A 72,089-nucleotide genomic window follows, 5' to 3' on the forward strand; every position below is an offset into this window, starting at 1 on the left:
GTGGGCATTCTCTGATGAATGACAAAGTTGATTTCTAAACACATTTTTTCCATAAGGATTCAAAGCATATGTTTTCTTCCCATGGGACCTATAGGTGGACATTTTAGGAAAACTAGCTTTCCAGCCATTCACCTTGCTGTGGCATATATATATATATATATGAGATATTCACAGAACTTTAGTACAGAAGTTTTGTGGTTAAGTCTAGAAACAGAAAGCTTTATGGTTTTTATAGTGAGAGTTTTAATAATATGTACTATAAACAGTAATGTACAAAGATGATTTTAGTAATTTTATAGTTGTTGGAAACTTGTGATATTGTTCACTATGTAAATAGGAGTCTTTAAATTTGTGAGTATTATTATTATCAATCTAGTCATTCTTCTACGTCTATAATTTTATTTCTACTCTTGGAGAGCTATATCATACACTGTGAATGTTTTCTCAGTGTATAAGCTGGTGCCAATCTGGGTTAGATTCCAGCACCCCATATGGTCCCCTGAGTCCTGGCAAGAGTAATCCTTGAACACCGCCAGGTATGGTCCAAAAACAAAAGAACATTTAGCTGCTGAATGTGTTTATAGACACCCCGTTATCTTTCTATCACTGCCTGGAGAGAGTTGCCCTGAAGACCCATTCTGGAAAATGATGTTAGTACTAAATTCAATTTCTAGGAAGAAGAAAGGGTTAATTAATCTTAATTAACACTCTGCTCTCCGACAGATTTGGATCCTTACATTACTCAAAAGTTTTTCACTTCCCATTCCTCCTGTAGTATCTCAGCACATGCTCTCAATTTTGCTCTGTAAATAACCTTAGCAAGTGTGTAATTTCTGAGAAAGGTTGTTTCTAAGACTATAAAAAGAAGGTACATTAACTATGAAGGAGATGTAAAACTTACCACTTTTGTCCCTAACTAGATTTTAGTTCAGAATCACTATCCAAAAGTATTTAATCTGCATTAACAAGACTTTACATACCTGAAAGTAAAAAAAAAAAAGAAAAGAAAAAAGAAAAGCTAGAAGGAAATATTTATTATTCCTGGACTTCTTGTTCATAATTTTTGTTAGTGTTTTGTGGTCACACCTAAGTTAAGTGATTTAATATGTGAAATACAGTATTTGTAGAGTAGATAACTTAAGTTTGGAAAATATTAATTATTCTCTTCCTATCAGTCAGTCCTAGACCTTCTTTATGTATTTCAGATATAGTTTCAGAAAACATTTTGATTTCAAAAATGGCACACTGATTTAATATTTATATATACAGCAAGTGATCACCATATTAAGTCTAGGAATTCATATATATATATTTTTTGATTTAATTTTATTTTTATAAAGCTGTTCACAATAGTTCATTACAGATGATATTCAAATACCAATCCCACCACTGTGCACTTTCCCACCACCATAAGAGGAAAATGTGTGAAAATTGTTGTATTTCCTCCTTGAGCCATTTAAGCCCTTGTACAAGAAATTCAAACATATATGTTAAACGCAAACAAAGGTGTGCTTCTTTTGGTGCATCAGTGGGCTAGAGTATGAGAGGTCCAGGACATTCTGTGTTATTTTCGTCCAGGAGCTTTATTTCTGAGTCTCTGGATCTCAGATTATATGGTGCTGGAGGTAGTTTGTGGGCGTGACTGCCAAGCTACTGGAAAACTGGGGAGCTAGGGAAGGAGGCCCAGTCCAGTTCCCTTTGAAGCTTGGAGATCTCAGTCACAGTGGTGCATAGCTGGGTTTTTCTACAGGTTCCCCTGTAGATTGAGGCTTGTCAGAGCCTATGGAAAGCTGCCTTGAGCATGGCTGTGAGGTTGGATTCTGGAGGTTTTCGGCTACTGTGGTTCTGCTGGGGTGGGAGAGAAGGGAAAATCAACCCATGCCCTTTGAGTTGTCCTGGGGAGGACAGCCTGGAGTGGGGTCAAAAGGTTCTGAATTCATATATATTTGGGGGGGCCACACCTGAAAGGATTTTAGAAGTGAAGGGCAGCCAGTATAGAATCTGAAACCTCCCTTACACTTGGAATATGTGTTAACTCTTGAATTACTTCCCCCTTACCTGTAGGTCTTGTTAAGAGTGTTCACCATTTTCAATTATAAAAAATATTATTTATTTCTTGTAATGATAACTTTTAAAATAGATTACAGTCAGTTTTTGAATATACAGTTTTTGAATATACAGATTTTTTATCTAAAAAACCACAGGAACAAAGTAATATGAGAGAGAATATATATCGATGACAATTTTATTCTGAATATTTTAGTCGATATAGCCTAAATAGAATTTTTTTCTTCGTGGGTGATTATAGTTTATGGTGTCTCTGTTTGCAGGCAAATGCCTTTATTGATATCAGTAGAACTATTTCTCTTTAGAAATAGCTCATAAAAAATACAGATCTTTAATAAGTAGCCTTAAGGGACTTTAGGGAGTCAGAAAGTTCTATATTACTGAGAGCTAGAACCTCTGCCAAGAAGAAAAGACCCAAGGACCCTGGTAGGCATCATCTTGACTTGGTAATTAATTTTTCACCAGGCCTCTAGTTAATATAGAGTCTCTCTAACCTACTTGTAGCTGGCTTATAGGAGAAACACACGATGAGGCAGGTTTAGAACATGCAGGCTTATGAAGGGAATAAGACCAATTTCACACACTTAAACCATGAATTCACCCAGAGAAGGCACATCACTTGATCACTTGATCACTTGACTTCCCATTAATCGTTGATTTGCTCGAGCAGGCACCAGTAATGTCTCCATTTGTCCCTGTCGCGTGCTAGTGTAGCCCAATGGCGTCTGTTCGCTCTAGGAACATGAAGAGCCTCAAACCGATCGTTCTTGATCTTGATGAAGAAGTCTGACCATCTGATAGTTGGGCGGTCACCTGGTCTTTTGACATCCCGTGGAATCCAGTCGGTAACAGCTCTAGTTCAGCGGTTGTCTTTAAATCTCATTATGTGACCAGCCCATCTGATTTTTGACACCTTGGCAAATAAGACAGCGTCCCAGATTCTTGATCGTCGACGGATGTCAGAACTCCGGATTCTTTCTCTCATTTGAGTGAAATGTGATATTCTAAGCATAGCTCTTTCAATTCCTCTTTGGGAGACCCGAATAGCGTTCTCATCCTGTTTGCTAGGGCCCAGGTCTCTGAGGCGTATGTTAATGCAGGAAAAACAGTGGAATCAAAGAGATGTGCCCAGAGCGGGAGGTTCTTCGGCTTCTTAGCTATTTCTTTGATGCTCTTGAAGGCGTTCCAAGCCTCTCTCTTCCTCCTGCGCAGCTCAGGTGCCAGGTCATTTGTCATGTTGACTTCTTGACCTAGGTACACATAGCTGTTGCATTCGGAGATGGTCGTTCCGTTGAGAGCGAATGGGACGTCAGGAATGAGGCTGTTTCTCATAAACATTTTCTTTGTAAGATTCAGCTGTAGTCCGACCTTTCCACACTCACGGTCGAAGTCGGCCAGCATTTGTGCCGCTTGGCTGATGTTTGGTGTTATTAAAACAATGTCATCAGCAAAGCGGAGGTGGTGCAGTTGCCAACCATCTATCTTCACTCCCATTCCTTCCCACTCCAGTCATTGCATGATTCTCGAGGGTGGCACTGAAGAGTTTCGGTGAAATGGTATCACCCTGCCGAACCCCTCTCTTGACATCGATGATTACTTCTTTGTAGAATGTTGAGATCCTGGTAGTGAATCCGCAATACAGCTCACGGAGGATCTTGATTATTGAGCTTGAATGCCCTGATTGGCTAGGGCTTCAATGACCACTTCCGTCTCAACAGAATCAAAGGGAGAAGGCAAAATGATCGTCTGTACTCAAAAATGATGATCTGTACTTTCAATGCACGTACACTAGCATCAGATACATCCATCGAGGACCTGATTGTACAAGCGCGAAAAATCAAGTACGACATTATTGGTCTGACCGAGAGAAAGCACATACACTTCATTAATAAACTGATGGGAAGTGTTAAACTGCAAAGACTGATTTTTTAATCTCTATGTTCTGAATTACCATCTCTCTTCCAACTAGTGAATAATTTAGCTAGAGAAAATAGATATCATTTATTGACCTCACAAACCTCAATAATTTTTTAAAAAAGATTTCTTTTTAATTTCCGTTAAATGCTTTCTTTCTTTATCTTCTCATAATACTTCTAGCTGAGATATAATGGACAAAGGGTTGAAGGAATGAAAGCACATTGTGAAAAATTGATGTATTTTAAAGTATATTTCTGAAGGAAGGGCAAAGGGAGGAATAAATAGGAAAGATATCTATTTGCTGTGGTCTTGATTTACTACATAATTATGATTAAACTGAGATGGTAGAGATCATGAACCAATAGGTTCTTGGGTTAAGATAAAGATTGTTTAAATTTGAATGTTTATTTTTTCTTATATTTTTCTATTCTAAAATAGAATTGATAATTTATCTATACTCCAAGCTACACTTTGAGAGACAAATAAGATAGAAAGTGCCTTTTTAAAGTACAAAGTCATTCTGAGGACAAACACTAAATAAGACAACTTCCCAGAAAATATTTAAAAAATGTATTCTTACACATCTGACAAGGGGTTGATGTCAAGGATATATAAAATATTGGTTGAACTCCACAAGAAGAAAACATCCAACCCCATCAAAAAATGGGGCAATGAAATGAACAGAAACTTTCTCAAAGAAGAAATCCTAATGGCAAAAAAGCACATGAGAAAATGCTCTACATCAGTAATCATCAGGGAGATGTAGATCAAAACCACAATGAGATACCATCTCACACCTCAGAGACTGGCCCACATTCAAAAAAACAAAAGCAACTGATGCTGGCATGGATGTGGCGAGAAAGGGACACTCCTTCAATGTTGATGGGAATACCAACTGGTTCAGCCCTTCTGGAAAACAGTATGGACGATTCTCAAAAAATTAGAAATTGAGCTCCCATTTGACCCAGCAATACCACTCTTGGGAATATATCCCAGAGAGGCAAAAATGTATAGTCGAAGTGATATCTGCACTTGTTTGTTCATTGCAGCACTCTTTACAATAGCCAGAAACTGGAAGAAACCTGAATGCCCAAGAACAGATGACTGGTTAAAGAAACTTTGGTACATCTACACAATGGAGTACTATGTAGCTGTTAGAAAAGATGAAGTCATGAAATTTACATACAAGTGGTACAACATGGAAAGTATCATGCTAAGCGAAATGAGTCAGAAAGAGAGGGATAGACATAGAAAGATTGCATTCATCTGGGGGATATAAAGCAACAAAATATGAGGTTAATTCCCAAGAATAGCTGAGATCAGCACCAGGAGGATTACTCCATAGCTTAGAGGCCAGCCAGGCATTCTAGGGGAAAGGGCAGCTCAAATAGAGAAGGGAGCACCAAATAAAGGGTGTTTGGAGGATTCTCCCAGGAGGGGAGATGCATGTTGAAAGTAGACTATGGACTGAACATGTTTGCCACTCAATGCCTCTTTTGCAGACCACAACACCCAAAAGGAGAGAGAAAACAAAAGGGAATGCCCTGCCACAGAGGCAGGGTGGGATGGGGAGGATGGGGGTGGGAGGGATATTATTCATGGTGGTGGAAAATGGGCACTGGTGGAGGGATGAGTATTTGATCATTGTATAATCGAAACCCAAGCACAAAAAAAAATTGTAAATCTACAACTGTACCTCATGGTGTTTCACTAATTAAAATAAAATGTATTCTTACTATGAAATATGCATATGATAATTCAAGTTAAAAATGATCCCCTTATTTTAATTTAATGGGTGGACCGGTTTATATTCTAAGTAAAATAATAAAGCAAATATATATATATATATTTAAAAAAAAGCTCACAGACATGGAAAACAATCTTTCTTTCCTATGTTTAAGGACCCTACTAAAAAAACACTGGGGAGAGTTGCAAATCACAACTTCCTAATGTTAATTCAGAAATAGAGAAATACATAGAGATTTAGACACAAGCTAACTGATATTTTGTTATTAAGATAAATATAGATCTTGGTTATATACATCTGTATGCAAGCAAGCTCGCTCAAATTTTCTCCTGAATTGTTATAGATATATCCATTTTGTCACATGGCACGACTCAAGACTTGGATAAATACGGCTGATTTCTAAGTCATGTGCTATATTGAAGAGCACCATGTAATTGTATGTTAGCTGTAATATCCCAACTTTAACAGAGACGGAGACTGAACCAGCAATGCCCAGGAATCAGAAATGTCAGCATTGATTTGCTTCTCCCTACCATGGGAAGAGAATGGGGGTAGCCACAGAGCCAAGAGTTCATTCATCTAGTCCACATGGTAATGTGAAAAATAGAGTCATTGTTCTGCTACCAACAAACAGACTACCAAAGCTAAGCTTTATCTCTTAAATGAAGAAACAATCATTGTAAAATATGAGCTAGAAACAACCACTGTGAACCTGGGAAACTGATGCTCGTTAATTGCATGCTAATGCCAAAGAAAGAAAGGTGTTTACAGATACACAACTATGACTTGGGGATTTGTTTGCTTGCTTTTTGGCCACACCAGTGGTACTCAGAGTGACTCCTGACTGAGCTCAGTGATTACTCCTGACATATAGGATGCTGGGAATTATCAAGGTATTAAGGCAGATGCCCTTGTTGGTGATTTAGATAGTCAGGGATCTGTTTTCTAATTTTTTTCTTAATCTATTGATATCTCTATATCTAATCTATATATTAAAAGTGATAATGATGATTAGGCTCAGCTTATTGCTCAGGATAAAATTTATAGACTTTTCTGTGATAAGTGTGTTTGTATGTTTGTTTGTTTGTTTTTTCCTTTTCCTTTTCACACCCGGCAATGCTCAAGGTTTACTCCTAACTCTGCACTCAGAAATTACTCTTGATGGTGATCAGGGGGCCATATGGGATGCTAGGGATTGATCCCAGGTTGGCTGCATACAAGGCAAACACTCTACCTGCTGTACTATGACCCGGCCCCAAGATACACTATCTTTTAAGAAATATTTTTGAGCTTTATGTGCATTCCAATTTTTTAAGTCAGTAATCTAATTCAGTAAATTAAGTTTTCAAATCAAAGTGAAGGAATGGGGTGAACCCCTTTTAAACTATGTTACTCAGAGATTATGATATTCAAATCCAAATCCAGTTGAGAATTTCTTCTTGTGTGAGCTGTGGAGCAATGGTTTAGGATCAGTTGGCTATTCCCAAAATTACCAGTGTGGAAATATGTGAATCTGTTGCTGAGTCATGTTAATTTCCCACTGTCATGCCCATGTATAAGAGGTCTCAATTGGTCTCACAACTGAACCTTAATTCAGTCTTTATTCTCTAGCTACCTCAGATCCTTAGTTAATCTTGTCCCATAACTGCTCCTACTTTTTCTCCCACCACATACGAGGCTACTTGCAAAGTTCCCTGACTTGAAACTCAGTGCAGTTCAAAACTTTGTAGGGATACACTCTTTCAGACAACCATTAAATACTCAGGAACCTCTTCATGTGCCAGACCCTGCGAAAGGAAACAGCTCTCTAAAAGAAGCAAAAGAACCCCAACTGTCATGACAGAGTTTTGATTGTAGCTTTTCTTTCATAAGTGCTATAATTAGGTTCTTGCTACTCCAAGTTTGCTCCCAATGCATTGCATTAGAAATCATAAGTCTTCAAACCACACTCCTGACCTATTGAAACTTAATCTGTTATCTTTTAAAAGGGCCGCAAATGTCAATATGAATATCACCCCAAATGTGGAACAACCTTGTCTTAAAAATGCTTTATGGGGGCTGGAGACACAGCTTCAAGGGCTAGAACTCATGCCTTGTATGTGCTAGGCCCTGATTTTGAGTGCTCGCACTGAAACGCTTCCCAGGAAATTAGTACCAGGCATAGGCCTGAGAGTCTTTGAGGACTGTATTACCAGATGTCAGAACTGAATTATCAGACATGCATGCCCACCTGTAGATCTCTATAAATAACTCCCAGTCCCCCTAAACATTCTCAGGAGGCTAAAAGCAAGCAAAACATACAACAACTTTCCCCCATTTTGTTAGGTGTTTTTCATAAGTCTTATTTGTCTGTTTGGACAGTCAAATAATTCAAACTGCATGATTTGGACAAGACATTTATTTATTTCTCACCACAATACAGCCTGTGAAGTTTACAATAAGGATCCCAGAATGGCTGGTTTCTGGAGAAAACAATGATTTTTCTTTTGTGGAACATGTCTTCTTGCTTTATTCTTACACAGTGAGAAAAGAAAGCAAGCTCTCTTGTCTGTTTATAAAGGCACATCATGAAGACCCCATTCTTCTGAGTCTAGTCTAGTTATATCCCACAGACTTCATCTCAAGACACATCGGGGCTTCAGATATCAGCACAGACATTCTGTGTGGGAGAGATACGAACATTAAGTTCATAAATGACAGAATTAAAAATCTTTCATGCTCCATTCAAACTCAGAATTCTGGTTTAAGTAAAAATACAGAGCCTTTTAAGCTTTCTGTGGCACTTGTCATTTTAAAGCACAAGAAGTACATAAATGTGCTGTGATTCTAAATCAAAATCTATATTATTATAATTGAGAGGGAAAACAACTTGCATGAAGTATATTCCCATACACTTGGAAAGAAATATTCAAATATTGGTTATTGAGGACTGGAGAGATAGAACAGGGTAAAAAAAACCCTGATTTGATATTAGACCCTGCAGGGTGTCTTGAGCAATACAAGATATATTCCTAGAAGCCCAGAGGTTTGCAATCCATGGTCCTGCAGGCCTTTTATTATTATTGTGTTGGCATTGATGGTTTTCGTCATGGCAAGATCTGGGCACTGCTATATCCTGGGCCCTAGCATGGAACTGACTGATTTCTTGGCTGGGAATTGCAGAAATGGCATCCTGAGAAACATTTGTAAGCTCCTTCCACCCCAACGGTTCAATGGGAGCGTCTACGGGTCTGGAGAAAGCCAGCAAGCATGATCCATCAAAAGGTGAAAACTTAATATGCATCTTTGTTTTACTAAGGAATAGGAAATGCTCAATCCTGGTTGAGTTGGGAAGTTATAATTTAGTATCATAATCTAGATTTTAAATCCTTGGAATCTAAAATCTTATTACTTGGGTTCAAACTTGATTCTCTGTATCCTACTTGTATCACTCTGGGCAAGTTGCTTACCTGATCTGTAACTCAATTTCACGTCCCTAAAAGGGAACTAATTATTTTAAACTTCTCACATAATTATTATGAGGAATAATTCATTTAATATTAGTGAAGTGCTTTACAATGTTGACTGACAAGTAGTAAACGCACAATAAATTTAAGCTGGCATGATGATTATTATTTTCCTTCTGAAGCTTCTGTTTCCACCATGTATTGTAATTATATCAGGTTCCCCTTCACCCCAAATTACCTCTCTTACTGGTTTCCTTGGAGCAATAATAAGTCACATAATTTCAAAGAGAGGTCTGCAGCCAACTCCCTCTTTATAATCAACTGCAGTAACTATAAATGGTGAAACCTCAACTGGTGTCCAAACTACAAATCCTACCCCAAATTTTTAGAATTAGGTTGAGTATAGTTTCCCTGGACTCACTTCCAATGGAGTCCTACGTGACTCTCAGCCTTGAAAGTTAGAGAAAATTAAAGCAAGGACATTACTTTGAAAACAGAAATTCATCATATATTTAAGCTTTCTTTCCAATATTAAGTTAAATTAGTGAAGGTGTTGAAAATTTGAAGCAATGAGATATATAGACAATTTCGAGTTCACTGACCTGGGCACATCAGACTAAGTTCTTTAGACACGTACGCCTGCAATGAGTCTAGTTATCACATCCAACATCTGCAGCACAGGGTATTACCTTCCATCTGCCAAGGGGTTTAGCATTTGTTAGGTCCCTGCCCTTTCTTCAGATGATTGCACTGCCCCGTTACTGCTGACTTTAAAATATTCGAACCGCTAATGTAATATGCAGCACCTGCAAATACCGTGAAACATTAGGCAGAATGGTAATGAAAATTGACTGCAAGTGTAATGACAACAGGTGAAATTATTCATAGACTGCTCAGGTAGCTAACTTAAGATATGAACTCAATGAGTGTAAATGGAATAAGTTCATGACAAATAGAAAAAATATCCTAAACTGCTAAAGTAATAAAAGTAAATATAATAAATCTTTTCTGCAAATATTATAAGGTCCCTAACTGCAAATGCAATAAAACCTATCATCAGCTGCAGTATATTTGGGACATATTACATACCTTTACAAAGAATTATACCCCCTGCTGGTATGGCTACAACAATGTCATGCTTTGTCTTTTTCCAGTGAGTCCAAATCTAGCACACTACAGGTTGCCTAGTATATATTAAGTATGACAGAGTGTTAATGCAACAAGGTTTGGATTGAAACTGAAATGCTCAATCCAGATGTGCTCTTTGGCCATTCTGCAAGTGAGCCAAAGTCTGTAGATCTCCTACCAGGGGCTGAAAAGCAACCAGGAAAGCTAAGCTTTGGAGAGGAGGAATTGATTAATTGCTGGAAAACCATATTGTTCCATGGATAGACTATCTGAATCAACAGTCCTCAAGACCAAGGTAAAGGGGATGGGGGAAGATACATTGATAAAGGGATGTGGGGGTCATGATATTGTGTAAATATTCCTTATTCCAGCCATTATACTAGTTTTCTGTGGTTTTTGATGAGTTTTCACCCATTTCCTTCTTTTTGAGTTCTCACAATTCTGCACATACTTGTGGAATACCTACTTTTATTCAGGAGAAAAGAGGTTTCTATTTATTAGGACTTTTTTTTTTTAGAAAAAAAAGTGACATGAGACCCTTAGGTCCTATGGCATAATAGAAGGTAATAAGGTAATTCTACTATTCCCAATTACACCTATCTCCCTTGACCAGCCAGAAGAGGATTTGGGAAAGAAGGCTGTAAAATACTGACATGTAAGGTATAGCTATTTATCTCAAAATTATTTCTCCATAATTCCTTTATTTTTAATGTAATATATTTAACTAAAAACTGAGGCAAAAAATAAAAAAAATTATCTTACCAACACTAGAACAGGACATCATGGCAATACAACCCCAAACTTACAAATCTACAAATCCAGTCATTTTCCTCCTCTCGTTTCATTGCTTTTCTTAAATACTAAAGTTAAAAGGAATTCATTACAATGACCAAGGTAATTCAACCCACAATCCTACCTTAAGTGCCCTCCCCAACCCAGTAAACCATGTTAACTCTACTTGATGTGGTATGCGATCTAACTCCCCTCTCTTAGAAGCTCAGATATGCATGCTTTGCAGGGTTTCATGGGTTTTTACATGCAGTTTTTCATAACTGTTTTGCTAAATTTGACTCTTTTCAAGGATTTATTTTTTTCTCAGTTTTCTTTCATTCTTGAATTCCCTCTTACTTTGTTAAATCTATTTTTTCTCATATAAACTATAATGAGAACGACATTTTTCTAATATATCATTTTATTTTAAAACTGTTTCAGGGGATGGAGCGATAGCGCAGCAGGTAGGACATTTGTCTTGCACGTGGCTGACTCAGTTTCGATTCCCAGCAACCCATATGGTTTCCTGAGCACCGCCAGGAGTAATTCCTGAGTACAGAGCCAGGAGGAATCTCTGTGTATCACTGGGTGTGACCCAAAAAGCAAAAAAAAAAAAAAAAAAAAAAAAAAAAAAAAAAAACCCCTGTTTCAGTACATATGAAAGTTTTATATATTGCATAATATAGAAAGAAAAGAAAGAAAGAAAGGAAGAAAGAAAGAAAGAAAGAAAGAAAGAAAGAAAGAAAGAAGAAAGAAATTTTAAAAAAGTGTCTGCCATAGACGCAAGCTGGGGGAGTGAAGGAACTGGGGATATTAGTGGTGGGAAATTTGCACGAGTGAAGGGATGTATGTTGGGTCATTATGTGACTGAAATCCAATTATGAACAACTTTGTTATTGTGTATCTCATCACTGTCACTGTCACTGTCCTCCCCTTATTCATCGATTTGCTCAAGCAGCCCCAGTAATGTCTCCATTGTGACACTTGTTACTGTGTTGGCATATCAAATACGTCATGGGTAGCTTGCCAGGCTTTGCCGTGCAGGTGAGATACTCTTGGTAGTTTGCCGGGCTCTCAGAGAAGGGCGGGGGAATCGAACCTGGGTCGGCCGGATTGTCCGAGCACAAGGCAAATGCCCTATTGGCTGTACTATCGCTTCAGCCCATGTATCTCATAGTGATTCATTAATAAATAAATAAAAATTTGCATTTGCTAACATGGTGTTTAAAGATTAGGTGAAACTCATCTACAAAGGAATCCAAGATAACAACTTTATGAATGGTAAAATGTGCTAACCATCTTTTTCATAATTTTTCTAAATCCTCTATATTCTTGTGACGATTTTTAATAATTTATACTTTTCTAGATAATTTTTCAGCACAGCAGGTAGGGCGTTTTCCTTGCATGCAGCTAACTCGCGTGGGTTCGATTCCTCTGTCACTCTCAGAGAGCCTGGCAAGCTACCGAGAGTACCCCACCCGCTCGGCAGAGCCTGGCAAGCTCCCCGTGGTGTGTTAGATATGCCAAAACCAATAACAACAAGTCTCACTATGGAGACATTACTGGTGCCTGCTCGAGCAAATGGGAGGACAGTGCTACAGGACAGTGCTACAGTGTTATTCTGAAGAGCTGACCAACTTAGCAGATGATATTTATTTTGGGGGGTATATGGCCCTTGGTCCACACTGAGTAGTGCTTAGGGGTTTAAACAGTGCTCCAGGGTCACTTCTGGCCCTTCTGAGGAGACTAGAGCAGTGCCAGGGAATGAAGGAGGGGCTGATTACATTAAAATGTCTTAAACTTCGGAATACATCATTTTGTTTTCTCTTATTTTTGTAATGTATATGTTTTGTGTAATATTTTAGGGGATTTATGTGTCATAATCATATCATATTTTGGCAAGTAAAAGTTTTAAAGAATCACATATAATATCCAAACTTGTAAAAATGAAACTTTTCACAGATATGACTTTTATTCTAAGTACTGAGGTACATTTCTATATAATTGCTACAATTTTGGAGTACTTTATATTTATTTCCAAATTGTCACTGTCACTGTCCTCCCGTTGTTCATTGATCGAGCAGGCCCAGTAACATCTCCATTGTGAGACTTTGTTGTTATTGCGTTTGGCATATTGAATACATCACGGGGAGCTTTCCAGGCTTTGCCGTATGGTAGCTTGCCAGGCTCTCTGAGAGGGGCGGAGGAATTGAACTTGGGTTGGCCATGTTGGCTGCATGCAAGGCAAATGCTGTGCTATACCGCTGTGCTATTTCCAAATTAATATTTATTTTAATTACGTTTAAGCACCCAGTTTTCATGTTTAATATATATTTATATATTTTATATATTTATGTTTTTGCATACAAATTAAACTAATTTGCTAGACTGGTAATTTATAACTTTTCCTCGTTTTTGTCCCATTAACTTGAGAATTTAAACTTCTCCCAAACATCAAAAATAATATAGAGTATTCAAGAAGGAATGTCATCTGTCTTCTTTACCTGAATTATTCCTTGACTTATGTCCCTTATAACTTAATATCCCGTATTATAATGGTAGCACTGTAGCACTGTCCTCTGGTTGTTCATCGATTTGCTGGAGAGGGCATCAGTAACATCTCCATTGTGAGACTTGTTACTGTTTTTGGCATATCAAATATGCCACAGGGAGCTTGCCAGGCTCTGCCAAGCAGGAGGATACTCTCGGTAGCTTCCAGGCTCTCTGAGAAAGGGACTGAGGAATTGAACCCGGGCCGGCTGTGTACAAGGCAAATGCCCTACCAGTTGTGCTATCGCTCCAATCTAACAATTATAATGGTAGGAGGTAGAATTTTAAGGTGACTTCACCTCCGTGATCTCCACAGTCTTTTATTCAGAATGTCTGTAATTCCAGCTGTTTGTTCTATCCTATGAATTACTTTTGAAAAACAGAGTATGAGAAGAAGATGAAATTCATGTGATTGTGTGTACATGGGTATATTATATAAGCTATACTTCTGTTGAAGTTGTAATAAGCAGTATTGGAGATGTCACTGTCCCAGAAAGAGGGAATCACAATTAAGAGGTAAGGAGGACCCCAAAACACTGAGAAGGAACTGCACTTCTGATGCACTCAGAATCCCAGTGAAAAGAAATGAATCAAGCAGCGAATCGGAGTGAACCAGGCCCCTGTCTAGCTCTCAGATGACACTCATTTCAGACCAATTCTTCATAGCCTGTGATACACTTAATCGAGCTAAGTCATATGCAGACTCCTTACCCCCAGAAACTATGATAAAATAAATATGCATTGTCCTAACCCCAGTCACAATGATACAATAAGTGTGTATTCTTTCAAGTTTCTAAAAGTACAGAAATACTGTCATGAGCAATAGAACTTCAGAAGCATTCTGGGGTCACATGATAATATTGCTGCCATATAGTAATATACTTTAACGCTTTTCTTTAATATCAATGGATGTTTTAAGTATATCAATGGTGCAGTAGTCTATTTCACCTCATGTTCACATATGTTTAATACTTCAGTTTACTAATATGCTTAATGCTATTTACTTACTTTGTAAATGAGTCCTGATATATAAAATTAATTTCTCATGAACTTATATATTAAGCTAAATTTTATTGAGATAGTGTTGTCCTTTTTTGCCAATTGTTGTTCTCATCAATCCGCCTTTCTGCTCATTAACTATAGAAATATTATTTTTTGTATCTAATAATTATTTTGAGAATAATGAAATTTGGTATTCATTTAGTAGGATTTTTCAAATTTTACATTATTTGGAATGTGCTTTTTTGTCACAGAGATCAAATACCTCTTCCTATTATCCAGGCAGTTTCTGAATCATGCAGTTCTCTTTTCCACCATCAATAGTCTATCTCTGAACATATCCAACAAGTATGGAAAACATTTTTTTAGAATAGAATTAATTTTATTGAATACCCGCTGTGAACCATTCAATTTCTGTAAGATACAGTCCTTATATGACAGGTATCAGATTGACCTTTCAGTTTTGTGCATAGTAATAACATATAACTTTTGTTCAACAAACTTTTATTGAATAAAAGATACCTTCTCCTCTTGGTCAGACCAATGATGTCGTACTTGGTCTTTCGAGATTGTACCATCAGGTCCTCAATGGATGCATCCAATGCCAGTGTACATGCATTGAAAATACAGACAGACATTTTAGTCCTTCTTCGTTTGGGCAGCCTAGTTCGGCCTTGAGATTTTATAAGCCTCTTCTTCCTCATATTTCTTAATGCTGACGTATTGGTGGCTCTTTCAGGGTACGGGGAATGAGACCCATTGTATTTACTGTCTTGAGCTTATTGAATATGCCACAGTTAGCTTGCCAGGTTGTGCTGTGAGGATAGGATACTCTCAGTAGCTTGCCAGTCTCTCTGAGAGAGTTAGAGGCTCTTAGGGAAGCCTCTAATTGCCCTAGTAGGTGTTCTTATGGTTCAAAACATATTTGAACCCCATCAAATATGGTGCAGTAATCTTGGAAGATGGGTATTAAGTGTCTTATGATGTGACGCATGACTGCAAAGTGGCCACGCAGTCTGGAAAGTGGCCTGGAGTGTAGCTGCGGCTGGGTAGTGGAGGTAGTGGAGGTCTATGGATGAGGTGTTTTTCTCATACCGGTAGGGTGGGGCTTCTGGATCTCCAGAGATTGGTGGGAACAGGCAGGGCAGGGGAGGGTGAGGCTTCTGGGTTAGATCCCTGGGTCACCGGAGATTGGTGGGAGCAGGCAGAGGATCTCTGTTTCTGGGTCCCATGATCTAACAGAGACAAGAAGGCATCAACCACATCACACCATTTTCGACACTGGAGAAAACAGTTCTTTGGAGCATGCAACAAAAGAGGCATTGGTGGTGTCAAGTGTCCTTGTCAATATGAATTTGGCCACAAGCATTGATTCATTAGAATACCTAACAACCTGAATTGTTGAATTGGATGATTACACTTGAATAGATGTGGCTCACTGCCAGCAGTTTCTATCTTCATCATCTACGCACCAAAATATAATTATGATGAAGAAATTGAGAAGTTCTACATAGAGCTGGAGTAGTTCTATAAAGAAGACCACCCCATTTACAAGAACATTGTCGGTGATTATAATGCCAAGATAAGATGGAGAAGATCAGCCAAAGAACTTCACATTATGACCCATGTCATAAACAGGGTGAGAGACTGATTTCATCGTGTCGACCAAGACCATCCATGGTAACTCACAGTTTCAGAAGGCTGAATCTAAACATTGGACATGGGGGTCTCCTGGTGGACTGTTCCACAATGAAATTGGCCACATAATAGTCAATCGACAGTTTTGCCTGATCAATGTTGCTGTTGTCCCAAAATTCCAAATGGGATTGGACCACCATCTCCTTTGTGCAAAATTCTACTTCATAAAGTAGGGAGAAAGGGCTGCAAAGTTCAAGAGAGCTCCAAGGATGACCACCAACTGGAAGCTCTTTGGCACTATTGCAGCAACATGGGAATATGCTTTCCTTGACAACATGATGAAGAATACAGTCGACTGGTTCAGCACCTCAATGATTGTGTGAGGAATTCTGAGAGATAGCCAAAAAACATGCCTGTCTTCAAAAACTCTCAAGTTCATTCGCCAACATGGCTTGGCCTGAGACTGGGGCTACCACAATGGAACATCTGAGCTCGCAAAGTAGTGCAGAGAAGCAATAAAGGAAGACCTCAAAGAGAGAAGAGCAGCAGTGCTGGCAGATGTGTCAGAAGCTTGGAAAAGCATTCACAATGCCTGCCTGTCCTTTGCCAACTACAAGACCAGATGACTGCGCTCCGATGCCCTGGTTGACCTATCACATCTTCCAGAAGGGCAATGGAGAAGATTATCCGTGACTTCTACTTGGATCTCTTTGATAGCTACATATACCTGACCACATACCAAATTCTGCAGGATGAATATGTCATTCCCAACGTTCTCCCTTCTGAAATACCACATGACATTTCCTCGGTAAAGAAGCGAAAAGCACCTGGCCCATATAAGGTCAGACTTGAATACCTGAAGAACCTGCTGTCAGTACTCATCAATACACTGGCTCGGCTCTTCACATGCTACCTGTCTGAATGCAAGGTTCCATCCCAATGGAAAACCAGCAAGACTGTTCTACTGTGCAAGGAGGGAGACAACCATGATATTGGCAACTATCACCTGATCAGCCTGTTGTCGGTCATCTACAAGCTGTTCACTTGAGTCATCCTGAATATGATTGGCAGAATACTAGATGATGTACAACCATGCAAGCAAGCTGGGTTCTGAAAAAAATTCAGCATGATCTACCATATCTACATGGTAACCAAGCTCATTGAGGTTTCTCAGGAGTTCAAGATGCTGCTCAGTCTAACATTCATTGATTTAAAGAAGGACTTTGATTCTGTTGAGACAAGTGGTCATTGAAGCCCTAGCCAAACAGGGCATTCAAACTCAATACATCAGGATCCTCCATAAGTTGTGTTACAGATTCACTACCAGGATCTCACCATTCTACAAAGAAGTGATCATTGATGTCAAGAGAGGGGTTCGGTAGGGTGATACACTGAAACACTTCAGTACCACCCTCAAAAATATCATACGATGACAGGAATGAGAAGGAATGAGAGTGAAGATAGACGGTCGTCAACTACAACCTCTGCTTCTCTGATGACATTGTTCTAATAACACCAAACATTAGCCAAGTCACACGAATGCTAGCCGACTTTGGCTGAATGTGGAAAGGTCGGACTGCAGTTCAATCTCATGAAGACAATGTTTTGGGGAAGCAGACTCATTCTTGACATTCCATTTGCTCTCAACGGAATGAACATCTCTGAATGCAACAGTTATGTGTACCTAGGTCGAGAAGTCAACATGATGAATGACATGTCACTTAAGTTGTGCAGGAGGAAGAGAGCAGCTTGGAACGCCGTCAAGAGTGCCGAAGAAATAGCCAAGAGGATGAACCTTAGCTACCTCCGGCTATGGGCACATCTCTTCGATTCCATCATTCTTCCTGGATTAACCTATGCCTCAGAGACCTGGGCCCTATGAAAACAGGATAAGAACCATATTCGGGTCTCCCAAAGAGGAATTGAAAAAGTTATGCTTAGAGTATCATACTTCATTCCAGAGAGAGAAAAAATCCAGAGTTCTGATCTCTGTCAACGATCAAGAATCAGGGATGCATATAGGAAAGCCATGTACTTTTGGGTATTGATTTTATAGCCTCTAGCTTTAATAACAAGTCTATTGTTTCTACGATTTTCTTGGTGGAGATTATAGGGTTATTTAAGTATAGTATCATATCATCTGCGAATATTGAGAGCTAGATTTCTTCCTTTCCTACCTGAAAGCCCTTAATATCTTTTTCTTGAGAAGAAAGTGAAATGAGAAAAAATAATCCCATTCAAAATTTGCCCCAGAAAATCAAGTACCTAAGAATCAGCTTAACTAAGGAAGAAAAGGACCTGTACAAAGAAAACTACAAGACGCTACTTCAGGAAATAAAAGAGGACAAGAGAAAATGGAAAGATATCCCCTGCTCATGGGTCGGGAGAATTAACACTGTCAAAATGGCAATACTACAAAAAGCATTATACAAATTCAATGTGATCCCTATAAGGATACCCATGACATTCTTCAAAGAAATGGAGCAAACACTCCTGAAATTCATATGGAACAATAAGCACCCACGAATAGCTAAAGCAATTATTGGGAAAAAGTAAATGGAAGAAATCAACCTCCCTAACTTCAAACTCTACTACAAAGCAGTAATAATTAAAACAGCATGATACTGGAACAAAGGCAGAGCTGCAGATCAATGGAACAGGGTTGAATATACTGACATCACCCCTCAATCATATTATCATCTAATCTTTGATAACAGAGCAAGAAATGTAAAGTGGAGTAAGGAAAGCCTCTTTAACAAATTGTTCTGGCAAAACTGGACAGCTACATGCAAAAAATGGGCTCAAATCTCTGTCTAACACCATGTACAAAAGTAAGTTCAAAATGGATTTAAGACTTCAAGATCAGACCGGAATCCATAAGGTACATTGAAGACAAAGTTGACAAAACCCTCCATGACATTGAAGCTAATGGTATATTTAAAGATGTCACACCACTGGCCGAGCAAGTGAAAACAGACATAGATAAATGGGACTATCTTAAACTTAGAAGCTTCTTCACCTCAAAAGAAACAATGACAAAAATACAAAGACAGTCTACAGAATGGGAAAGGATATTCATTGAATACACATCTGAAAAGGGGTTAATATCAAGGATATATAAAGTACTGGTTGAACTCCACAAGAAGAAAACATCTAATCCCATAAAAAATGGGGTAATGAAATGAACAGAAACTTTCTCAAAGAAGAAATCCGAAAGGCAAAAAGGCACATAAGAAAATGCTCTACATCATTAATCATCAGTGAGATGCAGATCAAAATCACAATGAAATACCATCTCACACCTCAGAGACTGCCCACATCCAAAAGAACAAAAGCAACCGGTGTTGGTGCAGATGTGAGGAGAAAGGGACACTCCTTCACTGCTGGTGGGAATGCCAACTGGTTCAGCCCTTTTGGAAAACAGTATGTATGATTCTTAAAAAAAATTAGAAATTGAGCTCCCATTTGATCCAGCAATACCACTCCTGGGAATATATCACAGAGAGGAAAATAAGTAGAGTCAAAGTGACATCTGCACTTGTCTGTTCATTGCAGCACTCTTAACAATAGCCAGAATCTGGAAAAAACCTGAGTGCCCAAGAACAGATGACTGGTTAAAGAAACTTCAGTACATCTACACAATGGAGTACTATGTAGCTGTTAGAAAAGATGAAGTCATGAAATTTACACATGTGGTACTACATGGAAAGTGTCATGCTAAGTGAAATGAGTCAGAAAGAGAGGGGCAGACATAAAAAGATTGCCTTCATCTGGGGAACATAAAGTAACAAAATAGGAGATTAATACCAGAATAGCCGAGATAAGTACCAGGAGGATTACTCCATGGCTTAGAGGCCAGCCGGGCATGCTAGGGGGAAAAGGCAGCTCAGATAGAGAAGGGAGCACCAAAGAAAGGGTGTTTGGAGGATTCTCCCAGGATGAGAGATGTATGTTGAAAATAGACTGTAGACTGAACATGATTGCCACTCAATGCCTCTTTTGCAGACCACAGCATCCACAGAGACAGGGTGGGATGGGGGGGCATGGGAGTGGGAGAGATACTGGGATCCATGGTGATAGAAAATGGACCCTGGTGGAGGGATGGGTATTTGATCATTGTATAATAGAAACCCAAGCACAAAAATTTGTAAGTCTACAACTGCACCTCATGGTGTTTCACTAATAACAATTAAAAAAAAAAGATTCAGGGATGCTGTTTCATTTGCCAAGAATGAAAAATCAGATGGGCTGGACACATAATGCAATTTGGGGATGACCGCTGGACTGGAGGCGTTACCAGTTGGATTCCATGGAATGTTAAAGATTGCATGGCCGAACACCTATGAGATGGTCAGACTTCTTCATCAAGACCTTGAATGATTGGTTTGAGTCTCTTCATGTTCGTGGAGTGAGCATAGGCCATTGGGCTACACTAGCAAGTGACAGGGATGAATGGATACATTACTGGTGCCCGCCTGAGCAAATCAATGAGTAACAGGATGTCACATGATTGAGTGATCAAGAGAATAAAAGAAAAGATCATCTTTTATTGAGTTATTGAAAAGCAGAATAATCAAACTTGAGAGTGAATGAAGAGCTCTTATAGAACCTAGCAAGCAATGTTCATCCACTGAAATGATGTGACTTATATAGAAATTAACTGCATGTAAAACTATATATAATCATTTAAAAAATTTTATTAATGAATCACCATGGCATACAGTTATAGACTTACAAACTTTCATACTTGTGTTTCAGTCATACAATGGTCGAGTACCCATCCCTCCACCAGTGCCCATTTTCCACCAATAATTTTCCAGCATCCCTCCCACCACTCCCGCCTCATCCCCTTCACCCCACCTCCCCTCTGTGGCAGGGCATTTCCTTTTGTTCTCGCTCTCCTTTTGGGTGTTGTGGTTTGCAGTAGAGATATTAAGTGGCCATAATGTTTGATCTATGGTCTACTTTCAGCCCGCATCTCACATCCTGTGTGGGCCCTCCTAGCACACTTTACTTGGTGGTCCCTTCTCTATCTGAGCTGCCTTTTCCCACAGTATGCAAGGCAGGCTTCCAAGCTGAGAAGTAATCCTCCTGGTACTTATCTCTACTGTTCTTGGGTGTTAGTCTCCCATTCTGTTACTTTATATTCCACAAATGAGTGCAATCTTTCTGTGTCTGTCCCTCTCTTTCTGACTCATTTCACGTTACATGATACTTTCTATATTGATCCACCTATATGCCAATCTCATAACTTCATCTTTTCTAACAGCTGCATAATATTTCATTGTGTAGATGTACCAAAGTTTCTTTAACCAGTCATCTGTTCTCAGACATGCAGGTTTTTTCCAGATTCTGGCTATTTTAAACAGTGCTGCAATGAACAAACAAGTGCAGATGTCATTTCTACTATACTTTTTGACCTCTCTGGGATATATTCTCAGGAGTGGTATTGCGGGTCAAATGGGAGCTCAGTGTCTAATTTTTTTATTATAGTCCATACTGTTTTCCAAAAGGGCTAAACCAGTCGGCATACCCACCAGCAGTAAAGGAGAGTTCCTTTCTCCTCACATCCACTCCAACACCATTTGCTTTTGTTCTTTTGGATGTGGGCCAGTCTCTGTGGTGTGAGGTGGTATCTCATTGTTTTTATCTGCATTTGCCTGATGATTAGTGATGCGGAGCATTTTTTCATGTGTCATTTGGCCATTCGGATTTCTTCTTTGAGAAAGTTTCTGTTCATTTCCTCATTTTCTCGCCCCATTTTATGATGGGGTTGGCTTTTTTTTTTTTGGAGATCTAGCAGTGCCTTGTAAATCCTTGATATCAACCCCTTATCAGATAGGTATTGGGTAAATATCCTTTCCCATTCTGTAGACTCTCTTTGTATTTTGGTCACTGTATCTTTTGGGGTGCAGAAGCTTCTCAGTTTAAAGTAGTCCCATTTGTTTATTTCTGTTTCCATTTGCTTAGCCAATGGTGTGTCACTTTTAATGATACCTTAAGCTTCAATGTTGTGGAGGGTTTTGCCGACCTTGTCTTCAATGTACCTGATAGATTCTGGTCTGATGTTGAGGTCTTTAATCCATTTTGATCTAACTTGTGCACGTTGTTAGGTAAAGGTATGAGCCCATTTTTTTTGCATGTAGCTGCCCAGTTTTGCCAGAACCATTTGTTAAAAGACTTCCCTTGCTCCACTTCACATTTCTTGCTTAATTTTCAGGTGTTTGATTTGGTTCTCTGTGTTTGTATTAATTAACTTCTATCTTCAGTGCATTATGGTCTGAAAAGATAGTTGATACATTTTCTATCTTCCTGGTTCTATTAAGATATGTTTTGTGACCAAGCACATGGTCTATTTTGGAAAATGTTCCATGTGCGCTGGAAAAGAATGTGTAGTTTTCTTTTTGGAATGTAAAGCCCTATATAGATCTATTAGCCCTCTCTCTTCTATCTCTTCATTCAAAGCCAGAGTTTCCTTGCTGAGTTTTAATCTTGTTGATATACCTAGAGGTCATAGGGAAGTGTTGAAGTCTCCAGCTACTGTTGTATTGCTAATAATGTCCTTGTTAAAATCTGTTAGCAGTTGCTTTAAGTATTTAGCTGGTCCCCCATTAGGTGTGTACACGTTGTGGAGTGTGATTTCTTCCTGCTGTACCTATCCCTTTATTAGTAAAAACTGGCCTTCACTGTGCCTTCTAATCTTTTTCAACTTGAAATCTACATTGTCGGATACTAGTGTGGCCACCCAGACTTTCTTGAGGGTGTTATTTGCTTGCAGAATTGTTTTCCTTTCTTTGACTTTCAGTCTGGGTTTGCTCTGACTATTAAGATGTGTTTCTTGTAGGCAGCAGCAGAATGTTGGGTTTAGTTTCTAAATCCATTTTACCACTCTGTGTCTCTTAATTGGTGCATTTAGACCATTGACACTGAGGGAGATTATTGTCATGGGGTTTTGTGCCATCTTTCTGTAGGGGGTTGTTGTGCTTGTAGGTTTTTTCCTTGTCTTACAGTAGCCCCTTTAGTCCTTCTTTTAAGTTTGGTTTTGAGTCTATGAAGTTCCTGAGCTGTTTATCCATTAAATAGTTATTGTTCCTTCGAGTTTGAGTGGGTGTTTAGTCGAATAAAGTATTCTTGGTGAAGTGTTCATTTCATTGAGTTTTTACACAATATCTCACCATTGTCTTCAGACTGGAGGGTTTCCTCTGATAGGTCTGCTATAAATCTAAGGGGTGATTCTTTGTATGTGATTTCCTTCTTTGACCTTGCTGATTACGGTATTGTGTCTCTATCCATGATATCCATCATTCTGAATATGATATGTCTTGGAGTCTTTTTACTAGGCTCTCTTTTAGCTGGCACTCTTAGGGCTCCTTGGATCTGGATGTCTGTATTCTCTAGCTCTGGGACCTTTTCAGCAATGATATTTTTAACTGTGGCTTTTACATCGGGGTTGTCTTCCTGTTCTTCTGGTACTCTGATGATTCTAATGTTGTTCCTCTTGAAATCATCCCCTAGGTCTCTGATTTGCCTAAGAGCTATTTTGAGGTCTTTTCCCATTACCTGTTGTTGCCTGTAAGCTTTCTGCAGCTCATCTTCAAGTTCATTGATTCTGTCTTCAGCTGTAGCCATTCTACTATTGAGGACACCCACTGAGTTTTTAATTTCATCTATAGAATTCTTTTTTTGTGACACTTCTTTTTTATTTCTGTTCTCATTTATTCCCATCTTTTCTCGGCTGTCCATTCCATTGTTTCTTTCATATTCTCCTTTAACTTACTGGATGTCTGTTGAACCATTTCTTTGAGTTCATTGAACATCTTCAACATTTCATCTGTGAACTCTTTGTCAGAGAGATCATATTCTTGGGTAATGCTTGTTGAGGCGTCTGGACACTTTTTATCATCTTCTCCTGGTGGAGGGGATTTTTGTTGTTTCTTCATGATTTTGTAACAATATGCTGCTGGAAACTTCCAGTTCACTATCTTTATCCCCCTCTAATTGTGAAAAAGTATTATGGATGAGCTCAGTCGATGGTGCTCACCTTTTCCCCCTTCTAGAGTTTCACCTTCTTCTCAGGTGCTCCTCAGCAGCTTAGGTGAAGTCTCTAGTGAAACTTAAGAGGATGTGTTCTTTTATATTGGATTTGTAGAGCTTCTTGTGATGCTAGTATTATGGTGCAACTGGAATATGCTACTAGTCTATTGGCCTAATATGTGAGATGACCAAGCTATTCCCCACAGAATTAGGTGATGGAAATGAAGATGTGAGTGCGGAGTGCGGAAAGGGGAAAATAACTGAGGCCCAAAAAGAGGCCACGCCCACATCGGCAGAGGCCACACCCCCTACTGCGATGTAGGTGCCAGGTTGGGGGGGGGGGGTGCACAAACCAGGGAGAGAGAGAAAACCTGGAGTGGAGCTGGAGGATGGCACTGGGGCGGGTGGGATGGCGAATGGGGAGGTTGGGCAGCTCAGGCTCCGAGAGGACACCTTGGGCGCAGGCGCGGGGAATGGTGACTCAGGTTCTATTCGCTGACCTCGGGGAGGGAGAAAACTGGGAGCGGAGCTGGAGGATTGTGTGGGGGCGGGCGGGATGGTGCTTGAGTCATTTTAAATTTTTATAGTATTGTCATTCAAATCTTTGTAATGTTCAATGACATTAGCATAACATCTATTTATCAGAACTAAAAATCCAAAATTAAATAATATATGCAGAGTGACATGTATTTTGTATGGTATTTGTCAGTAAGTCATTCAAAAAAGCCAGAATATAACTGCTTTGTTTGTATTATTCAAAAACTATTATTCAATGCTGATTTTAATCTTATTATTATCAGTATTATTATTATTATTTGCTTTTTGGGTTACACCCAGCAATGCTCAGGGGTAACTTCTGGCTTGGCACTCAGGAATTACTCCTGTGGTGCTTGGGAGACCATATGGGATGCCGGGGATTGAACCCAGGTTGGTCACATGAAAGGCAAATGCCCTACCTGCTGTACTATTGCTCAGGCCCCTGATTTTAATCTTATTGAACAAAATATCTGGCACTTATATGACAAGTACCCATATTTCATTTATTACTATCTGTCTCTCTAGCAGCTTATGAGGTTTCTATGGCAGACACTTACCCTATTCTAGGTAATATGTTATTCTGTTGTCATCAACATATAGTTATTTAAGGGAGCTGAAATGATACTGTACTTGTGATTCAACTGTATACATACTAAAACATCTTTGAACATCTTAACTCCCTTGTCTACCCTGAGGCATAGATACATTTTGCAGCTGAATCTGGTGTTAGGCTATACTAATGATGTGGAACATGAAAAGTACCCCCTTTGCAATATCCATATGACAAAACAGAAATGGATGGGTCATGCTTTAATTTGTACAGTGCCTTTGGCCAGAACATACATGCTATCTTTCTAAGTACCTAGATTATAAAACATAAGCATAGAAAATTCAGAGACAGCCATAATTCAGCGGAAATAACTATATTCCTTTACTAGACCAGTTAAAGGAAAATATATATGTCTGTAATATCCCTTCAAACAGCCAGTTTGATGACTTTATGGAAGATTGCATTTCTCATATGATCTTGGTTAAATATCACATTTCAATATCTTCACAGTCATTCTTACATTTTTGAAAGTGAACAAACCCTCATTTTTTGGAGTATTTATGTTAATGAAAGATCTTACATGAGATTTTCTTGCTTCTGACACCATGAATGGGGGTGGGGGGATGGCGGGTGGGAGGCTTTTTTTACAGGCATCAAGAAAGATACAAGTTGGGAACGTCCATTTTTTCAAGTCAAAACAGTCTTTGTGATACATATAAATATACTTAAGGAAATTAAAAACATTGCTTCTAAGCTGTGGAATGGGAGAGGAGAAACAGATGAAGGGGGAGAAAAACATAAAGGACCATGAAAGCAGCGGGTGTATGATTGGCCCAAAAGAGAGACATCAAAATCTAGTAGAGAGTTCCAGTCCCTTCATGAATGGGCGAAGCAAGAAATGTGAAAATGGTATCGCTGACTATGAAGGTTGGGGGAAAGATGGGTTTAAGAAGAATCAGAGATAATTCACTTTCAGGTAATACTTGAATCAGAATTTGAGTTGTATTAGAACTCAGTGACAACTTAAGTTGCATCAGAGCATGAGTTTCTAAGTATGTAATATGGAAATATATTTTCTAAATCATTAAGATGAATACACACTTGCAATCATATCTAAGAGTTAAATAGTCATTCCTCATATTACTGCTCGAGTAAGTAAAGTAAAGGCCCTCCCATTGATCATCGATTTGCTTGAGCGGGCCCAGTAACCTCTCCATTGGAGACTTTGTTGTTACTGTGTCTGGCATATCGAGTACGTCACGGGGAGCTTGCCAGGCTCTGCCGTGCGGGCGAGATACTCTCGGTAGCTTGCCAGGCTCTCCGAGAGGGGGCCTCAAATTACTAGTACTACAAAACTATTGAGACTGCTTTGGACATGATGTGCAATTTTTTTTTGTTGTTTTTTTGGGTCAGACCCGGGGATGCACAGGAATTATTCCTGGCTCTTCACCCAGGAATTGTTCCTCGAGGTGGTCAGGGGAACATATGGGATGCTGGGAATCGAACTCGAGTCGACCATGTGCTAGGCAAACACCCTACTTGCTGTGCTATCACTCCAGCACCTGACATGCAATGTCATACTTGCCTCAGTCCCTATGTACTTCTGTGTCCTTATTTCTCATCATTCCCTTCCTCCAAATGTAAGTTTCAGCAGTGTTAACTCTAAAACACTGGATCATATCCATGCTTTTGCTAATTTCATTTTCTCTGAAGTATTTTCTCTCTGCTATTTCCTTTCATCATCAAAGTCTTAGCACAGGATTTGTATCCACTGGAAAGGTTTTCCTATCTTCTCCTTCGGTTCTAATATGCTTCTCTTGTCTTTTCACTATGCCTCATATTAAAACTCCCTCTTCTTATCCTTATCTGTTGTACTTAATATGATCTTGTTGGAGTCTCAGCAGGAGTGCCTTTAGCTTTGTAGACTCAGCACTTAGTGTGTAGTTTGCTATGACTGCCAATAAAACTTCATTACAGAACTTTCCAGATGAGGGCGGGGGAAGTCATTTAAGTGTATAACTATTTCAGGAGATGAAGTGGAGGTGAAAACGAGCACCTAGCACAGGGAAAAGAAAACCTCTGATGATGCTGTGGTAGTAGAGTTAAACAAAAACAGGAAAGAGCTGAGTTTCTCTCATGTTTTCTGGTGTGGGGAAATTGTTCCTCACGTGCTTTGACTGAGATGGGGAATCCAGATGGAGGTGCACGTGTGCAGGGCTGCCCAGAAGAGATGCTCCTTGGATATCTGAGAACCTGTAGGATTTCTTTGGAAATGCATCATAATCAGACTTCAGGAATGTGATTTGCATCCACTTCTCATTCTGCCTGAAAAGTCCTTCCTTTCATTCTTCATCTTGGTAATCACAGTCTGTTTTCAGAATCTGACCTGGGACCCCAGTCCCTGGGGTGCGCTGGCTAACCTGGGGGTGGGGTGCAGCCTCGCTCCAGCGCAACTGCTTCTCCCTAGCCTAGGGATATCATGAAGCCTCACAGGAGGTGCTCAACATTTACTTATTTCACTTTTAATGAAGACTTATGGAATCAATATGATGGAATCCCCTAAAAAATTAAAATAAAGTTAGTCCCTTAACACTAAAAATTAGTCTTCACTGTTCAATGTAAAAGAAACAATATACTTCAACAAACTGGAAAGCACAAATCTTTATTAAGGCCAGATGGAATTTCCCTCCCTCCAATCAAATGTTGCCAAAGCCCAATATTTAAAAAGATATCATTTTACTTTTAATTGTGTCCTCCTTTTAGAATAATGAGAAATGTTCAGAATAAACCCAACTAAATTTGTTCTGTATTCGCTTTTTTTAAGTAAAGTTTCTTTTTTCTTCTTTCTTTCTTTCTTTCTTTCTTTCTTTCTTTCTTTCTTTCTTTCATTTTTATAGTGAAACACCATAAGGTACAGTTGTAGACTTACAAATTTTTGTGCTTGGGTTTCAGTTATACAATGATTGAATATTTTATCCCTCCACCAGAGCCCATTCTCTATCACCAATAATCCCAGTAACCCTCTCAACTTCCCCATCCCCTGCATCACACCCTGCCTCTGTGGCAGGGCATTCCCTTTTATTCTCTCTCTCCTTTTGGGTGCTGTGGTTTGCAAAAGAGGCACTGAGTGGCAATCATGTTTGGTCTATAGTCTACTTTCAGCATGCATCTCCCATCCTGAGAGGATCCTCCCAACACCATTTATTTGGTGTTCTCTTCTCTATCTGAGCTGTCTTTTCCCCTAGCGTGTGCGACTGGCCTCCCAGCCATGGAGTAAACCTCCTGGTACTTATCTAGGCTATTCTTGGGTGTTAGACTCCTATTTTGTTACTTTATGTTCCCCAGATGAAGGCAATCTTTTTATGTCTGTCCCTCTGTTTCTGACTCATTTTGCTTAGCATGATACTTTCCATGTAGTAGCACTTGTATGTAAATTTCATGACTTCATCTTTTCTAACAGCTACATAGTACTGCATTATGTAGATGTACCAAAGTTTCTTTAACTAGTCATCTGTTCTCAGGCACTTAGTTTTTTTTCCAGATTCTGGCTATTGTTAAGAGTGCTGCAATGAACAAACAAGTGCAGATGTCACTTCGACTATACTTTTTTTCCTCTCTGGGATATATTCCCAGGAATGGTATTGCTGGATCAAATGTGAACTCAATTTCTAATTTTTTGAGAATCATCCATACTGTTTTCCAAAAGGGCTGAACCAGTAGGCATTCCCACCAGCAGTGAAGGAGGGTTCATTTCTTGCCACATTCACACCGATACTGGTTGCTTTTGTTCTTCTGGCTGTGGGCCAGCCTCTGTGGTGTGAGATAATATATCTTTGTTGTTTTGATCTGCATTTCCCTAATGATTGATGATATAGAGCATTTTCTCATGTGCCTTTTTGCCATTTAGATTTGTCCTTTGAGAAAGTTTCTGATAATTTAGTCGCCCCATTTTTTGATGAGTTTGGATCTTTTCTTCTTGTCCAGTTCAACTAGTACTTTGTATATCCTTGATATCAACCCCTTGTCTGATGGATATTGGGTGAATATACTTTCCCATTCTGTAGACTGTCTTTGTATTTGGTCACTTTCTTTTGAGGTGTAGAAGCTTCTTACTTTAAGATAGTCCTGTTTGTTTATCTTCGTTTTCACATTCTTGGCCAGTGGCATGACATCTTTGAAGATACCATTAGCTTCAATGTCTTGGAGGATTTTGTCAACCTTGTCTTCAATATACCTTATGGATTCCAGTCTGATTTTGAGATCTTAAATCCATTTTGATCTTACTTTTGTACATGGTGTTAGGCAGAAATCTGAGCCCAGTGTTTTGCATGTAGCTGTCCAGTTTTGCCAGCACAATTTGTTAAAGAGGCTTTCCTTGCTCCACTTCACATTTCTTGCTCCCTTATCAGAGATTAGATGATCATATGTTTGGGGAGAGATGTCAATATATCCAACCCTCTGCCATTGGTATGCAGCTCTGCCTTTGTTCCAGTATCATGCTGTTTTAATTATTACTGCTTTGTAGTAGAGTTTGAAGTTGGGGAGGTTGATTTCTTCCATTTTCTTTTTCCCAATAATTGCTTTAGCTATTTGTGGGTGCTTATTGTTGCATATGAATTTCAGGAGTGTTTGCTCCATATCTTTGAAGAATGTCATGCATATCGTTATAGGGATCACATTGAATTTTTACAATGCTTTCTGAAGTATTGCCATTTTGACAATGTTAATTCTCCAGATCCATGAGCAGGGAATATATTTACATTTTCTCTTGTCCTCTTTTATTTCCTGAAGTAGCATTTTTGTAGTTTTCTTTGTACAGGTCTTTTACTTTTTTAGTTAAGCTAATTACTAGGTACTTGATTTTCTGAGGCACAATTGTGAACAGGATTGTTTTCTTCATGTCACTTTCCTCTCTCTCATTATTTGTATATAGGAAAGCCATAGACTTTTGGGTATTGATTTTATAGCCTGCAACTTCACTATACAAATCTATTGTTTCTAGGAGTTTCTTGGTAGAGGTTTAGGGTTCTCTAAGTACAGTATCATATCATTTGTGAATAGTGAGAGCTTGATTTTTTTCCTTCCCTACCTAAATGCCCTTAATATATTTTTTTTTCTAACCACTATTACAAGTACTTCCAGTACTATATTGCACAGCATCAGTAGAGAGAGTGGGCATCCTTGTCTTGTCCCTGATCTTAGGGGGAAGACTCTCAGGTTTTGCCCATTGAGGATGATTCTTGCTGTAGGCTTGTGGTATATGGCTTTAACTATACTGAGGAAAGTACCCTCTATATAGATTTTGGCTAGCAAGAACGGGTGCTGGATCTTGTCAAATGCTTTCTCTGCATCTATTGATATGATCATATGGTTTTATTTTTTCTTTTGTTGATATGATGGATTATATTGATTGATTTCTGAATATTAAACCATCCTTGCATCCTTGGTATGATTCCCACTTGGTCATTGTGTATGATATTTTTGATGATTTGTTGAATTCTATTTGTTAGTATTTTGTTGACAATATTTGCATCTGGGTTCATTAGGGATATTGGCCTGTAATTTTCTTTCCTTGTGGTGTTTTTGTTTCTTTTTGATATTAGAGAGATTGGGCTTCATCGAAAGTGTTTGGGAGAGTTTCTGTTTCTTCAATTTACTGGAAAAGCTTGAGAAGAACTGGCAATATGTCCTCTTTAAATGTTTGGAAAAATTCGCTAGTGAATCTATCTGGAATTGGGCTTTTGTTTTTGGAAAGACTTTTGATTACAGTTTTAATTTTCCTGATGTTAATAGGTCTATTCAGGTACTCTCCATCTTCTTGATTCGGCCTTAGGAAGTTATAGAAATCCAGGAATTTATCTATTTCTTCTAGGTTCTCTTGTTTCGTAGCACATAGGCTTTCAAAGCAGTCTCTGATGATCTTTTGAATTTCTTTGGTTTCTGTTATGATATCCCCTTTCTGATTTCTGATTCGGTTTATTAGGGTTCTCTCTCTATTTTTCTTTGTGAATCTTGATAGTAGTGTATCTATCTTTTTTACTATCTTAAAGAACCAGCTCTTGGTATCATTGATCTTTCAATTGTATTTTGGGTTTCCATGTTGTTTATTTCTGCTCTGATTTTATGATCTTTTTCCTTCCGCCTGATTTGGGCTCCTTTGGTGATCCTTTTCTAAGATCTTGAGATGTGAAGTCACGTTGTTTATGTGGGCCCTTTCTTCCTTCCTGAGAAATGCTTGCAGAGCTATAAATTTTCCCCTTAACAGGACTTTAACTGCATCCCATAGGTTCTGGTAGCTCGTGTCTTCATTCTCATTTGTTTCCAGGTATCTTTTAATTTTGTCCTTGACTTTCTTCCTGACCCACTTGTTATTCAACATTGAGTTGTTTAATTTCCAGGTGTTTTATTTGGTTCTCCATGTCTGTGTGTGATTCACATCTATTCTTAGTGCATTGTTGTCTGAAAATATTGTTGATACTATTTCTATCTTACTGATTCTATTGAGGTATGTTTTTTGGTCTAGCACATGGTCTATTTTGGAAGATGTTCCCTGTGCACTGGAGAAGAATGTGCATTTTTTGGGGGGTGGTGTAAAGCCCTGTATAGGTCTATAAACCATCTTTCTTCTATTTCTTCCTTCAATGCCAAAGTTTCCTTGCTGAGTTTTATTCTTGTTGATCTATCCAGGGGTGATAAGCTATGTTGAAGTCTCCAGCTACTATTGTGTTGCTAGTAATGTCCTCCCTAACATATATTAGCACTTGTTTTAAAATATTTAGCTGTTTCCTCAATAGGTGTGTATACATTTAAGAGTGTGATTTCTTCCTGTTGTACATATCTCTTGATGAATAGGAAATGGCCTTCAATGTTTCTTCTAATCTTTTCCACCTGAAATTTATGTTGTCGGATACTAGTATGGCCAACCCAGCTTTTTAAAGGGATCTTGAAGGATGGTTTTCCATCCTTTAACTTTGAGTCTGTGTTTTCTCTGACTATTCAGATGATTTTCTTGTATGCAGCAAAATGTTGGGTTCTGTCTCTGAAACTATTTTGACACTCTGTGTCTTAATTGTTGAATTTAGACTGTTGATGTTGAGAGAGATTATTGTTATGGGTTGTGTGTCATCTTTTTGTAAGGTCTGTTGTGCTTGTAGGGTTTTTCTTGTCTTATACTAGCCCCTTTAGCACTTCTTTTAGGTTTGGTTTTGAGTCTATGAAGTTCCTGAGCTGCTGTTTATCCAGAAATAGTGTACCATTCCTTCAAGTTTCAGTGAGAGTTCACCCGGATAGAGTATTCTTGGTGAATGTTCATTTCAGTAAGTTTTTTCACTATATCTCACCATTGCCTTTGGACTTGGAGCTTTTCCTCTGATAGGTCTGCTGTAAATCTAAGAGATGCTCCTTTGTATGTGATTTACTTCTTTGACTTGCTACTTGCAGAATTCTCTCTCTCTCTCTCTCTCTCTCTCTCTGTGGGATCCATCATTCTAACTATGATATGTCTTGGAGTTTTGTTGTTGTTGTTGTTGTTAGGCACCCTTTTGGCTCCTTGAATCTCAATGGCTGCTCTGTCCAGCTCTCGAAACTTTTCAGCAATGATTTATTTAACCGTGGCTTTTTTATTTGGATTGTTTCCCTGACCTCTGGTACCCCCAAAATTCTAATGTTGTTCCTCTTGGAATCATTTCCTAGGTCTGTGATTCACTCTAGAGCTATATTGAGGTCTCTTGTTATTGTTTGTTATTGCCTGTTGGCTTCCTGCAGCTCATCTTCCAGCTCACAGATTCTTTCTTCAGCTATGGTCATTCTACTGGGAAGGGCACAGACTGAGTTTTTTATTTCATCTACAAAATCTTTTATTCGTGACATTTCTGGGCATAGCTTTCCAATTTATGCTCTCATTTCTTCCCGTAATTTCTCTATTGTTTCTCTCATGTCCTCCTTTAATTTACTGGATATCTGTCTCACTGTTACACTGAGTTCATTGAACATCTTCGTTATTTCATATCTGAATTCTTTTTCAGAGAGGTCCCTTAGGTGAGTAGCACCTACTGAGGCTTCTGAACTCTTTTCATCATCCTCCCCTCATGGTGGGCATTTGCATTGTTTCTTCATGTTGGTGTGGCGGTATGGAAACTGAGATGTTACACAAGATTTCTGGGTATGAGTAAACTACTTGCAGCCGCTTCAGCGACAGGCAGTCCAAAATTATTTTACGCCCACTTCTTCAGAAGCCACGCCCACTTGAAGAGGCCCCACTCCCACGGGTGCCTGGTGTATGTGGGGTTACAACCTGGGTTGGGGGGATACTGGCACAGCATTGGAGATGAACAGGAAGAGGCTCAGGGATGCTGAGCCTCCCAGGGTTCTAGAGGACGCCTGAGGCATGTGTGCGAAGAAAGCCATGTCTTGCTTTCGAATACTGATGGATTAACTGACCTGGGGCAGTGGAAGAACACCGGTACAGCATTGGGGATGAACAGGAAGAAGGTCAGGGATGGTGAGTGTCCCAGCATTCTAGAGGATGCCTGAGGTGCATGCGTGGAGAAAGCCAAGTCAGAATACTGATGGATTAACTGACTGGAGGGTGCGGGGGGAAAGAAGACCAGCACAGCATTGGGGATGAACAGTAAGAGGCTCAGGGATGCTGATTGTTCCAGGGTCCTAGCTAAAGTCTCTTATTTGAGGATTCACAGAGTTGGTTAGGAGGAATTTCCAGACTCCAATCCAGCAGAATTCACCTCCATCCCCTAGGCCCCACCCCAAACACACTGATGATATCCCTGCCCTTCTTAAAAGATCTTGTAAAGGGGACTGGAGCAAGAGCACAGTGTAGCACATTTGCCTTGCACATGGTCAACCCGGGTTAAATCGCAGCATCCCATATCATCCCCTGAGCACTGCCAGGAGTGATTCCTGAGCACAGAGCCAGGAGTAACCCCTGAGCATCGCCAAGTGTGACCCAAAATACAAAAAAAAAAGAAAAGATTCTGTAAGGAATTGTGTCAAGTGGCCCTCAGTGGAGGAAGCAGGCATTTTGTTTGGAAATTTCAGAAATAAAACTTAGAAAGTACCCCTTAGCTAAAGCTGTTGCTTGCTTTTACCAGAAACTTCCACCATCCTGGTTCTGAACTTACTCCTCTGGTTTTCACGTTGTTCTGGAAGAGGCAGGGAGATGGTGTTCAAAGTTTAGAAAGATGCACGGGTCACTTAAGACACTTGAACACTCATTCCAGCCAAAGTTTTCTATATGTCTTGATCAAAATACTTATGCTTATTAAATGTAAGGAATATATTCTAGATAAACATCCATTTTGAAAAACTTAGAGTGGAGGAACTGTTCTGCAAGGGGAGGGGCAGGGGGACAGAAGTGGATCCTGCAAGTGTTCAAATTTCTTTCTTTTTAGTTTCATGTATTCTACTGATGGTGCTCTAGCACTATCCACCCACAATTATATGGTAGCCACTAGGGTCCTTTAATTCTAATCACATAAATTAAATATATAGGATGTTGCATGACATAGTCAGAAGTAGGAATTTAGATACTCTTTTTTCCTACAATTCTCTGCTTATAAGCTGGTGACATAGTAGTGACCGTTTTGTGAATGTAGTAAAGTGAAAATTTGGATTTTGGTGGATGTGTTTTACACTGTAGTTTTTTTTCTGTTGCAGAATACCTACAGAGTGAGAGGATTTAAACTTGAGCCATCATAGAAATCTATATCTCCATCACAAAACGCTATTGATCCAGCTTATGGAAAGGCACTGGGGGCCTACATGTGCTGAGTAAGTGAATTTTTTTTCAACACATTTCTTGGACTAGGGACTTCGGTACAGTAATTACTTTTCTTCAAAAGAGACTTCTAGTTCATCGCAATGGCAACAGAGCTAATTAAGGCAAATGGATCCCCAATGTTATTGGAGCCGATATTCTACCTGATAGAAGCTATTTTCTTTGTGTGAAGAGGGACATATCTCTATTTTCTTGCTATAACTTTCAAATGGAGTCTTGGGTAGCATTTTGCTACAAAACTCTGCACATTGTCTCTTTCAAGCACTTCTAAATGGACTTACAAATTATTTGCTTTTTATATTAAATTGCCTATTAAACTTCGGTTTGTCACTGTATTTTATGTAGGGGACTAAAAGTGTCTTTGCCTAGCTTCTGCACTAACTGGGATTGAATATTAGGTATGAGAGAATCTTGTCACCCATCGATGGGCATAACTGGGTAGACTTGGAATCTCCAAATGTCCCTACCCTTGAGAAGAATCTTTGGCTTAGTAATTTCACTCAGTAGAGAGACTGATAGAAAAAGAATCCATCAAAGGACACACAGATTTTAAAATGTTTATCAAATATATCAGGGCCGGGGCTGGAGTGAAGGCAATGGCCACTCTAGGACAGTCACTTGTTTTCACTCTAGTTTTGACCTATTTGTAAGCACATTTTGTAACTGTATGTGGTGGCAATATGTGGCAATATGTGGTGGTAAACATTCCAAACTCAATGTTCTCATAATGGAAATTTATCTTAAGTATTGTTCACCAACATTAAGGCTCTATCTTACGTGTCTTATTTCTTATTTTATCTTTACAGTGCTGTAAGTTGGGTGTAAATGATTTTTCCATTTTATTTTGATTTTTCCATTTTATTTTGTTTTATTTTTGGCTTATTTTTCTTTCTTTTCCTTGCATTTGAGGAAATGTAGTAATGGTGGTGTTAATATTAATGAATTTGGTATTCCAAGCTACAGCCCTCTACTACCACCAATGCCAAGACGATGAGGGAACAAAGGAATAATTTGTCAAGATCTCATAATAAGCTTAAGGAAAAACTACAATTAAAATACAGTGACAGCACATAGGAGGTTTGGAATTTGAACCCAGGTTGGGGGAGAGCCTATCATTTGAAGAGACTCAAACCCCCCTAAAGATATTCTCTCTGAATGCCATGACACAGGGATTTCAATCTATGCATTTTGGTGTAGATACAATAGAGTCAATTGCAAGTGCAGAGAGGTTATCTGAATCCTTTTGTTCAAGAGATAATGTGTAAATCAGAATAGGTTAGGATCTGATAGAGTGAGAACCCCAGAATCTTAGTGAGTTAGCAAAACCTTTTTTCTTGCTCAATGTACATCGGGGATGCTGTTCCAAATATCTCAGATATATCATGAGATCAGAACACTATCTTCTTGCAGGCTTCTACCAATGTATAGAATGGAAAAAGGAAACTTGAAAAACTCCACACAGTTTTTGCTTGTTTTGTTTGTTTGGGGGCCAACCTGGCAGTGCTCAGGGATGACTCCTGGCTCTGCACTCAAGGATCCCTCCTGGCAGTCTTAGGGAGACCATATGGAGTTCCAAGGACCGACCTTAGGTTGGCTTACTGCCAGGCATGTGCCCAACCTGCTGTGCTATTGCTCCATCCCAAGTTTTTGCTTATTTGCTTTGCCTTGCATTTTTCAGCTGTGAGCACCTCTCCCAGAGGAGAGAGCTACGAATGGATAGTGATAGAACCCAGGGTCATGCACATGTAGAGCATGTGCGTTACCACTTGAGCCATATCCTTGGCCCCATATGCACGTTTTTCAACTTGTGTCATACAGCGTTCTACTCATAGTTCAAGAGTCCAAGCAAACCACATAGCTATGCTTAGAGTGAAAAGAGGCAGAAAAGACACATACTTTGGATAAAGAACAGGGTACTAAGTAGGAAAGTCAAGACAAAATTGTAAACAAAGGTCATTTCCTTATAACAGAAAAGGCAGGGTGGAGATTTGAAGGATATCAAATTCTTTGTACATAGTTTTGTTACTTTGGTTTAGTTTTGTTTTAGAGGGGAAGTTTAGTTAATCCTGTATTTTTGTATTGGGAAATATTTAGTGTCTCAGACCATGCCTAATAAAAATCTGTACCACCTTATTATGAAAATGAAAAACACCCTCCCCCACAAATTTTCAAACTCCCTGAGGGTGGCCTGGAAGAATGTACTTCTGGGATTGTAATTTAGAAACAATCACTAACACCCAAAGCACACCCCAATCCCAGGTTTGATTGTCAGCAAAGGCAATCTGAAATCCACTCGCTCACAAATCTTGCCCATTTTTAGAGTACAAGAAAAGTGAGTAGAAAGAAGATACTGAAATATGTCCAACAAGGGTCAGGTACTGGAGCATAAATAATTCTGTAAGAGATATGGATCCAAGGAAACTAACCCAAAGAGGACCAAAGGCAGAAAAATAGCAGCTGGCGTAGTCCTGACATCTGCAGAATTTTCAGGAAAAAATTCACCTCAATGCCAGTAACTTTTGAACCTAAAAAGCAGACCTAAATATTAATTGCAACAAATCATAAGTACAACAACTTGCAGAAACCATGTGGAACTAGTCAGTTGGGTGTGTTATGTTCTGCATACGTAAGTAGGAAAACATATTGTTCCTGATGACTAGAGCCAACATCAAACCTAGTGGAATGCACAGATTTTAATACCTCATTTCACTGTTGTTTGCAGGAGTAAAATACTTTTGCAATTATGTAGCTTCAATTACTACTCATGGAAAATTACTTTTTCTTAACATTATGACCCTTTAAGTTGTGGTAATAGTTCATTTTAATTTCAAACCTATTTATACCACTTACACAGTTAGTGCCATATGATTTAAAGTTTTATTTTAAGGGTACTTTTTCTCCAGTCTTATGTAGTATAAACATTTCTCTCTTAATATTATTTTTTAAACATGATGCTGATATGTCAAAATGAAGGAGAGAGAGTTCATATCTTTTGTGTTTCTAGACATTTTAAAACCATGATAAGAAGGGGTGGGGGAAAAACGTTATAAGGAGCATACAGAAGAAATTATTAGAGCTTACAGAAAAAATGCTAAAAGCTTTAAAACTATTAGAAGAATAGGGGATTTATGTGAGTATTTTAGAAAATAATATGTGAAACATTTGCATGTTTTATGCAAAACAACAACCAGATAAACAAAAGTGTCCGTGAAGATGGAGAGTTATGTAATCACAAATATAACGTCTCTATGAGAGGTGATAACAAACGTGTGTTTCTATTTCTAAGTTAAAAATATCCTTTTATTGTTTTACAAACTTTCTTAGGCCTCTGTCCACAACTCATACACTTCAGATTCTGGCTGACAAAGCAGTGCAACCTTGAGCGTAGCTACAGATCACCATGGCACATAGCTAAAAGAGTGTTAAAGTAGTTTACACTGATGATGACATGCTCCTGCATTTACCATTTCTGTCCACAAAGCATTGGATTAAAATGGAATATCAAGCAACAAGGCAGATTGGAATGTGGAATTGTTCCAGAGCCTATGAGATAGAGAATAGAGACGAAAGTGTTTGGTGATTGGATTAGCACTATTTGGAATCCAATTTCATTTCTATATTATCTACCTTTTGAAGATTCAGCCTGAGTGATAAATAGGAAGTAAATAAAGCAGAATTACCTAAAGGCAGACAATATATGAATTAAGTTTCTCATCAAGTTTAAATATAAAAATATATAGTTACTTAAATTTCTGTGTTGCACTTACTAAATGGCCATCATTAATTCAAGAAATATATATTTTACCTTGGCCAAACAAGGGTTAGTGGCTACTATAGGCCCTTCAAGATATATCAGAGAAGAGAAACAAAACAAGAATACCTGGCTTTGCTTATTGGAAACTCAGATCTTAAGGATACCCATGGAAACTCAGATCTTAAGGATACCCATGGATACTCAGATCTTAAGAATATCCATGGAAACTCAGATCTCAAGGATACCATGGCATCTATGCAATCAACTGGATGCTAACAAAAGAGGCAACTCAAGACATTTGTGTCAGAATTTAGTTGAATTCTCAAATACCGTTGGGAAATAGTTTTTCTCCCCGAGGTCCCCGACATTTAGTGCACCAGGTCTGGGCAGACTTGGACAAAGGATGATGAACATGTAAAGAAACACGTTCCAGAAGCAAATAATGGCTGTTCACCTTATTGCCAAATACATATTTTATAGAGCATCTGGGCTTTACAGGAAGGTTCAATCACAGAAAATTCAGCATTATTGGCCTATGACCTTTCCTACTCCGCTTTGCACCAGTCCAATCCCAATAAAGGCCAGATGCTGCAGTTAGGATGACCTGCTAAGCATATGTGACAGTTTCTATGCCCTTGGCGCATATGACTAGGAGGTCCAGTGAGGCTCAAGGCTGGACACCTGGTGCTGGCACCCTGTTCTTGCCAACTTCTCCCAGATACTCGCTTCTGTGGACCTTGCTTCAGAACCACATTGCAAGGTTGGCTCTTATCTGCTTCTGTGCCTATAGCATGCTCCTCAAAACCATGCTGGTTTCTGAGAACTGCTTGCTGCTAGGAAGAGGTACCATACTTCTTACGATTAGGTCCAAGAGGCCTAAAACATAAGTTTATATATTTGGGTTGAACTCTAGGTTCTCAATTTGTTAACCCATTTGTCTATTCTTTCATGGATATCACCATTTGTTGATTCCTGTAGTTTTTGAATAAGATTTAAAGATGGAAGGCTTCAGTTCACCAATTTTGTTTTCTTTCAACTTTATTATGGTTATTCTGGAACTTTGATCTCTCAATATAAACTAGAATTATTCTATTAATATCAACTTATTAACTTGCTGGAATTTTATTGAGATTATATTGACTCAAGTTGGAAAGTAACATTTTGACAATATTATATATTTCTGCTTATTTAGATGGTATATTAAGTTATGAAGTTCTTAGATTTGTTCATCAATTTTACAGTTTTTCTTGTGTAAATACTATACTGTCACTGTCACTGTCCTCCTGTTGTTCATCGATTTGCTTGAGCGGGCCCAGTAATGTCTCCATTGTGACAATTGTTACTGTGTTTGGCATATCAAATACATCACAGGTAGCTTGCATGCTTTGCCGTGTGGGTGATATACTCTCGGTAGCTTGCTGGGCTCTCTGAGAGAGGTGGAGGACTCGAACTCAGGCCGACCGTGTGGCCGCTTGCAAGGCAAACGCCAGATTTATACGTAAATATCTTATGTTTGGGGAATGAATATAGATGACATTGTATTTTAAGCTGAAAATAATTTCACTTATTCATTTTTGAGGTATAGGAAGCTACTATGTTTTATATATTAATCTTATATAGTGAAGTCTTGTTACAGTGATCACTTGTATTACTTGTCATCCCATTGCTCATCGATTTGCTTGAGAGGGCACCAGTAATGTCTCCATTTGTCCCTGTCACATGCTAGTGTAGCCCAGTGGAGTTTGCTTACTTCAAGAATATGAAGAGCCTTAAACCATTTGTTCAGGGTTTTGATGAAGAAGTCTGACCATCTTGTAGGTGGGCGGCCATGCAATCTTTTGACGTCCATGGAATCCAGTGGGTAACAGCTCTAGTCCAGCGGTAATCTCTAAATTGCATTATCTGTCCAGTCCATCTGATTTTTGATGCCTTCACAAATGAAACAGCATCCCTGATTCTTGATTGTTGATGGAGGTTGAAACTCCAGATTCCTTCTCTCACTTGGATGAAACGTGATATTCCAAGCGTAGAACTTTTGATTCCTCTTTGGGATACCCAAATAGCGTTCTCATGCTGTTTTCATGAGGCGTTTGTTAGTGCAGGAAGAATGGTGGAGTCAAAAAGATATGCCTGGAGCTGTAAGTTCTTTGTCTTCTTAACCACTTCTTCGACGCTCTTGAAGGTGTTCCACACTGCTCTCTTCTTCTTGCACAGTTCAGGTGCCAGGTCATTCATTATATTGAGTTCTCTACCTCGTTACACATAACTGCTACATTAGGAGATGTTTGTTCCCTTGACGGCAAATGGAACGTCAGAAACCTGTCCGTTTCTCATGAACATTGTCTTCATGAGATTCAGCTGCTGTCCAAGCTATGTATACTCATGGTTGATGTTGGCCAGCATTTGTGCCGCTTGACTGATATTTGGTGTTATTAGAGTGATGTCATCAGCAAAGCAGAGATGGTGTAGTTAATGACCGTCTATCTTCACTCCCATTCCTTCCCATTTCAGTCATCACATGATGTTCTCGAGGGTGGCACTGAAGAGCTTCGGTGAAATGGAATTTTACAGTTATATTGTTTTCAAATTTACCTTTTATATAGTTAAAATGTTTTTCAATTTTCTATTACATTGCTTTTTTGGTCAATTTAACCAAATATTTGATATAATATGATTTAGACTGGACTGGAGTGATAGCACAGCACTAGTGCGTTTGCTTTGCAAGCAGCCAACATGGCCGACCCGAGTTTGATTCCTTTGCTCCTCTCGGAGAGCCCGGCAAGCTACCAAGAGTATCTTGCCCACACGAGAAAGCCTGGTAAGCTCCCCGGGGCGTATTTGATAATCCAAACACAGTAACAACAAGTCTCACAATGGAGACATTACTGGGGCCGCTCGAGCAAATTGAAGAACAACGGGAGGACCGTGACCATGATGATTTAGACTAATATTTATATTTATACTTCATTTCTTAATACTAATGCACCATACCAACACCAAAGACCCAATATTTTTTTTTACTATAAATTGTGGCATGGGCTGGAGCAATAGCACAGTGGTAGGGCATTTGCCTTGCATGCAGCCAACATGGTCAACCCGAGTTCGATTCCTCCACTCCTCTCGGAGAGCCCGGCAAGCTATAGAGAGTATCTCGCCTGCACAGCAGAGCCTGGCAAGCTACCTATGATGTATCCTATATGTCAAACACAGTAACAACAAAGTCTCCAATGGAGACATTACTGGGCCCGCTCGTGCAAATCGATGAACAACGGGAGGACAGTGATGGTTAATGAAGATTAAATTGTGGCATGAATGATTATAGTCAGTATTACCTTGCTGTTTTCATGAATCACAAAATTGTTAATAAGATTTTATTTTAACACTGAATAAAATTTTATCTGTCTTATGCTGTTTTTTAATTAGGAATAAGCAATAGAAACATATGGCTAAAAATTTGAAATATGACACCAACAATGTAAAATGAGACTCTAATGATATTTTTCACAGACCATAGTGGCAATGATTAAATGAACTAATCAATGGAAGAACAACACAGTCTCAGGTACATGATAGACATTTTCATAATTTTAATGAAGTAGGAAATAATTATCATCAATATTTGTGTATATTTGACGAATGTTTATGAATATAAAACACATTACTTCATAATTTTAGGAGGTTCTATTAAAACATGTTTGTAACCATTATATTCAAATTTTGTCTCTGTTTTATTCTCTAATAATAGATAATATATAAACGTAATTTATAGAGCCATCTAATTTCATAAAGTCCAAATTTCTTCCAGTTTAACAATTGCATTTTCAAAACAATTTGTTTTGATGCATTTGTAAGCAATGAAAAAAGATATTAAAATGCTCTATTATGAAGTTTTATTATTATAAAGTATAGCCATACCCATTTGCTCTTGTATAACCAAATTTTTTTATACTGCAGTACTGAAGCTGAGCAATTGAGATATATAATATCTAAAATATTAACTATTCATACAATTTGTTTACAGGAAAAACACTTCTCGTCTGTATATGCCTTTTAAAAAAATACTTGGCACTTTAAAAAAATAATATATTGTGTGCTTTGTAGGAGAAAATGGGGTAGTAGCTAGAATTTATAGAAAAAATTCAATGTATTTTAGTATTTATTGAAGTATCTGAACAATTTTAATAATAAGCTACATTGATATAGAAACAAATGTGATAAAAAAAAGCCATATAAATGTTTTTGTGAGTCCTCTCTAAAGAGAATTTTTTCTTCCAAAATGTAGTTGTTTGGGTGAAACCTTCTCTCCCCACCACAAGGCTGACTTGGAGCATCACCTTCTGTGACAAATATCATATTTCCACTTATTTCAAGGGGTTTTGGAAGATATTTTAAATAATGACCAAGAGAAAGTTGATTTGAAATAGCTTTAATTTGAAAAATAAATATATGACCTGCTTGTAATTGTAGGAAGCCTGAGCGTAAGTCTGTTAAACAAAAAGAAAGATCCAAAAACCACAGAGTGAGGAAGTAGGATCTCAAAGAATAGAGAGTGCTTACAACCAGCCCTTGTAACACACATGCCTGAAGTCTGTGCAAAAGCTGAGCACCACCTCTTCTGTAGTTTTGGCACAATCGCAGACAGTCATGTAAATATTGCTGCATTACTGTTGTCTCTCTGGCAGTCTATCTCCTGGATTATTAAGTATTGATGAATGAAAACCTTGTGCTTAGAAGAAATAGATTCAGGTTCCTTCAGAAGAACGACTGAGTTTTTTTCTCACGTGTGCAAATTCTGTTGCCATGTTATGTACAAAGACACCAATAAAAACAAGAATACCCACTGTTTATCCCAGATGCCATTTATAATCCCTTTTCTTTTTCTTACATCAAGTACTTTCTCTTATTTTCTTGTGGCTAGGTCACAAAAAGTGAGAAAGTATCATTTCCTCTCTCCTTGGAATTTACATATTAGTGGAGAAGCTAGAAAATATACAAATGCACAAAACAATACAATATTTCTAATGAGAAATGACAAAGCATCAAGGCTTACATTAAATAGAGATAAAGGTAATATCATTTGATCAAGGTGGAGGGGAGAGTGGAGGACTTAAGACCAAGTGTTAAAAGAAGATTGAGATACACTAATGCAAGGGAGCAAACTCTGGCAAATCAGAGGTAGGTGTGCCTCAGACATAATGAATAGTAAGAATGTACTTTCTAAGGCAAGAAACAGCTCACCTGTTGCAGGCAATAATAAAATTTGCTCTGATTTAAACATAGAAATCAGGTGTTGGGTGCAGCAGCTGGATACAACACTGGAGAGGAATGAGGAGAAGGGCATTGGAAGGCTTCAACTCTGCAAACTAAATAATCTTACTTTGGCTTAAAGGATAACTTTAACTAGATACAAATGCATGTTAGGAAGCCAAAGGTGAAAGCAGGGAGACCAGTTGAAGGGTTATTGTCAAGAGATTGAATAGAAATAGAGAATGGAGCAATAGTACAGCAGTTTGGGTGTTTGCCTTGCAGGAGGCCAACTGAGGATGAATCACCAGCTTCCGATATGGTCCCCTGAGCCTGCCAGGAGTGATTCCTCAGTACAGTGCTAGGTAACCTCTGAACACTTCTGGGCGTGGCCCCCAAATAAAATCCACCAAAACCACCCAACCCACTAATAAAACCAAGTGTCTTGATAGAAGGATGACTTGAAAATTTGTAAGTTTTTTAGGTTTGGGGCAAAGTGAGAGCAAACCATATTTTGGAAAAAAAGAACTTTGTAAAATGCACTGCATTGTGAAACTATAATGTTGTTTTTCATCATCTCTTGTAACTAGTTTATTTTCAGTCATTTAATTACTATTTAAATATTCTCCCTCTCCCCCCAACAGCTTCCACATCCCTCCACGAGCCAGGTTCACCATTAAGCACATAGATATATTATACCTGTCTTTGTTTTCCTTATTCTTTGTCAATACTAAAAGCTAGCTTCAGATAAAAATAAGATTCAGGCACACAGTTGCTACTTGATAAATATTTGCCACATTAATAGCTATATAAATAAAATATGATGGACTCGTTCTAAGGCTATTGGGTCAAGGAGATATTTGAATGAGTGAAACAAAGAATGAAGGAGATTATGACCAAAGTTAAAATTAGTTGACAGTCTCTGTGTTTCAGAATAGGAATTTTACAATGTCACTGACCCTGGGATATGTTTTTACATGAAACTTTGGGGCAGCATTAGCTTAGTCTGGCAGCATGAAATAATCTATATAAATGAGCCCTGAAAAGAACAAAGCTTTGTGTCAATAATTGTAAGAATTGTTGTCATTTATTTTCTGACCTCTATGTGTCAGATCTCATGCTAGACATTTACACATACATTACCTTGTTTAACTCTTACAAAAACTCATAGAGCAAAAATATTGTCTATTTGTTTTAAAATAGAGGCAACTGCTTACTTAGAAGTGTTCAACAGCTGGACAAAAGTAAAGCTTTCAAATCCTGATCTGAGTCATTCCATCACACCTTAAAAAGGGACATTTTTATTTTGATTTTAAGATAAAAATTAGTACAAGAGACCTTAACAAACAGTTATTTAGAAAATATCTTATAAATTATGCTACTATGGTTCTAGAATAATAATAGAATGATAGACTTTAAAGATAAAGACTTTCGAGATAGATCTGTAAATGACTAGATAGTTCTTCATATGTAATTTCTTGCCTGACTTTCCTATGCCCAAGATCATTGAAAAGCAGAGCCAGAATTCAAATCAAATTTGCTCTTCAGACCATAACATACCGACTCAGAATTTGACATTTTGTTCATCTCTATGTTTATAAGAAGGCAAAGAGAGAAGACCCAGAGAGATCTGTGAAGGCCTTATTTTGCCAGTGGTTTAAAACAAACCAACAAACAAATCCCCCAAAGTATGTGCCTTACTTGAAAGAAAATAATGAAATGATAGAAGTATCAGAGAGCTTCAATTAAAAAAATAGTATGCTCTATATAACACCTAAAAAATGTGAAGGAAGAGTGCTTACCATTATCATAGGAGAGCAACACTCTTATGTAGAGAAAGAGAAATTAAATGGAGCCTGTGGGATGTCAAGAGTAGACTGCACAAGCCAGGCCTGTGTGGAACGAAAGCTCTGGAAGGTATGATGGAGAGATTGAGGCCGACAATAGAAAGACAATTGCAAAGAGATTTTGTATCTGGGGAAGGTATTTTCATATTTCTGATCCCTCCAGCTCAACATAACCTAAATGACAACTACTCAGGTTGCTTTTTCTAATTCTTCATTTCATTTCTGTGAGTCAATAGACATTCCTAAACTGAAACAGAACCCATGGAGGCTGGCCCTATGAACGCTGGAGCACAGACAGTCTGCAGGTTTACTCATGCACATCAGTATACTCCAAGTGTCTTTCAGTGGATTAAAATTAGGCAGAGGGGGCTCAGCGCTATATTGTGTCCTTTAATTAGATCGATTGATTTTTCTCAGAAAAACTAGTTGTATCATGATTATCAATTATGTTTTTTTAAAAAAATTGGTGGGGGGTGAAGGGAAACTGTCTCTGGGGGATTCCTGGTCATGTGATCAGTATCTCTTGCCAAGATACCAGAGGGTGTGGTGATGCTTTAGTTCTTCAACAGACCACACTGTGGTGCTATGAGACTTCCAGGACTTTGTAGACCCAATCGTTTTGGGGGGTTGAGGCATTGGACATGTGGTGCTGGGGATTGATTGGGTTGGACATATGAAAAGAGTGAACTCTAATTCTTTTGAACTATTACCCTGGTGCTCCTTTTCTTTTAAGTGAAATGAAGTTCTTATCCTTCAGATATGCAAAGCCACCATTTGTTCATAGACTTAAAATGAATCCAGAGTATATTTGAAATAGTCATTCACCACCAGAATCTCTGTCCGCTAATCCCATCATAAAAATAATAAAACAAAAAGATGGGGCTGGAGCAATAGCACAGCGGGCAGGGCGTTTGCCTTGCACGCAGCTGACCTATGTTCGATTCCCAGCATCCCATATGTTCCCCCAGGCACTGCCAGGAGTAATTCGTGAGTGCATGAACCAGGAGTAACTCCTGTGCATGGCCGGGTGTGACCCAGAAAGCAAAATAATAATAATAATAATAATAATAATATGAAAAGAAAAGAATAAAATAAAAAGCCATGAGAAGCATAAGCATCTGAATTGGGTCACAGCATAAGGAACATTATTTGTCATGGACCACGAAGTTGAGTGACCTAGAACTCTCTATGTAACGTGTCTTCTGTTTCCCATGCTATTTGCCAAATGTAGGGTTAAAAGAGAACCACAGCTATTGGACTAGAAGTGGGATAGAGTGATTATGAGAGTTGAACAGATTAATGTTTGGGAAGCTTGGGTTTACATGACCACTTGATCACTTGACTTCCCGTTAATCATCGATTTGCTCGAGCGGGCCCCAGTAACGTCTCCATTTGTCCCTGTCACGTGCTAATGTAGCCCAATGGCGTCTTTTTGCTCTAGGAACATGAAGAGCCTCAAACCGATCGTTCATGATCTTGATGAAGAAGTCTGACCATCTGGTAGGTGGGCGGCCACGTGGTCTTTTGACATCCTGTGGAATCCAGTCGGTAACAGCTCTAGTCCAGCAGTCGTCTTTAAATCTCATTAGGGGACCAGCCCATCTGATTTTTGACACCTTGGCAAACGAGATAGCATCCCGGATTCTTTATCGTTGACAGATGTCGGAACTCCGGATTATTTCTCTCATTTGAGTGAAACGTGATATTCCAAGCATAGCTCTTTCAATTCCTCTTTGGGAGACCCGAATAGCGTTCTTATCCTGTTTGTGTAGGGCCCAGGTCTCTGAGGCATATGTTAATGCAGGAAGAACAGTGGAATCAAAGAGATGTGCCCGGAGCCGGAGGTTCTTCGTCCTCTTATCTATTTCTTTGACGCTCTTGAAGGCGTTCCAAGCTGCTCTCTTCCTCCTGCGCAGCTCGGGTGCCAGGTCATTTGTCATGTTGACCTCTCAACCTAGGTACACATAGCTGTTGCATTCAGAGATGGTCGTTCCGTTGAGAGTGAATGGGGCGTCAGGAACAAGGCTGTTTCTCATAAACATTGTCTTCATAAGATTCAGCTGTACTCCGACCTTTCCACACTCACGGTCGAAGTCGGCCAGCATTTGTGCCGCTTGGCTGATGTTTGGTGTATTAAAACAATGTCATCAGCAAAGCGGAGGTGGTGTAGTTGCTGACCATCTATCTTCACTCCCATTCCTTCCCATTCCAGTCGTCGCATGATGTTCTCGAGGGTGGCACTGAAGAGTTTCGATAAAATGGTATCACCCTGCCAAACCCCTCTCTTGACATCAATGATTAATTCTTTGTAGAATAGTGAGATCCTGGTAGTGAATCTGTAATACAGCTCACAGAGGATCTTGATGTATTGACCTTGAATGCCCTGATTGGCTAGGGCTTCAATGACTGCTTCCATCTCAACAGAATCAAAGGCCTTCTTTAAATCAATGAATATTAGACAGAGGCGGCATCTTGAACTCCCGAGAAACCTCAATGAGCTTGGTTATCGTGTGGATGTGGTCGATGGTGCTGAAAACTTTGTGGAACCTGGCTTGCTCGCATGGTTGTCCTTCATCTAGTGTTCTGCCAATCCTATTTAGGATGACTCGAGTGAACAACTTGTCGATGACAGAAAATAGGCAGATTGGGCGATAGTTGCCAATGTCATAGATGTCTCCCTTCTTGAACAGTAAGTACAGTCCTGCTGGTTTTCCATTGGGACAGAACCTTGCATTCAGACAGGTAGCGTGTGAAGACCCGAGCCAGTCTATTGATGAGTACTGATGGCATGTTCTTCAGGTGTTCAGGTCTGACCTTGTCTGGGCTGGGTGCTCTTCGTTTCTTTACTGAAGAAATGGTGTGTCAAATTTCGGAAGGGAGAACATTGGTAACGACATATCCATCCTGTGGAATTTGGTATATCGGCAAGTGGACATGGCTATAGAAGAGATTTGAGTAGAAGTCATGGATAATCTTCTCCATTGCCGTTCTGGAGGATGTGATAGATCCATCAGGACGTTGGAGGGCAGTCATCTTGGTCTTGTAGTTGGCGAAGGAACTACAAGACCATGAAGGTTTTTATTAACTTAACTGCTTCCTCACTGTATTTGACCCAACCACAGCTCAATGTTCATTTTGTTCTACTAACTCATAAAACTTGGGGAACTCACTTTGAGGAAAACTTTAAAGGTGCTTCCAAATAATAGAGTCCAATGCATGTATGAGTGAGGAGTCTTTGAGATTAGTCAGAAAAGTTTTAAAACAGTTTTTTTCTTGGAAATTACATCTGAATATTTGAAAGGCATTGAACTGGGCATAAGCTGATGCCTGAAGTGTAGGAGAATAGTTTTCTATTTTTTACTGTTGCAATTGTGATTGCTTATTCTAGTGAATTTTCTTATCCTTGATATCAGATGATATCATTCTAGACTATGAAAAACTTTCCAGAGCTATTGTCTATGTTGTTCTCCATCTAGACTAATCGGGCCCTGCATGCAGAGGAGATGTGCCATGAAAATATGTCGAATGAGGATGTGAATGAATGAATTCATTACTGTATCACTGTCATCCTCTTGGTCATCTATTGCCTCGAGCAGGCACCAGTAACGTCTCTTTCATCTTAGCCCTGAGATTTTAAAAAGTGCCACATTTGAGGCTCTTTCAGGGTCAGGAGAATGAGACCCATCATTGTTACTGGTTTTTGGCATATTGACTATGCCACGGGGAGTTTGCCAGACTCTGCCATGTGGGCAGGATATTTTTGGTAGCCTGCCAGTTTCTCTAGATGATGAGATGTCGCGTGGCCACATCTGGGAGCAGGGTTTTATAGTCTCTGGGTTTTATAGTCTCAGGGTTTTATAGTCTCTGGGTCTTGGCCATTGATGGGATTACACGGTGCTGGGGGCAGTTGGTGGGTGTGATGCCTGGAAGATAGGGGATCTGGATGGAGGAGGCCCCAGTCCCAATCTGAGCAGGCTTGGAGATCTATGCCCAGGGTCCCGCACACCTGGGTTCTTCTTCCAGTTACTTCATGCGTGAGGCTCGTCCGAATGTGTGGAGAGTGGTCTTAAGCATGGCTGTGGCTGGAGCCAGAGCTGCTGGGGCTCTGCTTGGGGTGGGGAGGGAAACTCAACCCACCCTCCTCCAAGGGGACCTGGTGAGGACAGCCAGGTACAGAGGTAGTATGAATTCATATTTCTATATTTTCCCTCTAAACAATATATTCTTGAACTTGAGTTGTGATGGAACTGCAATGTATATTTTCTTTTTGAAAATGTTGGTACTTTTGCTGAGAATGACTGAACCAAAGTGTTTTTCAACTTTCCTAGACTTACATCTCATGATTTGCCCAAGTTTCTGCCTATAAAATCAGGCCTCATACTTTTCTTGAACTCAATAGGGTGGAGTCTGAATCACACATTCCATAGTTTTCTTCTTTATATTTATTTTATAAAATAATCAGTGACACTCCTATTTTTGTTGTTGTTGTTGTGGTTTTGAAGTCACACTTGGCAGTATTTAGTGCTCAGGAATCACTCCTGACTTGGAGGTGGGGACAGGGGCTATGGGGTGCTGGGGATCGAACTCAGATTGGCCATTTGCAAGGCAAACCTACCTGCTGACCATCACTCTGGCCCTGACCTATTCTTTAGTACTGTGCCCAAAGATGGTGATACAGACCAATGATCTTGGACTTTTATATATAAACCTTGAGTCTATTTTGGGATGAGACACATCAGCAGATAGTCTGCAGTTAGCACATCAGCCACTACTGAGGATATGGAAAGTTCTGCAAGTATAAAAAGTATCTAGTCCAGCTCTTTAGGTAGGTCACTTTTTTTGGTTTTTGTTTGATATTTTGTTTGGGGGATAGTCCTGGAAGTACTAGGGCACCTCTCCCTGTTGGGAGCGTGTCGGTTGTTCCCAGTGGTAGTCAGGGGAAGTGGTTTTTGGAAATTGAACCCAGGTCTTTGAACTTGCAAAGTAAATACTAGACATATGCCTGGGCTCCATGTAGATCACTTTTGAGATCCTGTTCTTCACTCTTTCTGTCTTTAACCATATCTTGTTGATAATCCATGATGACTTAACTCCGCAAGCACCATATTTTGGAGTCTATCCATGAGTTTTAGGTAACTAATCTCTTCCTAAATATCCCTTCTCACTCAAGTCTCAGACACAAGTCATATTTGGTATCTTTTGATAAGGTTTATGTCTGTCATGTTTGTTATAAAAGGGCCTGGTTTCCTCCTGATCTTTTATTTGCCTCAAACTTAGTGCTGCCAATGACTTTCTTTCCCTACAATGTACCATCTGGTGAGCAGTTCATAAAAATGTCTTATTAAGAACATTGACTATGAGTGTACAAATACTTAGATTCCTTGTTGCTTAGATGTACTCCTGAAAGCCAAACTCTTCCATTATTTCAACATTTGGAATTTTAAATTCACTCTGTCAAAAGTGACACCATGATTATCAATTTGTGATCATATATGTTCTTATGTTTTTAAATTTGTTTCATCTAAGTTTAACAAATCCATTGACTAATGCTGGTAATTCTTTGTTGACAAACTATTTGAGGAACTCATATAGAGTATGTCCCCTATTAATATTTCTTCCAGAAACAAAATAATACATCATTCTGTTTTATTTTATCTTTTATGGAATTATGGAATTATAAAGAGAATATCCTTATTGTGAATGAAAAAAATGCTACTTGTACAAAATTAAACCTTCTCATTTCCTGCCAAAAATATTTCGTTGGGCTCTTACTTTTCTCCTATGTGTAAGCATTAGGAATATTAGGAATATTCACATTTTACACATGAGGAAACAGTCTAACAGAATTTGAAGAGATAATCAAGTTCATATAATCTGTGAACCATAGATATGGTTCTGACCTTAGTTCTGACCCTAATTCTGACTTTTCCCCAGTGTTCCCACTTTTAGAAAAATGAAATCAAATGATAAAAAACCTGAGTTCTGGATCCATACCAACCATAACTCTAGGCCTGCTCGTCTGCATGACCTTGAGCAGAATATGAGCACTCATTTCATTACCAATAAAATAAAAAAAAAAAACTAGTGAAGCATCTTTAAAATATCCTGTGTCAGTCACAGTAAGACCTATTGTTCATCCAGCAGTTCTCATACTCAGAAACTGAAACATTTGACTTGTACCATATCAACTTATGGCAGAGCCTGGCAAGCTACCTGTGGCGACTTAATATGCCAAAAACAGTAATGATGATGGTCCTCATTCCCCTGACCCTGAAGGAGCCCCCAATATGCCATTGTGCTACACTAGCACGTGACAGGGATAAATGGAGACGGTACTGGCGCCCACCCAAGCAGATCGATGAACAATGGGACGATAGTGTTATTAACTTATTAATAATCACATGGGTTACAGGCAAGAGGTATGCCCACTTATTATTCTAGAAATGAAGGCATATAAAGTTTGGCAGAAGTCATATAGCTAAGAAGTGGAAGGAAAGGAATTTGAACCCAGGCAAGCTGACACCACAATATTCTAAATGTTTTTTGCTGTAAGGTTTGTGTTATTATATGACCTGGCACAAAATAGGTCATAATAAGCTCTCAGAAATTCAATCTCTCATATTTATTTGTTGCCATAGATTTCTAGCAATGCATATGTCACCGTGAAACCAACTTACTGTGAGCAAGTACAATGGTATTTTTAAAATGACAGAAAACAGCAAGTAAAATCAAGAGTCAAAAGTCCTGGCTAGAAATAAATACAAAACGCCTTAACTTCTGAACACATGTGCATTCAAAATTTATTTTGTTTCATTGGTACATATATTTTAGGTGGGCTCTCTACGGTGCAAAAGTCCTAATAATTTCCATTTGTCTTGGCACATGCCACATATTACGATGTTACTTGCCCTCTCTTCTCCATCTCCATACACATATTGGATAAGTCAGTCTCCTACTCCTTAGTTCATGTGTTTTGGTGGCAAAGATCTATTTGGGAAACTCTTAACACCATTACTGTGGAGTCACTATGTGTAATGGAGATGACTGGATGACAATTCCATGGCTAGTCTCAGAATGACAACTTGAGGTGGAGCATATGTGTGTGGAATGCTTGCTGAAGGACAGCACACTGCTCTTGGAGTCTTTTTGGATTTTAGAGCACCATGGCATTCTGGGGACAGGGCTGTGAACAATGGAGCCTCCCATTGTTTTTTACTGTTATTTTTTTCTCAAGGCTTTCTGAGTGACAGTCCCTGGGGAGAGGGAATTATTACCCTTAACTTGTAACTTAACTGCTCCTTTTGTCATTCTGCATAATTGCTGTCACCCAGGTAAAACTAAATGGGTTTTTCTCCCTGGTAAATTCTCCCACACTCTGCTTGGAGCCTCCAGGCAAGACAGGCTATAGGGAACCTGGACAGATAATGTGGCATTTTAAATGACTCCCAGAAAGAGAAGCTTTGAAAGGCTTTGTCTCTGAAAATAAATGCCAAGCAGTGTGAAGATATCAGTTTGGTCTAAATAACTAAAATTGCTATTTATTTAGCACTTACAAATGTAGGTTTAAAATAGCATGTGCCAGATAGAGTAGTTGTGAAGATTAAATTAGTTAATACTTAAAAAAAAATGCTTGGACTAGTGTGTAACACTGGTTAGATAAGAACTCAGAAGTGTAAGTTTTATTTGCTTGTGACTGTGTGTTTGATCAATGCAACCTCTTTTGAGGTAGTTATTATGAATTCCGTTTTAAAAAGAAGGAAACTGAATTTAGAGGTGGGATTAAGTCTTGATCTGATATATTAAGTTCCTGATGGATCTCTGATTTATCCAATGACTTATGTCAGAAGAGATATAGTGATGATTGATTTACCTAGAGAAAATGTAAAATCTGTGTGGTTTATTATACACTATGAAGTTTACCAGATGGTTCCACTACTTTTTAGAAAACTAATATAATTGGATAAACAAACAACTGATTTAGGAAACATAATTGTTTGATACTTTGGTAGGGTATTTAGGACTGATAATAGATCATTATCTATTAGCAATAGCATAGCAGGTAGGACATTTGCCTTACATGCTTCTGACTGGGCCCACCTGTGTTCTGTAAGGTCCCTTGGGACCCCAAGGGAAATTCCAGAGCTAAAGTCTGCTAATTAGTAACTTTAGTAACTCTTCCTTACCTGTGCCCTCCCTGGTAAAGCCTTGAGATGTAAATTCTGTCTCCATTCATTGACTCTTCCTTATTGGGATGTAAATTCTGAAACCATTTATTGGCCCTTTCTTGATACCTCTGTTAGGAACTTTTCCCTTATCTGCCTCCATCGGAATGCAGAAGCCAGGAACTGAGAATCAAAGGGAGCCAGGTAAACATAGAAGATAACCAAATGTCTGAGTTACCAGATACCCACTAGCCACAATGCCTGTGTACGTAAAGTAAATGCTGATCTTTGAATCTACAGGCTAAGGAGTGATGTACTTTTAAATGGATTGGTTAAGTAAGTTTATATTGTTACAAGTCTATTGGCTATGAAATGTGCGGGCTTTGCTGTAAAGGCCAGTAAAGGTCTATATAAGATCCCCTTTGAAGAAGTTCGGGGTCTTGCCTGAGGGCTTGAACTTGGCTAGCCAGCTCAATAAACTACCTGCTTGCTGATGTATTCCTGCATGGTCCTTGCTTGCGTTCAGAGATCCAGAGTCGTGCCCTAACAGTTCGACTTCTCTGCCCCTTTTCAGAGAGCCCGGCAAGCTACTGAGAGTATCTCATCCTCACGGCAAAGCTTGGTAAGCTACCTGTGACGTATTCGATATGCCAAGCACAGTAACAACAAGTCTCACAATGGAGACGTTACTGGGTCCACTCGAGCAAATCGATGAACAACAGGAGGACAATGACATTTACCACCACAGTGGTAGCAATCATAAAAAACAACAGCAATGATGGTGTTGAATATCACTTATTGAACATTCAAGCATCATGCTAAAAATTTACCATCAATTACCTCATTTAACATTCATATACATGAGGCTGGGGCAATAATGCAGTGGGTAGGGCATTTAACTTGCACGCAGCTGACCTGAGTTTGATTCCCAGCATTCCATATGGTCCCCTGAGCACTGCCAGGAGTAATTCCTGAGTGCAGAGCTAGGAGTAACCCCTATGTATCACCTGGTGTGACCAAAAAGAAAAAAAAATCTTCATAGATAGGTGTTTTTATTCTATCAGATTCTTACATTTCAAAAATAAAATAAAGAAAGGTAAACTAAGATTCTAATAGACCCAGACATTACATTGCTGACTTGGCCGTGAGACATTTGAGTTGTGATTTTGTACAAAGGTAGATGAAAATATGTCAATATGCAGAGCCAACACTTTCTCCCATATTAAGAATCTTTGCTTCTAACTCAAACAACAAACAAACAAACACTGTTCTCCCATCGTTCATCAATTTGCTCGAGCGAGCACAGTAACATCTCCATTTTGAGACTTGCTGTTACTGTGTTTGGCATATCAAATATGTCACGGGTAGCTTGCCAGGCTTTGCTGCTCGGGTGAGATACTCTTGGTAGCTTGCTGGGCTCTCTGAGGGGGCGGAGGAATCGAACCCGGCATCGCCGGGCTGGCTGTGGAAAAGCAAACGCCCTACTGCTATGCTATTGCTCCAGCCTGACGGGCATATCTGCCACCTTCTGCTCTACTCTCAGTTGACTGTGTTTACTCTAAAATTAACTACCACATACCCTTTACATTGGAGGATGTAATTTTTTTCTTAGACTTTAGTATAGCACATGCTGGCAATTTCCAAATAAGAAAAAATGGAGTAAGTGCAAGGATCAAATCATGAGTCTTGGTGATTCACTGTCAGATCTGGAAACTTAAGTACATTCCACAATTCCACAGGAACTGAAGGCTGGGTCCTGAAGAGTGAAGGGAAGGGAACTTCTTCGGAAACCTTCACTGTTAGTATTCATAGAAAAAAAAGATATGTAATTTTTTTAAAAAAGCATTAAAATGTTTGCATTTCAGTTTGTTATGCTTTTTTTTATTTCAATTTAAATCACATATGCAAATTGCACTGTTTTCCTTGTAGAACACACACAGAAAGTAGAACAGCAAAAACTTAGCAGGTATAAGACATGGATTAAAAATAGTAATAGAACAGCTCTGAACTCCGTGACAATATTTCTACTTTTTTGTTACCACTTTCCTTAGTATCAGACAGGCCTGTGCTCAAAGATTTATTGTAGTTTCAGCAAGTTATTTCAACTGTGCCTTGACTTTATCAGCTTTATAGCAGGAGTTTTTATGGTTTTCTTGCACGTACCTTTTCTAGCACATGGCAGGAACTTGTCTACTGGAACCGATGATGAAGATGGTTTTAAAAACAAGGTAAATGAAAGATTTGTTTGATGGCAGAAAGCTCTGTAGTGCTGATAAACTCATATGAACATTGATTTTATGTTAGATTCTGTAATCTACATTTTAGATGTACTTAACCTTGTATATGCTAACAACTTCATATTTAATTTTTTCTCTCTTCCTGCCTTTTCTCTTAGTCCTACAGTGTACAAAGGCCTCGTTTTATGTTGACAAGCTTTTAAAAGTAATATGAATGCATCTGTTCCTTACAGAGATATACTGAGTTGCAAATTCCAGTGACATTCTTCCAGGAGCTAAAGGCTTGCAAGGAGTGTTCTAGAACTAATCACTCTAGTCTTCAGTTGGTGATGACAATGCCACTTTCTCATGGTCAGAACCTTGGCCTCCAGGGTCAAATATTTTACTGCCAGTAGTAGGAAAGAGTTGATGCTAGTTAGCCTGGGACATCATCCCAGAGTTATTTATCTGTCAAAACTTTTCAAATAGAAGTCAGTATTCTTGAGCCTGCCGAGATGAAGCCTGTCTGTCTAGTAAGCATCTTCAGAGATTTATCTGTGCATCTAAGAAAGGAAGGCCTCTCCAAACCTCAGAAGTAAAAGAGAAGAGCAAGGCTATTTTGAATTTCCCTGCCACTGAAAACAAACACATGTCCTTTGATTTTTGAGTGTGCTACAGCGGCAGCAGGAGCAGCTCTGCATTTTTCTTTTTTAAAAATTTTAGTGAATCACCATGAGATAGTTACAAGCTTTCATGTTTGAGTTACAATCACACAATGATCAAACACCCCTCACTCCACCAGTGCACATTCCCCACCACCAATATCCCCTGTATATCCCCCCCTTTCCCACCCTCCCCCTGCCTCCATGGCAGACATGATTCCCCATAATCTCTCTCTACTTTTGGGCATATGGTTTGCAATACAGCCCCTGAAAGGTTATCATGTTTGGTCCTTTATCTACTTTCTGCATATATCTCCCATCCCAACCGATTCCTCGAGCCATCTTTTTCTTAGTGATCCCTTCTCTATTCCAGCTGCCTTCTCCCCTTTGCTCATGAGGCAGGCTTCCAGCTATGGAGCAATCTATCTGCCCTGTGTATCTACTATCCTTAGGTGTCAGCCTCATGTTATGTTGTTTCATAGTCCACAATGAGTGCAGTCCTTCTATGCCTGTCCCTCTCTTTCTGACTCATTTCACTTAGCATGGTACTCTCTATGTCTATCCATTTATAAGCAAAGTTCATGACTTCATCTCTCCTGACAGCTGCATAGTATTCCATTATGTCATGATCACGATCATCCTGTTGTTCGTCGATTGCCTCGAGCAGGCACCAGTAACATCTCCTTCGACCTAGCCCTGAGATTCTAAAAAGTTCCACATTCAAGGTTCTTTCAGGGTTAGGAGAATAAGACCCATCATTGTTACTGGTATATTGGGTACACCACAGGGAGTTTGCCAGACTCTGGCATGTGGGCAGGTTACATTCGGTAGCCTGCCAGGTTATCCAAAGCAAGAATGAGATAATAAGATGTCACACAGCCGTGAATGCGGCCGTGCACTTCCAGGATCTGGGTTTTATAGTCTCTGGGTCTTGGCCATTGATGGGATTGCACAGCACCAGGGGGCAGTTGGTGGGTGTGACTCTCACCTTCTGGAAGATGGAGGATCTGAGTGGAAGATGCTCAGCCCCAATCTGAGCAGGCTTGGAGATCTCCACCCTGGGACGCACATGCCTTTGTTCCTCTGCTGGTACCTTCATGCGTGTGGAGAGTGGTCTTAGTATGGTTGTGGCTGGTTCTGGAGGTATTCAACTGCTGCGGCTCTGCTCGGGGTGGGGAGGGAAACTCAACCGACACCTCTCCAAGGGCTCCAGTGAGGACAGCCAGTTGTGGGGACAGGAGACTCTTCCATTGTGTAGATGTACCAAAGTTTCTTTAATCAGTCATCTGTTCCAGGGCACTTGGGTTGTGTCCAGATTTTGGCTACTGTGAATAGTGCTGCAATGAACATATAGGTACAGATGTAATTTCTAATGTGCTATTTTTCATCCTCAGTATATATTCGTAGAAGTGGTATTGTGGGATCATATGGAAGCTTAATTTCTAGTTTTTGAAGAACTGTCCATATTGTTTTCTAGAAAGGCTGGACTAGTGGGCATTCCCATCAACAGTGAAAGAGTGTCCCTTTTTCCTCACATCCACGCCAGCACTAGTTGCTTTTGTTCTTTTGAATGTGTACCAGTCTCTGTGGTGTGAGATGATATTTCATTGTTGTTTTGATTTGCATCTCCCTGATTGCTAGGGATGTGGACCTTTGTCTAATGACAGGCACAAAAGTCAGAACAAAGTTTATTAAAGACCTCAATATCAGACAAGAATCTATAAGGTACATAGAGAAAAATGTAGGCAGAACTCTCCACGACATTGAAGCTAAAAACATCTTTAAGGATGAAACAGCACTTACCGTGCAAGTGGAAGCAAACATAAACCAATGGGACTACATCAAACTAAGAAGCTTCTGCACTTCAAAAGAAACAGTGACCAAAATACAGAAAGAGCCCACAGAATGGGAAAGAATATTTACCCAATGCCCATTTGATTAGGGATTAATATCCAGGATATACAAGACACTAGTAGAATTGTACAAGAAAATAAAACCCAACCCCATCAAAAAATGGGGAGAAGAAATGAACAGAAGTTTTCTCAAAAGAGAAATACAAATGGCCAAAAGGCACATGAGAAAATGCAGCTCTGCACTTGGACTGCGGAGACCAGAGGCAACGCCCCATCCCCCTACCCAACCACCCCCTTCCTACTCTGCCCTCCCAGGACCTTAGGATTCCTCAAGTTGCCTTTGATGCACCTGGTTTTCCAGGAGTTGAAACCTGTCAGATTGACAACTCCAACTTGCCTGACCGCTCCTTTCAAGTGTGGAAACAATGATCTCTTCCAGGCCACCTTCTATGTTCTTTTTCATACGCTGATCCCCTGGGCTGCATCTCAGACAGGACCTCCTGCTCCTCTCTCTCTCGGAACTTCCTTTACAGGGCGAGCAGCGGGTGACCTTTGCTTTGCAGAAGACAGCAGCCAGAGCTCCTGTTGAAGGCAGAGGGAGCTCAATTTTCTGTGACATCTTTTATTTAGAGATTCCGAGGGACAGAGTGGAGGGAACAAAGGGAAAGTGTGGTTGTGAGTGTGTGTGTATGAATGTGTGTTCGTGTGTTTGAGTGTGTGACTGTGTGTGTGTGACTGTGAATGTGTGTGTGAGTGCTTGTGCATGTGTGTGAATAGGTGTGTGTGTGTGTGTGTGTGTGTGATTGTGCAGCGAGTGTGACTGGAGATGCAGTACCCTCCTACGGCACTGCTGATAAAAACCAACAGATATTTGGAACACATTAAGGTTTTATTTTTATTTTTCAACCAAACCACACTGCTGAGGCGCTTGACTTCTGGGAGGAAAGAGGGCATATCTGTCAGACTTTCCATGTTGGTGTGTGCTTGTGGAGATGTTAAATCAAATATCTGAGCAGATATGAATTGCTCTGGTGTCCAGTGGCTTTAGGGCTAAGTTTACTTCCTGCTTTTGTAAGTTCTGTCTCTGGCTTATAGCAGCTTTGTGTTGAGCAAAGATATTTAAGACCCGGTAATCTACAGAAAAAAAGCTGAAATGTCAGTTGACTATAGAAAAGGGAACCTGCAGAAGGAAAGGAGAATTCATTCAGTCAATCCAACAATGCCAAAAAAAAGAAAAAAACCAAGAAAAATACACGAACAAACACAACAAAATATCTGTGTCAGGGAAATTCTGTATTTCTGCCTACTGTGTGACGTCAGTACAAATACCAGATCACAGTAAGTACTTTCAAAAGACTATTGTTTTGACACTTGCACTATGCAATGTTTACCTAACACATGGTCAGTAACAGTTTATGATTAACCTATGAATCTAAGTAACAGGTCAGTAATGTGTCTTTTAATATTTTATATTAAAAATATAAAACTAGTTAGAAAGGAATCCAGTTCAATTTAGATGCTCCCATCATAGTGGTTGACTCCATGAAAAAGTTCACCATTGGAAAAAAAAATCACTGGGAAAGTAATTTCATGCTGTCTTTTTCCCTTTAGGCAATGGGACCCCAGATATAAGCAAAACACACACTTGACATATATTAATGGTAAACTCTTGCCATCCCTTTTAGAGAAAGGAATTCCCATGGCAATCTATTTCTGGGTTTGTCCCGAGCAGTTGTTGAAGTCATAATTAAAACATTTTCCTTGGTTGGAAAGGGATGGGGAGTTGGACCTTTGGCTGTGCCGCTGAGGGGAGTGGCCCTCATCTCTGAGGGCCCTTCTTTCCATCCATAAATCAGTGGCTTAATTCTTAGCAACAGACTCTAATCATTGCTTCAGGCTTTTCAGCTGAGTGAGCCAACATAGCAAGCACGACTGTTACAGAAATGTCTAGTTGTCATATGTTGATTAAATTCCATATATCATCACACCATTTTTAAGGTCAAAATGAGCAAAAGTTAGGAAATGCTCCCAGCCTCCAAATGACTCCAGGTTTAATTACTGAGCAGAACAGCCTAAATCTGCTGCTGAACATGCAGCCTGGAATGCTTGCTTAGCAGCCGTTCTCTTCCCTTAAGCCTCCCCGAAGATAAACTTCTTTTAGAAGAGAGTTCTTGGGGGATATTTGCCACCTCTTGAATACTTGCAGTTGATTGCCTTTTATCAGACCACAGTATATAAGTACTAAATGATGCTTTCTTCCTTTCTTTGATTTAGGAGGAGGACAGGGTCAAATTCTTTGCTTTGCTGGCTTTATGAAGACCAAGGGATTTTTTCATACCTTGCATTATTACCTTTTGCTTGCCGAAGATCTATGAATTTCATTTGAACACTATTTCTCTTTATTTATTCGTGTGTTTTATAAACTGTCATTTACATTTGCATATGTTGCATCCTTTATTATATTATGTAATCTATATAAGCACAATTTACATAATAAATTGAAGCAACGCTATTTTAAAATCACAAACTGTGTCATCCTTGGCAGATCCTAACATTCATCTGTGCTCTCATATCCTTTTCTTTGTGTAATAGGTTTAATAATATTCATTTTGTATAATGCAAAGTATGAATTGAAGAACACAACTTTTGCCATTGACTTTGAGCTTAAATTATGGTAGAAAGTAATTTAGTCAGTGCTGGATTCCCAGGTCTATACGTCACAGCTGGCACTCACCTCAATGCATTAGGCCTACTATGACCCACCTCATGTCTTCCTAACATACCTCCTCACCTTCATCATTCCTAATTGCTTCTTATAAATATGTAAAGAGCCAACTCCTTGATCCCTGGTGCTACCTTATTATTTAGGATATAATAGCACTTCTCAAACTTTTCACTTGTTGACATTGGGCTGGATAACTATTTACTGCAGGTCTTGTCCTATCTATTGAAGATTATGTTAACTTTGACTTACCAGATGCAGTAAGCATCCTCTAGGTTTGACAGTCATCTGCATCTCTGAATATCATTGTCAAATGTGTCCTGGTGGAGAAAACCTCCCCAGCTGAAAGCCAAGGTCATATGCCTCTGTTGTACCACTTACACCATTTTATGTTATTTACTTTAGTTCCTAAATTTTATATACAATTTTCAATGCATACAATGCTTTCTCAAAGCAACATGCATATTATTTTAATATGAAAGCTGGAGATATAATATCAAATCCATTTTTATAGCTGAGAAAACTGAGATGCTGGAAAAGTGGAAGCACAAAGGAGTTAGTTATTTGTCCATGCTAATTAATAGAGAGTACATATTTATATTTGTGTAATATGTGTCTGGGGTCCCTGCTGTGTTCTTTCTCCTGTGAATGAATTTTTCCCTGGCCTTGAACGGTGATCAGAAATAAAATTCAGAAATAATAATGATCTTTTATTTCAAAATATAACACAGTGTTATGCTAGTAAGTGCCTGTATGTATGTACCTATTTTAGTACTAGTATTATGCTAGTAAGTAGCTATATGTAAGTGCCTTTTTTGGTAAGTAACTTTTTAAATGAGATATGTCATCTATCAAGGATAAATGATACATGTTTCAAATCTAATGTACTTTGTTTTTAAATGAGGATACTGAAACTTGGATTTGAATAATGTTCCAAGGTTGCAAGCCTGATTAGTAGCAAAGACTATGTCCAATCAGTGTGAGGTCCTTTGATGTAAGGTTTCATGTGTGTGTACGCTTTTTAAATAACTTCAGTGGCATTTTCCTTTTTTGGCAAGTCTGATATAAGAGAGTATTCATGAGCATCACAATTATGAGCCCATTACCATCACCCATTTTCAATGCTTATTTGTTCTTAGCACAGACTATTTTGGCAACTAAACTGTTGAATCCCAGCAGTATGGCCGTTATTTGCTTTTGACCTATTTGTAGCACTGTAGCACTGTCCTCCCATTGTTCATCGATTTGCTCATGCGGGCCCAGTAACGTCTCTATCGTGAGACTTGTTGTTACTTGTTTGGCACATTGGGGAGCTTGCCAGGCTTTGCCATGTGGTTGAGATACTCTCAGTAGCTTGCCGAGCTCTCCGAGAGGGGTGGAGAAATTGAACCCGGGTCAGCCAGGCCGGCTGCTTGCAAGGCAAACGCCCTACCCCTGTCTTATCGCTCCAGTCTTATTTCTATTATACAGAAATACTAAATCCTGAATTTTAATTCCTTTTAGAATCACTCCCTTCATAACATTCTTCAAACCAGTCTGTGGCAAGTAAGTTTCAATAATAATAGAAAAAAAAACTCACGTTTTTCCACATTATAAACAAACTTTTGGAAAGTCCACAAAATGATGTCTAAGTGACTGACACAAGGAATTATGAATATCAAAATTATCAAGTTTATATATTGATTTAACTTTTCAGATGAAAGATATAGTAGTAGAACTATCATGGAATTACAAGAGTTTTTTTCGGAATCCAAACCATACCCATTGTCCTTTAGATCATTGTATTTTGACTACTGCTTTGACTCAAAAGAGTTTTTAATTTTTTTTTTAGTGAAGAAGATAGTTTTTTATTAAGCCAATCTTATTTAGAAATATGTGAGGGGAGAGAAAGAAAAGGAAAGTTGTTAAAGAAAGAACAAGGATTTTTCCAGAGTCAATAGAGTTAAGTGATACAGTGTGTTCAAGGGTAAACATAGGTTTGAAGAACTGATGACCTGACTTGCAATTATTGAAGCCAGAAAAGATTCTTAAATGTTTTAAGAATATAAATATGCATAATATTGCTAGCAGGGCAAGAACAGAGATAAGTTTTGTCATTAAAATAAACCTTACATGCAGGACAGTATTATTCATCTAAATTTTACATGATTTGTGGGACACCCAGAATCTGCATTTGCTTCCTCTAAATATCTACTTACTCAAGGTTATAAGGCCTTAAATTCCAATCTTAATGAATGAGTCCATTTAGTCGCTGTTCTTTTAAAAGCCAATAGCCCTGGGAAGGAAGTGCTAATTAAAATTAATTTACATGGAGGTATTAACAGCAGGGCACAGTGAAGAAATTTCTAAACACAGATTTAAAAGACTTAGTAACTTGCCTTGTTACTCTGAACAAGTCACTTAACCTCTCTCAGCTTGAATTTCTTTATCTGGAAAACAGAAGTGATGGAATTGGCCCATAGTTGCCTAATGGTGAGCATTAACTAATGCAATGCAAGTGAAAACACTTTATTTTTAAAACATTTTTAAGATTTTCACTCACCATTATTTATAATGCTATAATAATAAGGTTTCATACATACATTTCATGTTATACCCTCCACCAAATTGTCTGTTTCTTCCCACTATCTCTCCAAGCCTCCTTCTCCCATCCAATCTCCCCATCATGAAACTTTTAAAATCTACTGATGCAGTTTTTCCAATTTTTGTGATATTTTCCTAAATGTCCAGAACATAGAATTTCTTAATGCACATAGACATTTAAAATAGATTTTTTGGACTTTTTGCTATAGAAATGTGTGTGTTTGTGTGTGTGTATGTGTGTGTATGCACGCACCTCTATATCTATATGATGTGTGTATATATACATACATACATATATATAAATTGCATGTAAGATATTTGGAGTATTAGAGAAAATTGAAAACAAACAAACTCATACTGAAACTTTAAAAAATATTTTTCAATTATCAGCTGCTTTCTAATTATTAGTCTCTCTCTTCCTATTACCCCTGACTTTGCAGACTTCTGGCTGTCTCATTTGCATTCAAGAAGTTGAGAAGTAAGGAATAACTCCTGATTTGATTTTTTTCAAAAGTTTGAAGTAAAAGTTACAAATAATTTTGTATTTTCTTCTAAGTCTATTCATTTTTTCATTTATTCATACTCTCATTTTGTTAGCCTAGTCACACAAAAATAAACATAACTCAGTGATTATTGCACTTTCATTAAATGAATGAAATGCAGCCTCCTTGGCTAGTTTTGTTATTTTTCTAAATCCCTGAAGATATAAATTATCAATTCATAGCTCCTCACTGACACATGTTTTTTATTTTTTATATATTTTTTCCACCCAAGTATGTATTTCTATCTAGTGATACCCAAGGTCTTGGAAATAAGTTCTCACGTGGTAGAACTTTTTGTCACCTATTTCAAAGATAAAATCCATATTTCTCCTTCATCTCACTTTTACTTTTACATCCTTGAACCTGTCTATATTAGTTAAAGTCATGGCCACTGACATGGATAATCAGCTCAATATGTGAAGGAGGTGTTCAAAATTTACACAAGGTCAAAGAAGAGATCCCAGGGAGGAATGGAGGGAAGAGGGAGAAAAGAAAATGAGGAAAGAAGAAAAGAAGGAAAGGAAGAAAGAAAGAAAGGAAGGAAGGAAGGAAGGAAGGAAGGAAGGAAGGAAGAAAGAGAGAGAAAGACAGAAAGAAAGAAAGAAAGAAAGAAAGAAAATTACGCTTCACACAAGATATCTTAAACTTTTATGTCTTTCACTGTTTACTCCCATGAATAGCACAGTGGTAGGGCGTTTGCCTTACAAGCGGCCAACATGGCCGATCCGAGTTCGATTCCTCCGCCCCTCTTGGAGAGCCCGGCAAGCTACTGAGAGTATCTCGCCCTCACGGCAGAGTCTGGCAAGCTAGCCGTGACGTATTTGATATGTCAAACACAGTAACAACAAGTCTCATGAGGGAGACGTTACTGGGCCTGCTCGAGCAAATCAATGAACAATGGGAGGACCGTGATACTGTGATACCTAACAATTTTATTTTTAATGCTTTCAAACTTTTTAATGAACTGTTTGCTTTTATCAGTATTTAGAATAATGGAAAAGGTGCTCAAGGCTTACTGCTTACTGCTGGCTCAATCATCATCCTGGCGGGTTTCAGAGACCATATATGGTGCTGGGGATGTGCTGCATGCAAGTGAAACACTGTACAGGCTGAACTATCGCTCTGGATCCCACAGTCTTTTTGGACTGTGACAGTCTGTTTAATGTTTCATGATTTTAAGTATTCATCAGATACCTGCTAGCATTCTCCTCTCAATCTCTGTTGTCTTTGTTTCTCTTTTGCATTGATTGGGAATGAGGGATTGGAGAAGGATGCCACAGGAGTCAAGTGATCCTCTCTTCACTCCATGAGGTCTATTAACCTCATGGGATTTGCATAGTTCTAAGGTTATGCTAGGGCAGCGCCATCCTCCTCTCCAGGTTCCCCGGGAAACCAGGGAGCATGTCCCTTTCCTGCGCCCCGCATATATTCATCTTTCCTTGTGGGCTGCCAGAGGAGACTGGGGAACACCCCCCTGAGTTCCGTTGGACCGCCTGCCCACCTCATCCCTCCTCTGCAGGTTCCTAGGTCAAGAGTCCCTGGAACTGGCTGGGGGTGTGGCCTCTCCCGTAGGGGGAATGGCCTCCTCAAAAGTGGGCGTGGCCTTCTGTGTGGCAGGCTACTGCTCACGCAGTTATATTCCCCACTCCCAGGACTCTTGACTCACATCCCAGCCTTTATCACCTAATTCTGTGGAAAAAGTTCTGGCTGCCTCAACCACAATACAACAGTAATCCACTGTCCTCCAGTTCCAACAATAGACCAGCATTCAAGAAGCTGTACAAGCCCAATATAAAAGAACACTTCCTCCAACACTTCACTAGATGCTCGATATAGGCCACAGAATTATGCCTGAGAGGAAGACAGATTCTAGAAGGAGAGAAGGGTGACCACCATTGACCGTCCTTATTCAGAATCCTTTCCCGTGATAAGAGGGAAAAGTGTAGTGAAATCCAAGTTTTTACCTCTAGACAACCATAACAGCATGAAGAAACAGCATAAATCTCCACTAGAAGGAGAGGTTGAAGAAAAGAGTCCCGAATCCTCAACAGGGGTTACCCACAAATATGTTCACTCCGATAAAGAATTCAGAGAATGAAATACTGAGGATGTTCAAGGAACTATTGAAAGAATCAATGGAGGAAACATTCAGAAAACTAAAGGAAGAAATGAAAGAAACAGTGGAATGGATAGTTGAGAAAATGCAGAAGAAATAAGAGCAGAAATAAAAAGCTACGAAAAGAAGTGTCACAAATAAAGGATTCGGTAGGTGAAATTAAAAACTCAATGGGTGCCCTCTGCAGTAGAATGACTACAGCCGAAAACAGGATCAGTGAGCTTGAAGATGAGCAATAGAAATCGCATAAGAAAAAACAAACAATGGGAAAGGATCTCAAAATTGCTCTAAGGCAAATCAGAGACGTAGGGGATGACACCAAGAGATACAACATTAAAATCATTGGAGTATCAAAGGACAGGGAGACAACCCCAATGAAAAAGCCACAGTAAAAGAATTCATTGTTGAAAAGTTCCCAGAGTTAAAGAATGCAGATATCCAGATCCAAGAAACCAGAAGGGTGCCAGCTGTAAGAGACCCTAATAAAAACACTCCAAGGCATATCATACTCAGAATGATGGATGCTGTGAATAGACACAATACTGCAATCAGCAAGGTCAAAGAAGGAAATCACATACAAAGGACCAAACCTTGGATTTACAGAAGACCTATCATAGGAAACTCTCCAAGACCGAAGACAATGGTGAGATATAATGGAAAAAACTCACTGAAATGAATGCCTGACTAAGAATACTTTAACTAGCCAAATTCTCACTCAAACTTGAAGGAATGATACACCATTTTATAGATAAACGACTGCTCATGAACTTTATAAACTCAAAACCAAACCTAAAAGACGTATTAAAGGAGCTCCTATAAGATAAGAAGGAAAACACTAATAAGCCCAGCCAACCCCTACAGAAGGATGGCACAAAACCCCATGACAATAATCTCTCTCCATGTCAATGGTATAAATGCACAAATCAAGAGACACAGAAAGGAAGAATGGATTCAGTGACAGAACTCGTATTCTGCTGCCTATAAGAAACTCATCAGAACAGTAAGAGCAAACACAGACTTAAACTTGAAGGATGGAAAACATTTCTGCAAGCAAACAGCTCCCTCAAAAAAGCTGGGTTGGTCATACTAATATCCGACAACATAGAATCCAGGTTGAGAAAGATTAGAAGGGACAGCAAAAGCCATTTTTTATTTATCAAAGGATACATACAACAGGAAGAAATCACACTCTTAAATGTATATGCGTCTAATGAGGGAACGGCTAAATACTTAAAACAACTGCTAACAGTTTTTAAGGAGGATAATTGCTAGAAACACAATAGTTATCAGAGACTACAACACCGCTTTATCACTTCTGGATAGATCAACAAGAACAAAACTCAGCAAGGAAACATTGGCTTTAAAGGAAGAAATAGAAGAGGAAGGGTTAATACACCTATACAGGGCTTTACACCCCAAAAAGAAAGAATACACTTTTTTTCTCCAGTGCACACAAAACATTTTCCAAAATTGACCACGTGCTATACCATAAAACAAACCTCAATAGAATCAGGAAGATAGAAATAGTATCAACAATCTTTTCAGACCACTATGCACTGAGAATAGAAGTGAATCACATACAGACACAGAGAACCAAATAAAACACTTGGACATTAAACAACCCAATGTTGAACAGAGAGTGGGTCAGGAAGGAAGTCAAGGATGAAATCAAAAGATACCTGGAAACAAATGAGAATAAAGACACGAGTTACCAGAATCTATGGAATGCAGCTAAAGCCATGTTAAGAGGAAAATGTTTAGCTTTGCAAGTATTCTTAAGGAAGGAAGAAAGGGCGTGCATAGATAACAGCTCAAGATCATAGAAAAAGATCAACAAATGCAACACAAATTTGGCCAAGGGAAAGAAATTACAAAATTTAGAGCAGAAATTAACAACATGGAAACACAAAAAACAATCCAAAATGTCAATGAAACCAAGAGCTTGTTCTTTGAGAAAATAAACAAGATTGATAAACCACTAGCAAGACTCACAAAGAAAGAGAGAGAGAACCCTAATAAATCGAATCAGAAATGAAAAAGGGACATCACAACAAAAAACAATGAGATTAAAAAGATCATCAGAGACAACTTTGAGAGCATGTATGCCATGAAACAAGATAACCTAGAAGAAACGGATAAATTCCTGGATTCCTATAATCTCCCAAGATTGAACAAAGAGGACTTGGGATACCCGAATAGGCCCATTTATGTCAAGGAAATTGAAACTGTAATCAAGTCTTCCCAAAACCAAAAGCCTAGGCACAGATGGATTCACTAGGGAATTCTTCCAAACATTTAAAGTAGAACTGTTGCCAGTTCTCCTCAAGCTTTTCCAGGAAATGGAAAAAAAACCAGGAACTCTCCCAAACAGCATATCTGAGGCACATATCTCCATAATACCAAAAGCAAACAAAGATACCACCAACAAAGAAAACTATAGGCCAATATCTCTGATGAAGATGGATATGAAGATTCTTGACAAAATATTAGCAAACAGAATCCAACTAATCAAAAAGATCATACACAACTACCAAGTTGGATTCATTCTGAGGATGAAAGGATAGTTTAACGTTTGGAAATCCATCAACATAGTCCATCATATCAACAAAAGTAAAGATAAAAACCATATGATCATATCAATAGATGCAGATAAAGCTTTTGACAAGATCCAGCACACGTTTCTGATTAAAACTCTAATCAAAATGGATTTTGAAGGTATTTTCCTCAAGATATTCAGAGCTAACTACGAAAAAACCATGGCAAGCATGGGTTTTCTCAATGGGGAAAAACTAAGGGCCTTTACTCTAAGATCAGGGACAAAACAAGGGTGCCCAATATCACCACTTCTGTTCAATATAGTACTGGAAGTACTTGCAATAGTGATTAGGTGATTTAAAGACATTAAACATATCCAGATAGGAAAGGAAGAAATCAAGCTTTCACTATTCACATATTATATGATACTATATCTCAATAATCCTAAATCCTCTACCTAGAAATTCCAAGAAACAATAGACTTGTACGGTAAAGTCTCAGGCTTAAAATTAATGCCCCAAAATCAATGGCCTTCCTATAAACATATAATGAGACAGAGGAAAGTGACATGAAAAAATAATTCTGTTCACAATAGTTCCCCAGAAAATCAAATACCTCAGAATCAGCCTAACGAAAGAGGTAAAGGATCACTACAATGAAAACTACAAAACGCTACACCAGAGACTTGGCTTTCTCCACTTACACGTCCCAGGCATCCTCCAGGATCCTGGGACGCGGACCATCCTTGAGCCTCTTTCTGTTTGTTCCCAAAGCTATGCCTGGTCTTCTTCCTTCCCCAGGTTTTACCCACCCCCCCCACACACACACACACCAGGTACCTATAGGGGACGTGGCCTCCTCAGAAGTGGGTGTGACCTCTTCAGAAGTGGATGTGGCCTCTTTAGAAGTGGGCTTGGCCAGAGAAGAAGTGGTGGTGGCCGCTCATATGGCCACAGGTAATTTACTCATACCCAGCAATCCCGTGTAACATCTCAGTCTCCATACCTCCACACCAACATGAAGAAACAATGCAAATTCCCACTACAAGGAGAGGAAGATGAAAGGAGTCAGAAGCCTCAGTAGGTGCTATTCACCTAAGGGAGATCTCTGATAAAGAATTCAGATATGAAGTAATGAAGATGTTCAATGAACTCAGTTAAACAGTGAGACATGAGAGAAACAAGAAAAAACAGGAAGAAATGAGAGTAGAAATTGAAAAGCTATGCACAGTAATGTCAAGAATAAAAGACTCGGCACATGAAATAAAAAACTCAGTCTGTACCCTCAACAGTAGAATGGCCACTGCTGAAGACAGAATCAGTGAGCTGGAGATCAGCTGAATGAGTATATAGGCAACAAAAAACAATGGCAAGAGACCTCAAAGTAGCTCTAGAGTGAATCAGAGTCCTAGGAGATGATTCCAAGAGGAACAACATAAGAATCTTTGGAGTACCAGAAGGTCAGGGAAACAATCCCAAAGAAAAAGCCACAGTTAAAAAAATCATTGCTGAAAAGTTCCCAGAGCTGGACAATGCAGCCATTCAGTTTCAAGGAGCCAAAAGGGTGCCTAACACAAACACTCCAAGACATATCATAGTTAGAATGATGGATGCCATGGAGAGAGAGACAATTCTGCAAGCAGCAAAATCAAAGAAGAAAATCACATACAAAGGAGCACCCCTTAGATTCACAGCCGACCTATCAGAGGAAACCCTCCAAGTCCGAAGGTAATGGTGGGATATAGTGAAAAAACTCACTGAAATAAACACTTCACCAAGAATACTCTATCCAGCTAAACTCTCACTCAAACTCAAAGGAATGGTACACTTTTTTCTGGATAAACAGCAGGTCAGGAACATCATAGACTCAAAATCAAACCTAACAGAAGGGCTAGAGGGGCAAGTATAAGACAAGACAAACCCTACAAGCACAACAGACACTTACAGAAAGGTGACACAAAACCCCATAACAATAATCTCTCTCAACATCAACGGTCTATATTCACCAATTAAGAGACATAGTATGGCAAAATGGATTCAGTGACAGAACCCAACATTCTCCTGCCTACAAGAAACTCATCTGAACAGTCAGAGCAAACACAGACTCAAAGTTGAAGTATGGAAAACAATCCTGCAAGAAAACAGCTGTGTCAAAAAAGATGGGGTGGTCATACTAGTATCCGACAACATAGATTTCAGGTTGAAAAAGATTAGAAGGGACAAAAAAGGCCATTTTCTATTTATCAAAGGATACATACAATAGGAAGAAATCACACTCATAAATGTATATGCACCTAATGAGGGAACAGCTAAATATTTTTAAAAACCTGCTAACATATTTTAAGGACATTGCTAACAACACAATAGAAGCCGGAGACTTCAACATCACCTTATCACCTCTGGATAGATCGACAAGAACAAAACTCAGCAAGGAATCATTGGCTTTGAAGGATGAAATAGAAGAGAGAGGGCTAATAGACCTATACAGGGCTTTACACCCCCAAAAGAAAGAATAAACATTCTTCTCCATGCACATGAAATATTTTCCAAAATAGACCATGTGCTAGGACACAAAACAAACTTCAAAAGAATCAGAAAGATAGAAATAGTATCAACAATCTTTTCAGACCACGATGCACTGAGAATAGAAGTGAATCACACACAGAAACAGAGAACC

Source organism: Sorex fumeus, unplaced genomic scaffold, assembly GCF_029834395.1.
Source record: "Sorex fumeus unplaced genomic scaffold, SorFum_2.1 ptg000077l, whole genome shotgun sequence".
Classification (NCBI taxonomy): Eukaryota; Metazoa; Chordata; class Mammalia; order Eulipotyphla; family Soricidae; genus Sorex; species Sorex fumeus.